Source organism: Lissotriton vulgaris, chromosome 5 (assembly GCF_964263255.1).
Source record: "Lissotriton vulgaris chromosome 5, aLisVul1.2, whole genome shotgun sequence".
Lineage (NCBI taxonomy): Eukaryota > Metazoa > Chordata > Amphibia > Caudata > Salamandridae > Lissotriton > Lissotriton vulgaris.
In genome coordinates, this window is record NC_141693.1 from 952109758 (window position 1) to 952181846 (window position 72089).

Sequence of the window (72089 nt, forward strand, 5' to 3'; positions counted from 1 at the left end):
CTTTTACCATATCTGGCCAAGGTAGCAGAAAAAACGGTCAATCTCCAACTAATGGATTTCATAGACAAAGCTGCCTTACTCCACGACACACAATTTGGCTTCCGCCCCCGCCATTCTACGGAATCGGCACTATTGACGGCTGTGGAATCCCTTCGGCAGGGGGTGGATGAAGGTCACACTATGGCCCTTATCCTATTGGACCTGAGTGCGGCATTCGACACTGTAGCTCACTCCACCTTGCTACAGTGTCTGAATGATGGAGGTATAACTGGAGCCGCACTCCAATGGATCCAATCCTTCCTAACGGGGAGAAGTTTCCAGGTCCGTCAAGGGGACCACTATTCCCGAGACATAGAATTGGGTCAGGGCGTTCCTCAGGGTTCGTCCCTGAGCCCAACTCTTTTCAATCTCTATGTCTCCCCAGTGGCTCCAATTGTAGTGGGACACGGACTACAAATTGTTACCTATGCCGACGACACTCAGCTGGTTGTCTCCCTCTCGCGTGCACCCGGTCTTGCTATGGACAGTTTCAGGGCTTGCATGCAAGATCTTGCAACCTGGATGTCCACTAATTGCCTGAAATTAAATGGCAACAAGACTGAGGTGCTCGTGGTGGGAGGCAGCCCATCTGTCTGGACGTCGGCATGGTGGCCACCATGCCTAGGCGAGGCCCCCACACCTCGGAAAGAAGTCAGAAATCTCGGGGTCTGGCTAGATACTGATCTGTCTTTCGGACCACAGATTAACAGGGTGACGGGCATGTGCTTCAGCATTTTAAAAACTCTGCGGAAAGTCCTAATTCTCCTCCCTACGGCCGCCCGCAGAACGCTGGTGCATGCTCTAGTCACCTCACGCTTGGACTTTGGCAACCTACTCTATTTGGGAGCTACCTGTAAAGCGATTAATCGACTTCAGGTGCTACAGAATGCTGCAGCTCGCCTCATTTTAAACCTCCCAAAAAGATCGAACTCCAAGGCCGCCCTCCAGTCACTCCATTGGCTGCCAGTGAGGAGCAGAGTTGAATTTAAGTCCCTCTGTACCTGCCACCGTATCCTCGCTAAAAAGGCGCCAGCACCACTCCAGAACCTTATTACAAGGTATGCACCAACTCGTGCACTGCGCTCCTCGCATGGAGGCTTACTTAAGGTCCCTAGGGTGAAAAAGGCCCGTATGGGAGGAAGATCTTTCCGATACCTGGCGGCAAAAAACTGGAATAATTTACCTCTTAATCTCCGTCTGGACCCCTCCGAATCTAGTTTCCGGAGGAAATTAAAAACTTACCTCTTTTCTAAATAAGTGGGCCCCTCCCCTACTTCTCTCTCAGAGTGCTTCAGTTCAGCGCGGGGACACGCATTCTGCGTAACCAGGCGCTCTATAAATGCCCCTTAATAATAATAATAATAATAAAGCAGAAAGCTCTCACCCAGTCAAGAGATCAGGGCTAGATCCAACACCGTTTTTTAGCTCACTGCACCATCCCAGTTTCAGAACCTGGCTGTATGCAAATTAGTCTGTTCCTGTCCCAGTGCATGATGGGAACAGGGCAAAACCAAACTACAAAAGCCAATTCTTACACTGGGAAGGAAACAAGCTCCCGGGGACCAGTTTCTGGCATTACAGCCGTCTTCGGCCCGGTTTGCTTGAATCCTGATGGTGCAATGAGCAAGGGTCTCACATCTGAGAATACCCTTCCACGCTTAGGGTGGACAAAAATATTTACAACAAGGGGTGGTGAGGGACAGAGTCTCTGAATTAAGCAGAAAGCTCTAACCCAGTCAAGAGATCAGGGCTAGATCCAACACCGTTTTTTAGCTCACTGCACCATCCACGTTTCAGAACCTGGCTGTATGCAAATTAGTCTGTTCCTGTCCCAGTGCATGATGGGAACAGGGCAAAACCAAACTACAAAAGCCAATTCTTACACTGGGAAGGAAACAAGCTCCCGGGGACCGGTTTCTGGCATTACAGCCGTCTTCGGCCCGGTTTGCTTGAATCCTGATGGTGCAATGAGCAAGGGTCTCACATCTGAGAATACCCTTCCACGCTTAGGGTGGACAAAAATATTTACAACAAGGGGTGGTGAGGGACAGAGTCTCTGAATTAAGCAGAAAGCTCTCACCCAGTCAAGAGATCAGGGCTAGATCCAACACCGTTTTTTAGCTCACTGCACCATCCCAGTTTCAGAACCTGGCTGTATGCAAATTAGTCTGTTCCTGTCCCAGTGCATGATGGGAACAGGGCAAAACCAAACTACAAAAGCCAATTCTTACACTGGGAAGGAAACAAGCTCCCGGGGACCGGTTTCTGGCATTACAGCCGTCTTCGGCCCGGTTTGCTTGAATCCTGATGGTGCAATGAGCAAGGGTCTCACATCTGAGAATACCCTTCCACGCTTAGGGTGGACAAAAATATTTACAACAAGGGGTGGTGAGGGACAGAGTCTCTGAATTAAGCAGAAAGCTCTCACCCAGTCAAGAGATCAGGGCTAGATCCAACACCGTTTTTTAGCTCACTGCACCATCCCAGTTTCAGAACCTGGCTGTATGCAAATTAGTCTGTTCCTGTCCCAGTGCATGATGGGAACAGGGCAAAACCAAACTACAAAAGCCAATTCTTACACTGGGAAGGAAACAAGCTCCCGGGGACCGGTTTCTGGCATTACAGCCGTCTTCGGCCCGGTTTGCTTGAATCCTGATGGTGCAATGAGCAAGGGTCTCACATCTGAGAATACCCTTCCACGCTTAGGGTGGACAAAAATATTTACAACAAGGGGTGGTGAGGGACAGAGTCTCTGAATTAAGCAGAAAGCTCTCACCCAGTCAAGAGATCAGGGCTAGATCCAACACCGTTTTTTAGCTCACTGCACCATCCCAGTTTCAGAACCTGGCTGTATGCAAATTAGTCTATTCCTGTCCCAGTGCATGATGGGAACAGGGCAAAACCAAACTACAAAAGCCAATTCTTACACTGGGAAGGAAACAATCTCCCGGGGACCGGTTTCTGGCATTACAGCCGTCTTCGGCCCGGTTTGCTTGAATCCTGATGGTGCAATGAGCAAGGGTCTCACATCTGAGAATACCCTTCCACGCTTAGGGTGGACAAAAATATTTACAACAAGGGGTGGTGAGGGACAGAGTCTCTGAATTAAGCAGAAAGCTCTCACCCAGTCAAGAGATCAGGGCTAGATCCAACACCGTTTATTAGCTCACTGCACCATCCCAGTTTCAGAACCTGGCTGTATGCAAATTAGTATGTTCCTGTCCCAGTGCATGATGGGAACAGGGCAAAACCAAACTACAAAAGCCAATTCTTACACTGGGAAGGAAACAAGCTCCCGGGGACCGGTTTCTGGCATTACAGCCGTCTTCGGCCCGGTTTGCTTGAATCCTGATGGTGCAATGAGCAAGGGTCTCACATCTGAGAATACCATTCCATGCTTAGGGTGGACAAAAATATTTACAACAAGGGGTGGTGAGGGACAGAGTCTCTGAATTAAGCAGAAAGCTCTCACCCAGTCAAGAGATCAGGGCTAGATCCAACACCGTTTTTTAGCTCACTGCACCATCCCAGTTTCAGAACCTGGCTGTATGCAAATTAGTCTGTTCCTGTCCCAGTGCATGATGGGAACAGGGCAAAACCAAACTACAAAAGCCAATTCTTACACTGGGAAGGAAACAAGCTCCCGGGGACCGGTTTCTGGCATTACAGCCGTCTTCGGCCCGGTTTGCTTGAATCCTGATGGTGCAATGAGCAAGGGTCTCACATCTGAGAATACCCTTCCACTCTTAGGGTGGACAAAAATATTTACAACAAGGGGTGGTGAGGGACAGAGTCTCTGAATTAAGCAGAAAGCTCTCACCGAGTCAAGAGATCAGGGCTAGATCCAACACCGTTTTTTAGCTCACTGCACCATCCCAGTTTCAGAACCTGGCTGTATGCAAATTCGTCTGTTCCTGTCCCAGTGCATGATGGGAACAGGGCAAAACCAAACTATAAAAGCCAATTCTTACACTGGGAAGGAAACAAGCTCCCGGGGACCGGTTTCTGGCATTACAGCCGTCTTCGGCCCGGTTTGCTTGAATCCTGATGGTGCAATGAGCAAGGGTCTCACATCTGAGAATACCCTTCCACGCTTAGGGTGGACAAAAATATTTACAACAAGGGGTGGTGAGGGACAGAGTCTCTGAATTAAGCAGAAAGCTCTCACCCAGTCAAGAGATCAGGGCTAGATCCAACACCGTTTTTTAGCTCACTGCACCATCCCAGTTTCAGAACCTGGCTGTATGCAAATTAGTCTATTCCTGTCCCAGTGCATGATGGGAACAGGGCAAAACCAAACTACAAAAGCCAATTCTTACACTGGGAAGGAAACAATCTCCCGGGGACCGGTTTCTGGCATTACAGCCGTCTTCGGCCCGGTTTGCTTGAATCCTGATGGTGCAATGAGCAAGGGTCTCACATCTGAGAATACCCTTCCACGCTTAGGGTGGACAAAAATATTTACAACAAGGGGTGGTGAGGGACAGAGTCTCTGAATTAAGCAGAAAGCTCTCACCTAGTCAAGAGATCAGGGCTAGATCCAACACCGTTTATTAGCTCACTGCACCATCCCAGTTTCAGAACCTGGCTGTATGCAAATTAGTCTGTTCCTGTCCCAGTGCATGATGGGAACAGGGCAAAACCAAACTACAAAAGCCAATTCTTACACTGGGAAGGAAACAAGCTCCCGGGGACCGGTTTCTGGCATTACAGCCGTCTTCGGCCCGGTTTGCTTGAATCCTGATGGTGCAATGAGCAAGGGTCTCACATCTGAGAATACCCTTCCACGCTTAGGGTGGACAAAAATATATATAACAAGGGGTGGTGAGGGACAGAGTCTCTGAATTAAGCAGAAAGCTCTCACCCAGTCAAGAGATCAGGGCTAGATCCAACACTGTTTTTTAGCTCACTGCACCATCCCAGTTTCAGAACCTGGCTGTATGCAAATTAGTCTGTTCCTGTCCCAGTGCATGATGGGAACAGGGCAAAACCAAACTACAAAAGCCAATTCTTACACTGGGAAGGAAACAAGCTCCCGGGGACCGGTTTCTGGCATTACAGCCGTCTTCGGCCCGGTTTGCTTGAATCCTGATGGTGCAATGAGCAAGGGTCTCACATCTGAGAATACCCTTCAACGCTTAGGGTGGACAAAAATATTTACAACAAGGGGTGGTGAGGGACAGAGTCTCTGAATTAAGCAGAAAGCTCTCACCCAGTCAAGAGATCAGGGCTAGATCCAACACCGTTTTTTAGCTCACTGCACCATCCCAGTTTCAGAACCTGGTTGTATGCAAATTAGTCTGTTCCTGTCCCAGTGCATGATGGGAACAGGGCAAAACCAAACTACAAAAGCCAATTCTTACACTGGGAAGGAAACAAGCTCCCGGGGACCGGTTTCTGGCATTACAGCCGTCTTCGGCCCGGTTTGCTTGAATCCTGATGGTGCAATGAGCAAGGGTCTCACATCTGAGAATACCCTTCCACGCTTAGGGTGGACAAAAATATTTACAACAAGGGGTGGTGAGGGACAGAGTCTCTGAATTAAGCAGAAAGCTCTCACCCAGTCAAGAGATCAGGGCTAGATCCAACACCGTTCCCCGGTACCCGGTAGCTTGTCTCCTTTCTGGTGAAGAATTGGCTTGGTAGTTTAGTCTGCCCTGTTCCCATGATGCACTGGGCCAGGGACAGACTGATTTGCATATAGCCAGGTTCTGAGCTGGGATGGGGCAGTGAGATAAATATCGGTGATGGATCAAGCCCTGATCTTTGGACTGGGTAAGAGTGGTCTGCTTAATTCAGACACTCTGTTCATCACCACCCCCTTTTCTGAATCGTTTTTGGCCACTATAGGTGTGGCAGGGTATACTCAGACATGAGTCCCTTTCTCACTGCTCCATCAGGATTCAAGCAAGCCGGGCCGAAGACGGCTGAAATGCCAGAAACCGGTCCCCGGTAGCTTGTCTCCTTTCTGGTGAAGAATTGGCTTGGTAGTTTAGTCTGCCCTGTTCCCATGATGCACTGGGCCAGGGACAGACTGATTTGCATATAGCCAGGTTCTGAGCTGGGATGGGGCAGTGAGATAAATAACGGTGATGGATCAAGCCCTGATCTTTGGACTGGGTAAGAGTGGTCTGCTTAATTCAGACACTCTGTTCATCACCACCCCCTTTTCTGAATCGTTTTTGGCCACTATAGGTGTGGCAGGGTATACTCAGACATGAGTCCCTTTCTCACTGCTCCATCAGGATTCAAGCAAGCCGGGCCGAAGACGGCTGAAATGCCAGAAACCGGTCCCCGGTAGCTTGTCTCCTTTCTGGTGAAGAATTGGCTTGGTAGTTTAGTCTGCCCTGTTCCCATGATGCACTGGGCCAGGGACAGACTGATTTGCATATAGCCAGGTTCTGAGCTGGGATGGGGCAGTGAGATAAATAACGGTGATGGATCAAGCCCTGATCTTTGGACTGGGTAAGAGTGGTCTGCTTAATTCAGACACTCTGTTCATCACCACCCCCTTTTCTGAATCGTTTTTGGCCACTATAGGTGTGGCAGGGTATACTCAGACATGAGTCCCTTTCTCACTGCTCCATCAGGATTCAAGCAAGCCGGGCCGAAGACGGCTGAAATGCCAGAAACCGGTCCCCGGTAGCTTGTCTCCTTTCTGGTGAAGAATTGGCTTGGTAGTTTAGTCTGCCCTGTTCCCATGATGCACTGGGCCAGGGACAGACTGATTTGCATATAGCCAGGTTCTGAGCTGGGATGGGGCAGTGAGATAAATAACGGTGATGGATCAAGCCCTGATCTTTGGACTGGGTAAGAGTGGTCTGCTTAATTCAGACACTCTGTTCATCACCACCCCCTTTTCTGAATCGTTTTTGGCCACTATAGGTGTGGCAGGGTATACTCAGACATGAGTCCCTTTCTCACTGCTCCATCAGGATTCAAGCAAGCCGGACCGAAGACGGCTGAAATGCCAGAAACCGGTCCCCGGTAGCTTGTCTCCTTTCTGGTGAAGAATTGGCTTGGTAGTTTAGTCTGCCCTGTTCCCATGATGCACTGGGCCAGGGACAGACTGATTTGCATATAGCCAGGTTCTGAGCTGGGATGGGGCAGTGAGATAAATAACGGTGATGGATCAAGCCCTGATCTTTGGACTGGGTAAGAGTGGTCTGCTTAATTCAGACACTCTGTTCATCACCACCCCCTTTTCTGAATCGTTTTTGGCCACTATAGGTGTGGCAGGGTATACTCAGACATGAGTCCCTTTCTCACTGCTCCATCAGGATTCAAGCAAGCCGGGCTGAAGACGGCTGAAATGCCAGAAACCGGTCCCCGGTAGCTTGTCTCCTTTCTGGTGAAGCATTGGCTTGGTAGTTTAGTCTGCCCTGTTCCCATGATGCACTGGGCCAGGGACAGACTGATTTGCATATAGCCAGGTTCTGAGCTGGGATGGGGCAGTGAGATAAATAACGGTGATGGATCAAGCCCTGATCTTTGGACTGGGTAAGAGTGGTCTGCTTAATTCAGACACTCTGTTCATCACCACCCCCTTTTCTGAATCGTTTTTGGCCGCTATAGGTGTGGCAGGGTATACTCAGACATGAGTCCCTTTCTCACTACTCCATCATGATTGAAGCAAGCCGGGCCGAAGACAGCTGAAATGCCAGAAACCGGTCCCCGGTAGCTTGTCTCCTTTCTGGTGAAGAATTGGCTTGGTAGTTTAGTCTGCCCTGTTCCCATGATGCACTGGGCCAGGGACAGACTGATTTGCATATAGCCAGGTTCTGAGCTGGGATGGGGCAGTGAGATAAATAACGGTGATGGATCAAGCCCTGATCTTTGGACTGGGTAAGAGTGGTCTGCTTAATTCAGACACTCTGTTCATCACCACCCCCTTTTCTGAATCGTTTTTGGCCACTATAGGTGTGGCAGGGTATACTCAGACATGAGTCCCTTTCTCACCGCTCCTTCAGGATTCAAGCAAGCCGGGCCGAAGACGGCTGAAATGCCAGAAACCGGTCCCCGGTAGCTTGTCTCCTTTCTGGTGAAGAATTGGCTTGGTAGTTTAGTCTGCCCTGTTCCCATGATGCACTGGGCCAGGGACAGACTGATTTGCATATAGCCAGGTTCTGAGCTGGGATGGGGCAGTGAGATAAATAACGGTGATGGATCAAGCCCTGATCTTTGGACTGGGTAAGAGTGGTCTGCTTAATTCAGACACTCTGTTCATCACCACCCCCTTTTCTGAATCGTTTTTGGCCACTATAGGTGTGGCAGGGTATACTCAGACATGAGTCCCTTTCTCACTGCTCCCTCAGGATTCAAGCAAGCCGGGCCGAAGACGGCTGAAATGCCAGAAACCGGTCCCCGGTAGCTTGTCTCCTTTCTGGTGAAGAATTGGCTTGGTAGTTTAGTCTGCCCTGTTCCCATGATGCACTGGGCCAGGGACAGACTGATTTGCATATAGCCAGGTTCTGAGTTGGGATGGGGCAGTGAGATAAATAACGGTGATGGATCAAGCCCTGATCTTTGGACTGGGTAAGAGTGGTCTGCTTAATTCAGACACTCTGTTCATCACCACCCCCTTTTCTGAATCGTTTTTGGCCACTATAGGTGTGGCAGGGTATACTCAGACATGAGTCCCTTTCTCACTGCTCCATCAGGATTCAAGCAAGCCGGGCCGAAGACGGCTGAAATGCCAGAAACCGGTCCCCGGTAGCTTGTCTCCTTTCTGGTGAAGAATTGGCTTGGTAGTTTAGTCTGCCCTGTTCCCATGATGCACTGGGCCAGGGACAGACTGATTTGCATATAGCCAGGTTCTGAGCTGGGATGGGGCAGTGAGATAAATAACGGTGATGGATCAACCCCTGATCTTTGGACTGGGTAAGAGTGGTCTGCTTAATTCAGACACTCTGTTCATCACCACCCCCTTTTCTGAATCGTTTTTGGCCACTATAGGTGTGGCAGGGTATACTCAGACATGAGTCCCTTTCTCACTGCTCCATCAGGATTCAAGCAAGCCGGGCCGAAGACGGCTGAAAGGCCAGAAACCGGTCCCCGGTAGCTTGTCTCCTTTCTGGTGAAGAATTGGCTTGGTAGTTTAGTCTGCCCTGTTCCCATGATGCACTGGGCCAGGGACAGACTGATTTGCATATAGCCAGGTTCTGAGCTGGGATGGGGCAGTGAGATAAATAACGGTGATGGATCAACCCCTGATCTTTGGACTGGGTAAGAGTGGTCTGCTTAATTCAGACACTCTGTTCATCACCACCCCCTTTTCTGAATCGTTTTTGGCCACTATAGGTGTGGCAGGGTATACTCAGACATGAGTCCCTTTCTCACTGCTCCATCAGGATTCAAGCAAGCCGGGCCGAAGACGGCTGAACGGCCAGAAACCGGTCCCCGGTAGCTTGTCTCCTTTCTGATGAAGAATTGGCTTGGTAGTTTAGTCTGCCCTGTTCCCATGATGCACTGGGCCAGGGACAGACTGATTTGCATATAGCCAGGTTCTGAGCTGGGATGGGGCAGTGAGATAAATAACGGTGATGGATCAAGCCCTGATCTTTGGACTGGGTAAGAGTGGTCTGCTTAATTCAGACACTCTGTTCATCACCACCCCCTTTTCTGAATCGTTTTTGGCCACTATAGGTGTGGCAGGGTATACTCAGACATGAGTCCCTTTCTCACTGCTCCATCAGGATTCAAGCAAGCCGGGCCGAAGACGGCTGAAATGCCAGAAACCGGTCCCCGGTAGCTTGTCTCCTTTCTGGTGAAGAATTGGCTTGGTAGTTTAGTCTGCCCTGTTCCCATGATGCACTGGGCCAGGGACAGACTGATTTGCATATAGCCAGGTTCTGAGCTGGGATGGGGCAGTGAGATAAATAACGGTGATGGATCAAGCCCTGATCTTTGGACTGGGTAAGAGTGGTCTGCTTAATTCAGACACTCTGTTCATCACCACCCCCTTTTCTGAATCGTTTTTGGCCACTATAGGTGTGGCAGGGTATACTCAGACATGAGTCCCTTTCTCACTGCTCCATCAGGATTCAAGCAAGCCGGGCCAAAGACGGCTGAAAGGCCAGAAACCGGTCCCCGGTAGCTTGTCTCCTTTCTGGTGAAGAATTGGCTTGGTAGTTTAGTCTGCCCTGTTCCCATGATGCACTGGGCCAGGGACAGACTGATTTGCATATAGCCAGGTTCTGAGCTGGGATGGGGCAGTGAGATAAATAACGGTGATGGATCAAGCCCTGATCTTTGGACTGGGTAAGAGTGGTCTGCTTAATTCAGACACTCTGTTCATCACCACCCCCTTTTCTGAATCGTTTTTGGCCACTATAGGTGTGGCAGGGTATACTCAGACATGAGTCCCTTTCTCACTGCTCCATCAGGATTCAAGCAAGCCGGGCCGAAGACGGCTGAAAGGCCAGAAACCGGTCCCCGGTAGCTTGTCTCCTTTCTGATGAAGAATTGGCTTGGTAGTTTAGTCTGCCCTGTTCCCATGATGCACTGGGCCAGGGACAGACTGATTTGCATATAGCCAGGTTCTGAGCTGGGATGGGGCAGTGAGATAAATAACGGTGATGGATCAAGCCCTGATCTTTGGACTGGGTAAGAGTGGTCTGCTTAATTCAGACACTCTGTTCATCACCACCCCCTTTTCTGAATCGTTTTTGGCCACTATAGGTGTGGCAGGGTATACTCAGACATGAGTCCCTTTCTCACTGCTCCATCAGGATTCAAACAAGCCGGGCCGAAGACGGCTGAAATGCCAGAAACCGGTCCCCGGTAGCTTGTCTCCTTTCTGGTGAAGAATTGGCTTGGTAGTTTAGTCTGCCCTGTTCCCATGATGCACTGGGCCAGGGACAGACTGATTTGCATATAGCCAGGTTCTGAGCTGGGATGGGGCAGTGAGATAAATAACGGTGATGGATCAAGCCCTGATCTTTGGACTGGGTAAGAGTGGTCTGCTTAATTCAGACACTCTGTTCATCACCACCCCCTTTTCTGAATCGTTTTTGGCCACTATAGGTGTGGCAGGGTATACTCAGACATGAGTCCCTTTCTCACTGCTCCATCAGGATTCAAGCAAGCCAGGCCGAAGACGGCTGAAATGCCAGAAACCGGTCCCCGGTAGCTTGTCTCCTTTCTGGTGAAGAATTGGCTTGGTCGTTTAGTCTGCCCTGTTCCCATGATGCACTGGGCCAGGGACAGACTGATTTGCATATAGCCAGGTTCTGAGCTGGGATGGGGCAGTGAGATAAATAACGGTGATGGATCAAGCCCTGATCTTTGGACTGGGTAAGAGTGGTCTGCTTAATTCAGACACTCTGTTCATCACCACCCCCTTTTCTGAATCGTTTTTGGCCACTATAGGTGTGGCAGGGTATACTCAGACATGAGTCCCTTTCTCACTGCTCCATCAGGATTCAAGCAAGCCGGGCCGAAGACGGCTGAAATGCCAGAAACCGGTCCCCGGTAGCTTGTCTCCTTTCTGGTGAAGAATTGGCTTGGTAGTTTAGTCTGCCCTGTTCCCATGATGCACTGGGCCAGGGACAGACTGATTTGCATATAGCCAGGTTCTGAGCTGGGATGGGGCAGTGAGATAAATAACGGTGATGGATCAAGCCCTGATCTTTGGACTGGGTAAGAGTGGTCTGCTTAATTCAGACACTCTGTTCATCACCACCCCCTTTTCTGAATCGTTTTTGGCCACTATAGGTGTGGCAGGGTATACTCAGACATGAGTCCCTTTCTCACTGCTCCATCAGGATTCAAGCAAGCCGGGCCGAAGACGGCTGAAATTCCAGAAACCGGTCCCCGGTAGCTTGTCTCCTTTCTGGTGAAGAATTGGCTTGGTAGTTTAGTCTGCCCTGTTCCCATGATGCACTGGGCCAGGGACAGACTGATTTGCATATAGCCAGGTTCTGAGCTGGGATGGGGCAGTGAGATAAATAACGGTGATGGATCAAGCCCTGATCTTTGGACTGGGTAAGAGTGGTCTGCTTAATTCAGACACTCTGTTCATCACCACCCCCTTTTCTGAATCGTTTTTGGCCACTATAGGTGTGGCAGGGTATACTCAGACATGAGTCCCTTTCTCACTGCTCCATCAGGATTCAAGCAAGCCGGGCCGAAGACGGCTGAAATGCCAGAAACCGGTCCCCGGTAGCTTGTCTCCTTTCTGGTGAAGAATTGGCTTGGTAGTTTAGTCTGCCCTGTTCCCATGATGCACTGGGCCAGGGACAGACTGATTTGCATATAGCCAGGTTCTGAGCTGGGATGGGGCAGTGAGATAAATAACGGTGATGGATCAAGCCCTGATCTTTGGACTGGGTAAGAGTGGTCTGCTTAATTCAGACACTCTGTTCATCACCACCCCCTTTTCTGAATCGTTTTTGGTCACTATAGGTGTGGCAGGGTATACTCAGACATGAGTCCCTTTCTCACTGCTCCATCAGGATTCAAGCAAGCCGGGCCGAAGACGGCTGAAATGCCAGAAACCGGTCCCCGGTAGCTTGTCTCCTTTCTGGTGAAGAATTGGCTTGGTAGTTTTGTCTGCCCTGTTACCATGATGCACTGGGCCAGGGACAGACTGATTTGCATATAGCCAGGTTCTGAGCTGGGATGGGGCAGTGAGATAAATAACGGTGATGGATCAAGCCCTGATCTTTGGACTGGGTAAGAGTGGTCTGCTTAATTCAGACACTCTGTTCATCACCACCCCCTTTTCTGAATCGTTTTTGGCCACTATAGGTGTGGCAGGGTATACTCAGACATGAGTCCCTTTCTCACTGCTCCATCCGGATTCAAGCAAGCCGGGCCGAAGACGGCTGAAATGCCAGAAACCGGTCCCTGGTAGCTTGTCTCCTTTCTGGTGAAGAATTGGCTTGGTAGTTTAGTCTGCCCTGTTCCCATGATGCACTGGGCCAGGGACAGACTGATTTGCATATAGCCAGGTTCTGAGCTGGGATGGAGCAGTGAGATAAATAACGGTGATGGATAAAACCCTGATCTTTGGACTGGGTAAGAGTGGTCTGCTTAATTCAGACACTCTGTTCATCACCACCCCCTTTTCTGAATCGTTTTTGGCCACTATAGGTGTGGCAGGGTATACTCAGACATGAGTCCCTTTCTCACTGCTCCATCAGGATTCAAGCAAGCCGGGCCGAAGACCGCTGAAATGCCAGAAACCGGTCCCCGGTAGCTTGTCTCCTTTCTGGTGAAGAATTGGCTTGGTAGTTTAGTCTGCCCTGTTCCCATGATGCACTGGGCCAGGGACAGACTGATTTGCATATAGCCAGGTTCTGAGCTGGGATGGGGCAGTGAGATAAATAACGGTGATGAATCAAGCCCTGATCTTTGGACTGGGTAAGAGTGGTCTGCTTAATTCAGACACTCTGTTCATCACCACCCCTTTTCTGAATCACTTTTAGAAAGTTGGCATTTTCTTACTTTAACCATTCTGTTCCTCTGCCTTTCTCTGAATGCATGTCTGGGTTGGGGGAAGATGGGCTTTGTGCATCCCCTCTAGACAGTCACACAGAGGGAGCTAGTTGTGACATTTGTATTTTGATGAACCATCGCCAGGCTGATGGGCCTTCCTGAGGTAGATTGGGAAGGAGGAGCTGACAATTGCACCTGAAAAAGGCTGTGCCTATCCCCACACAAAGAGCTACATACTCTCTATAGTGAGTATGGAGCTAAATCAGGAAAGGCAGAGACCTTGTGATCTTCAAATGCCTCTTTGAAGTCTCCTACACATTGAAAGGACATTAGTGTATTAGTACTGGACCCCTGACACCACCAGAACAGAACTTTGCTGGAACCAAAGACATTTTGCCTTGAAGAAGGGCTACTATGCTGCAGGAGGTACTGTCACTTTACTAACTGCTTTGCTGTGTTGACCTGCTGTCTGCTAATTGATGTGCTGTAGGAGGGAATGCCACTTTACTACCTGCTTTGATGTTTTGACTTTCTGCTTCTTGCCTGGGACTGAGACAGACCTGAACTGCAATCAAAATCCTTGAACCCAAGTTTCTCCAACGGCTTGCTTGCTTGCCCCCAATTCCTGATGTTTCAAGGCCATCAGAGACTTCTTTCAACTCTGCTTCAACATAAGTGAGTCCTACCTTGACTGAGGTGTTACTCCAGTCCTGGTCCTCAGAAGTGGGTTCTGCAACTGTGTTGCTCTAAAATCGATGCATCATCAACTCTGTGCCAATTGGAACCAACACAGTGCCCTTTGACACCAACATTGGACCCAGCTGCAGAGTTAAAAAATGATGCAGCGCCGACATGAGGTCCCAACTCGGAGGCTCGACGACAACCAATCTAGCTCCACTGCATGATTCGACGATGCAGCACCTGCCTCATAAGTGGTTCGACAATGTCTCTGGACCAGATTGCTAGGCCCAATTTCAAAACCTACGTAAATCAGAACTGATGCATTGAGTCTTTGATGCTGATACTTCACTTCGACATACATTTTCTTCGACTGCGTCAATCAGAACTGACTCATAGCGACTTTGACACCAATGCTGCCTCCATGCAAAGTACTTTTAAGTGGACCCTACATGGCTCCTGTATCCACCAACCCTCCATTGCAGTTGGCCTGAAACTTTGGATTTACTCCGGTATAGTACGACCTGAAGTAACATTTTAGCGCTATTAACTTCTAAGCAGAGTTTTTTTATTTAACCTTTACTAATTCACATCTTGAGTTCTACGTATTAGATTTTTGTTGTCATAGTCTTGTTTTGCTCAGATAAATATTCTCTATTTTCCTATCCTGGTTTGGAGTCTTTTTGTTGTGTTTTCATGGATGTTACTGCAATTGGAGTGTTGCACAAATACTTTACACATTGCCTCTTAAGTTAAGTCAGACAGCTCTGTGCCAAGCTACCGGATGGTGGGCACAGGTTAAATTAGGTTGCGTATCTGGCTTACCCGCAATAGAATTGTGGTCCCTACTTGGACAGGGTGCAAACCTCTGCCAACTAGAGACCCAATTTCTAACACTGGTGATCAGCAGTGAGGATAGGACTTGTGTTTGTACACTACCTTACAGTAATTTGGTGTACAATACTAGCCACATCTTAAACTATTTGAATCAATTGTCTCTGACCACATCTGCATTTATTTCCCTACTCTCTCTTGGCATTTTTTGTTTTTCTATTACCCCTGATTGGCATTTTTGCTTTTCACAGAAAACATGTTTCTGATTGGAGGTTCTGCACCTGCAAGAATTAAGTTTGAACTAGCCAAACGTGAGGCTAAAGTTCATGTATTTCTCCAAGGACTTTGGGTTTCCTGTAAGGAGCATCACCAGGAGGATGGAGCTACAAAAGGCAATTTTAGCCTGGTCTGAAGCCTATGCTGTATTAAATGAGACCCTAGAAGAGTATGAGACTGAGGAGCTGGATGAGGAGCATGATTTGGACCATGACCTAAGAGGAGGGCTTGGGCTGCTGTCTGTGGTGGAGAAGGACAACTTACTTTCTCGAGAAGTGATTCCTTCCAGGACAAAGAGCAGTGTATCCTCTAAAGGCCTGTCCCCAGATGAACTAAAGGACAGAAGGGAGGAGAGCTAATTAAAATTGGAGCTGGCTATGCTCAGGTTGGAGAATGAGATGGAGGCAAATAGATTGATATGGAGGAGAAGAAGATGATGTTGGCTTAGGCGTTGACCGAGAGAGAGCTGGCCATTACGGCCAGACAGGTAGAGTTCAGCAGTGGTGGTGGCAGCATTTCAAGGATATGGTGTCTGATATTCTGGTAGGAAATGTCATAGACAGTTGATTTGAGGCCTATGAAATTGGACTAAAAATGCACAAGGGCACTGAGGTAAATTGGGGGATAGTCTTTGGAGGCATATTCCCAATGAGGGGAGGGACACTCTATTGACACTAAAGGAGAATGACAGGATAAAGTATCCTCATCAATCAATCAATCAATCAGAGTACTTGTAAAGCGCGCTACTTACCCGTGGCGGTCCCTAGGCGATGAGGGGAGGGGGGGGGTGCTGCTACTGCTCGAAGAGCCAGGTCTTGAGGAGTCTTCTGAAGGCGAGTAGGTCTTGGGTCTGCCGTATGTGGGTAGGGAGGGTGTTCCAGGTCTTGGCGGCGAGGTAGGAGAAGGATCTGCCACCGGAGGTCGTTCGTTGTTGCGGGGGTCAGCGGCGAGGGCGGGGCTGGCGGAGCAGAGCTGGCGGGTGGGGGTGTGTAAGCTGAATCTGCTGTTCAGGTAGGCTGGTCCGGCGTAGTGGAGTGCTTTTTGTGCGTGGGTGAGGAGCTTGAAGGTGATCCACTTCTCAATGGGGAGCCAGTGTATGTCTCTCAGGTGGGGGGGATGTGGCTGCGGCGGGGGACATTGACGATCAGTCGGGCGGAGGTGTTTTGGATGCGTTGTAGTTGTCGTAGGTGTTCGGCTGGGATTCCTGTGTAGAGTGCGTTGCAGTAGTTCAGTCTGCTGCTGACGAGGTCCTGTGTCACCATTCTTCTTGTTTAGGTTGGGTTCCACTTGTAGATCCTAAGGAGCATGCAAAGGGTGTTGTAGCAGGAGGAGGAGACGGCGTTGACCTGCTTAGACATGGAGAGGGAGGATGCGAGGATGAATCCTAGATTGCGTGTATGGTCAGTGGGTGTTGGTGCTGTTCCAAGTGTGGGTGAGGGGGTGGGTCAGAGGATGAGGACCTCCATTTAGTCCGAGTTCAGCTTCAGACGGCTGCTCCTCATCAAATCGGCGATGGCCTTCATTCCCTCGTGGAGGTTGGTTTTGGCGGTGTGCAGGTCCTTGGTGAGGGAGAGGATGAGCTGGGTGTCATCAGCGTAGGAGATGATGTTGAGGTCGTGATGGCGGGCCACTTGTGCGAGGGGGGCCATGTAGACGTTTAACAGCGTTGTGCTGAGGGGTGAGCCCTGGGTGATGCCACAGATGATGTCGGTGGCTTCGGATCGGAAGGATGGGAGGCAGACGCTCTGGGTTCTGCCGGAGAGGAAGGAGTTGGTCCAGTCAAGAGCCTTTTCTTGGATTCTGGCTTCTATAAGGCGTGAAGGAGGGCCTAATCAGGAAGTTTGGTGTAACCCCAGAAAAGTACAGAAAACAGTGATGCTCGATGACGACGCAGTACTTATCCGAAGGCACCACTGGGAGGATCGACGACGATGCAGTGCTGCATCGCAAGGAGTTTGATGATGGTTTGGAAACCGATTGTGAGGATTGACTTCGATGCATTGACCCAACTGTGGAAATTGGAACCGATGTCTCAAATCTTCCACGTCGATGCTTGCGAAACAGCAGGTCCTGCATGGGTCACACCACCTGTTGAACATCTGGACACATGCACACTGGCTCTCCCTGAGGTCAAGAGCCATCTGTGTCCTTATCAGATGCGCATGTGTGATTGATTTCTGACAAAAATGCTCCCTTAGGAATGTAGAGATAGTTTTACTGTATCTCAAAAACTGTATTAATTGATGGTGAAAACCTTGTACATCGAGAGATATTAAGCCGACGCACTCTATCCAGGCGCTCCCGGCAGCAGCACCTAATTAAACCAACTTGTTCCTGTTTTGCCAAATACCTCTTGTCTTTTCATTTATTTATGGTAAATATATATAAATGAGCAACAGAAGGATGGCCTCTGGGTAGCAGGTGGCAAGGTCCAACAAGACCAGAATGAAACTGTTGCAGAGGGCTGTCTTGGAGTTCAAGGGTCAATGATGTAGATGCCCACCCTTTCAGAGGGGTTGCCAATTACTGGCAACTGGCTCAGAGGGGCTTTGTGCTTTTTCCTTGATTTCTCATTGACCTGGCAGGTGGTACAGGACCTACAGAACGCATCTGAAGCTGTCTATATTCGGGGGTAATAGAAATGGGATATAAACTTGGCAATGGTCTTGTCTTGCCTCAAATGTCCTGACAGGGATTCATCATTAGCCAAACCCAGTATGGAGGTCTGGCAACACTGAGGGGTCACCAGCAAACAGGCCTCCCTAGCGTAAGGAATCTTAGGCTCGCTATAAAGGAGATGTTATTTCCCAGTAGATTAGGCGATCCCCAAGGGTTTCACCTGCTGTATGGGTGGAGGCCTGGTGCCTCAAGCTCTCAAGAGTGGGTCACTCTTTCTGTGCTTGGAAGAGTTCCTACCCGGTGGCCCCGCCCACAGCCTGCCAGCTGGAAAGCTCAGGTGGGTCACCTAGGTGGGCAATGCTTTCTCCAGTGGCTCAGTGGCTTCCTCCTCAGGGACCCCATCAACGTCCACTGCAGGAACTTCGGTTACCAGTTTCATGCACCCCTTGCCCCTATCATTGTCAGCTATCTGGGCCTTTGTTTCAGTCTCCCAATATCCTTGACCCCCTTTCCAGGCAGATATGGTTTGTGTGGCAATATAGACACACTCAGGCAATCCCACCATCTCCAAATGAGACCTGAGCTCTACCACCCTCCAGGTAGTGTGCTCCAGGTCTTTGCCTAACAAATAATCAACAGGAATGGCAGGGCTCACAGCATCTTTTAGAGAATTTGAGACTCACCCCAACTCAAAGAGAGCCAGAGCAAGTGGTAGAATGTGTTCTGTAGGATCTGTTCGGCAGACATCAGTTGACACTTGACAGTTGTCATACTAGCTCCTGTGTCTCATAGAACCGCCACCCTTTGCCCATTAATTGAGACCTACTGACTATACTTTTGAAGTATTTGATGGTATGTGGGCTTTTAGCATCATTTTGTATCCCCCAGGGAAACTAGGTTTACTTCTAGCTGTCCCCTAAAAATAACTGGGACTTCCTCCTCCAGGAACACTACACTCACCAACTCTGGCATCCACCCACCAGTGGGGAACTGTGACCTTTTGGGACATTTGGAGTCACATTTTTTCTGCACATACTTGTGGCATTCTGTACACTGGGGTACAGTCCCCCCTGTACTATGATAAAAAATAACCTTTGTCTTAGGATCAGACTTGGTCTGGTTATCACTACTCCTTTTGGGAATTATTTTGAGGACTTTTTGAGAACTCTTTGCTTTAAGTTCCCCCCTCTTTCTTCTGTTGAAAACCATGACATCCTATGTGGGAGTCTCCCCCAGATACACTTTTATACACCCAGTTGCTAGACCAGATGTCCGCTTCCTCAGCAAGCTTCCTGAGGTCAGTCAATGTTCTGTTCACTAGGTGCTGGCACAACTCTGCAAAACAGATACTGATCATGTGCTCTCTCATGATCAAATGGTACAACCCATTAAAATCACTAACATTGCTACCCATCACCCAGCCATTTAGTGCCTTACTTTAGTAATCAACAAAATCTACCTAGGATTGGTTGAGGAGCTTCTAGATCTCCCTGGATCTTTGGTGATACTTTTCGGGAGTCAGTCCAAATATGGCAATCAAAATGGACATCATGGGGGTATACTTTGTTTGGTCCACAACCTCTAATGTTAGATATGTGTCCCTCACAAGTCTTGGCATATGTGTCCGCAGGCTACCCACCAGTGCTTCTCAGAAAACCTGTGAACCTTTCCAAGCAACCTCAAAAGCATAAAACCACTGATCAAAGTCATCTCTCACTACATACCTGGGCACCAAATCCTTTGGTATACAAACCCTCTAGATTCCATCAGGTGCAGCATGTATGCTGCCACCATCATTACTGGAATCAGACTTCCTGGACTTGATGTCCAGCTCTTTTAGACTCAGTTTATGAGCCAGCCTCTGCTAAGGCTCTCTCAGCCTCAGCTCTCATGGCCTCCCTTTTAGCCTTTTTGTCTTTGGCGTCTATTTTAATTTGACCATCTGTAGCTTGAATTCTCTCTTTTCCCTCCTCTCCCTCAGCTCCTTTGGTGATAGACCATAGGAGAAGACACTGCTTCCTGCTCTAATAGGGAGCTTAAATTCAGGGTTGTCCCCTTCAACTGCTGCAGGAGGTTCCTCAGAGGAGCCATTCTCAGGCTATCCCCCTCCATTATTCGCCTTGGAGCGGGCTTCTCTCCAGTCTTTAGCAGCCTAATTCATGAAGCTGAATTCGGCTCGCAAAGGGCCAGATTCTGAGAATCTGCAGCCTGATTCATCAAGCTGAAATCGGCTCGCAAAGGGTCAGATTCTGAGAATCTGGCCCTTTGCGAGCGCTATTTTTGCATTTGGGATTCATCATCCCAAATGCAAAAATCGGTAATTGCGTTTTCGCAAATTTGCGATAGATTACATTTCAGGAATCTCTATTTGAGATTCCTTAAATGCAATTCATCATCCATTTAAAAATTGCGAAATCGCAATTTCGGGCCGCTATTTACCGCGAGGTCAAACCTCGTGGTAAATAGCGATAACTCAGAAAAATGCTTTTAAAAGCATTTTTCCGAGTTGCATGTTGCACACACACATGTCCTTTGGACATGTGTGTGCGCAACCCCTGTTCATATTAGCATTTAAGGGGTGCTACAGGGTGTCCTTTGGACACCCCTGGCACCCTTTCAATCGCTATCTTATTTGCGATTAGCTAATTGCTAATCGCAAATAAGGAATACTCCCCATTCATTCCTATGGGCCTTTTGGTCCATAGGAATGAATGGGGAGTTATTCCTTATTTGCGATTAGCAATTTGCTAATCGCAAATAAGGAATTAGTAGGAATCGCATTTTTTATGCATATTCCTACATGAATCCCGTTTTGCGAGTCCTTAATAGCGATTCGCTATGAATTGCTATTAGGGGCTCGCAAAACGGGAGTATGATGAATCAGGCTGTTGGTGCCTTTTGACATTCCACCTTCTTGGTGGCACTCTTGGCAGGAACTCCAATCTTCTCAAAAAAGTCTTCAAGCTGGGCCACTGTGCATATTTGTCCAGCTCAAAGTCTATGGCTGCATTTGTGGAACTCGCAGGAAGAGACGTGATGTAGAGGAAACTTTTGAATATGCAAAACAGGGTAACATTGGAAAAATCCAAAATTTGAATGCGGATGGGTAGTGTACACCTAGTTACTGTATGGCACTGAGCAAACACAAGTCCTATCCTTATCGCTAATTGCCAATTTTAGAAATGGGGTTTTTGGTTGGAAGAAGTATCAATCAATCAATCAATCAAACACATTTGTATAGCGCGCTACTCACCCGTTAGGGTCTCAAGGTGCTGGGAGGAGGGGGAGTCGCTACTGCTCGAACAGCCAGGTCTTGAGTTGTTTCCTGTAGGAGAGATGGTCCTGGGTCAGCCGTAGGTGGGTGGGGAGGGAGTTCCATGTCTTGGCCGCCAGGTAGGAGAAGGATTTTCCTCCGGCGGTGGCTCTGCAGATTCGTGGGATGGTGGCGAGGGTGAGGCTGTCGGATCGGAGCTGGCGGGTGGGTGTGTAGAAAGTGAGGCGGCTATTGAGGTATTTAGGGCCCATGTGGTGGGGAGCCTTGTGTGCATGGATGAGGAGTCTGAACGTGAACCCCTTGCTGCCAGGGAGCCAGTGCAGGTCTTTCAGATGGGCAGAGATGTGGTTGTGATGGGGATGTCCAGGATGAGTCGTGCCGAAGCGTTCTGTATGCGCTGGAGTCTTTTCTGGAGTTTGGCTGTGGTTCCAGCATAGAGGGTGTTCCCGTAATCCAGTCGGCTGGTGACGAGGGCCTGGGTGACCGTCTTCCTGGTTTCGGTGGGGATCCACCGGAAGATCTTTCGGAGCATGCGTAGGGTGTTGAAACAGGTTGACGAGACGGCGTTGACTTGCTTGGTCATCGTGAGGGAGGAGTCCAGGATTAAGCCCAGGTTGCGAGCTTGGTCTGTTGGCTTGGGGGCGGTGCCCAGGGAAGGGGGCCACCAGGAGTCGTCCCAGGGGGATGGTCCCAGTATGAGGACTTCCGTCTTGTCTGAGTTCAGTTTCAGGCGGCTGAGCTTCATCCATTCCGCGACGTCTTTCATTCCTTCCTGGAGGCTGGCTCTTGCGGTGTGGGGTCGTTGGTGAGGGAGAGGATCAGCTGGGTGTCGTCAGCGTAAGAGGTGATGTTTAGGCTGTGTTGGTGTGCGATGGCTGCGAGGGGGCTCATGTAGACGTTGAAGAGGGTGGGGCTGAGGGAGGATCCTTGCGGGATGCCGCAGATGACTTCGGTGGCTGCGGATTGGAACGGGGGGAGGCGGACTCTCTGGGTTCTTCCGGCGAGGAACGAGATGATCCACTCCAAGGCCGTTCCTTGGACTCCAGTGTTGCTGAGGCGTTGTATCAGGGTGCAGTGGCATACCGTTGAAGGCTGCTTAGAGGTCCTGGAGGATGAGGGCCTCTGTTTCCCCATTGTGGAGCAGGAACCTGATGTCGTCGGTAGCTGCGATGAGGGCGCTCTCGGTGCTGTGGTTTGCTCGGAAACCTGACTGTGAGGGGTTGAGGGATCCGTTTGTCTCGAGGAAGGCGGAAAGTTGTTTGTTGGCGGTCTTCTCGATGACTTTGGCAGGAAAAGGGAGGAGCGAGATGGGGCGGAAGTTCTTGAGGTTGATGTCTCGGAGTTGGGGTGCGATGATGGAGTCAGCTTTGTTAAAGATGTGGTGCGGACAGGGGTCGGTTGGGGTGCAGGAGTGGATGGTGTTCATCGTGCGGGCGGTGTCTTCAGTGCTGACTGAGGTCCCGGTGCAGAGGGTGGTGGTGGGGGGCTCTGGTTCGGTGGTTGAGTGCGTGGTCTGTGCGCCAAAGTTGTTGTGTATGTCGGCGATGTTGCGGTGAAAGAACGAGGCGAGTGAGTCACAGAGCTCTTGCGAGGGTGTGATGTCGTTGTTGCAGGCGCTGGGGTTGGAGAGGTCTTTAACAATGCTGAAGAGTTCCTTTCTGTTGTGGGTGTTGTTGTCCAGTTGTTCTTTGAATGTTGTCCTTTTGGTTGTGCGGATCAGCTGGTGGTGTTTGCGGGTGGTGTTCTTGAGGGCTGTCATGTTTTCTGTTGTCTGGTCGCGGCGCCAGGCTTTCTTGATAGTGCGGCAGGTTTTCTTGGAGTTTTTGGGGTCGTTGGTGAACCACAAGGCTTTCTTGCTGCCGGGTATGCTGGGAGTGTTCTTCAGTGGTGCGAGGTCATCGGCGCAGTTGGTGAGCCACTGTGTGAGGTTGCGGGCTGCTTCCTTGGGGTCCGTCGTGTTGGTGGGAGGGTTATGGCTGAGGGAGGTGGTGAGCTGGTCGGCGGTGATATTGCTCCTGCTTCTGCGGGGAACCTGCTGCGGGTGGTGGTGGATCGTGGTTCTCCTGAAGTTGAAGTGGACGCAGCTGTGATCTGTCCATTGTAGTCTGGTGGAGTGGCCGACGGAAATGTGCTTGCTGGAGGAGAAGATGGGGTCAAGTGTGTGGCCAGTGTAGTTGGTGGGGGTGTTCACCAGTTGCTTGAGTCCGAGGTTGGCGAGGGTGTCCAGCAGGGCGGCGGTGTTGCTGTCATTGTTGTTCTTCAGGTGGAAGTTGAGGTCTCCTAGGAGGATGTAGTCCGAGGAGGTAAGGACTTGCGGGCTGACGAAGTCTGCGATGGCTTCGCTGAATTGTGTGCGCGGTCCCGGGGGTCTGTAGATGAGGGTGCCTCTGAGGGTGGTCTTGGGGTCGGTGTGTATCTGGAAGTGAAGGTGCTCGGCGGCGGTAAGGGTGTCGTCAGAGTTGGTCATGATTCGGATGGTGTTTCTGTGGACGATGGCGACGCCTCCTCCGGTTTGGTTGACGCGGTCCCTTCGGGTGATCTTGTAGCCATCCGGGATGGCTATGGCGATGTCGGGGGCTGAGGAGGAGTTCATCCAGGTTTCTGTGAGGAAGGAGGCGTCTGGTGATGTTGTGTCGAGGAGGTTACAGAGTTTGATGGCGTGCCTGTGGACGGAGCGGGTGTTAAGCATGTTAAGCAGGATGCACTTGAGGTGATTGTTGCTGGTGCCTGGCTTGGCGGGTGCGGTGCAGGTTCGGAGGCAGGTGAGGTTTCAGGCTTTGGCAGGTGAAGGGTCTGTGGGTGCATTTTAGGGTGGTTCGGTAGCAGGCAGGGTTCCGGCCGGCGTTGAGTGCGTGGAGGGTGGTGGCGTCGTAAGTCCGTCGTGTGGGCTGGCGTCGTCAAGGGCCAGGGGTCCTGGCGCTGGGCGCGGTCAAGGCGCGGACGGACGTAGATGGGCCTGCCTTTGGCGCACCTATCAACGCACAATTGGTGCGTACACGTGGGCTCTGCGGGGTGGCGAATAGGGCAGCGGGGGCGGAGCCACAGGGACGCAACGTCGGGAAGGAGGGCCGGGGGCAGCGGGGGGGTCCGAGAAGGGCAGGCACAATCATGGGGCACACGGGGCACAGAAGAGAAACAGCAACAATCACGGGGGCACACAGGCACAGGAGAGAACCGGCAACAATCACAGGGGCACACAGGCATAAAAGAGAAAAACGGCAGCAATCACGGGGTCACACGGGCACAGATGAGAAAACCGGCAGCAATCACGGGGTCACACGGGCACAGAAGAGAAAAACTGCAGCAATCACGGGGGCACACGGGCACAGAAGAAGAAACAGCAACAATCACGGGGGCATACAGGCACAGGAGAGAAACCGCTACAATCACGGGGTCACACGGGCACAGATGAGAAAACCGGCAGCAATCACGGGGTCACACGGGCACAGAAGAGAAAAACTGCAGCAATCACGGGGGCACACGGGCACAGAAGAAGAAACAGCAACAATCACAGGGGCACACGGGCACAGGAGCGGTTGGCCCAGGAAGGCTTACCGGGCAGCAGTGAGGGCACAGGTGGGCAGCTGCACAGGAGGACCGTGCGGCGGCTGGGGGGGCGACCTACCTGCTGGCAGGGTCAAAGGTCGCTCCCTACAGCGCCGCGCGGCCTTCAGTTAAGGGGTAGTGGGAGGGAGGAGCAGCTGTCTAAGCCTTTATAAGCAGGAACCACAATCCCAGTTAGGGTAAGTCACAACACACCCTAAATTATTCATTATTCTGCACTCACCCTCTTGTAGCTTGGCACAGAGCAGTCAGGCCGAGTCAGCAATGTGGTGATCGCATGATAAGTGTTTTTCATTTTTATATTTTATTTTCCCCCGTAGTTGTCTGTCTACTCTCCCCCACCCCGCCGCACCGCTCTTACCTGCACTGGCTGTAGCTGTTTGACCTGGACACATCTGCTTGATGTATCTGACCCACGCTCCATAGTGGGCACCCAAAGTCACTACTAGGCCCCAGTCAACAGTGAACAGTGACTACTAACTGGCATTTTTCTTTTTCTAGGCACTTTTTGCCTTCAATCATATTTCCTGTTCCCTTTATTGGTTCTTTGTTGTTTTACTGTCATTTTCTTCATTACATTTTTTTCTATTTTTTTGTGGCTGTGTGATTTTTATTGTGTTGTGTTTTGGCATTTTAACAGTTTTGATACCTGTAAATACTTTACACATTTTCCTAAGTTGGGCCTTTCTGCTCTGTGCTTTAGATACCTAGGGTTAAGCCAGCTTTTAATGATTGAAACTATGCTCTACCTTCAGTTTATGGTTTTATTCCTTGTTGTGGTCTCACATCCATCCCATTAAATCCACTTTCTTACACTATAAAAATGTGGTAGACTCCTACCTGTTTTTTTTTTCTTTTATTTTCACAAAACTTGTAATTGCCATTTCCTTATAATTGGAAATTTCAGATATAATTGCAGCTGAAAGTGTGGAAAGGAGCACAAATCATCACATTTTCAGAGGGGCATATTGAGGAAGCAAAATATGCTAAGGAATGTGGGACTGATTTACAACAGTGGCTTAACGCTTTGTATTCCCAAGTTCAGCTCACAAGCTTTCTTACGTTTCTGCCATACACACAAGCATATTATTTTACCACAAAATAGGTGTCCACAACAAATCTTCTCTTTTACCACCCATGTTGAGAAAACAGGGTTGATAACAATTCTTGACACATTGTCGCCCACTCCTTCTCAACCAATTTGCACTTTAAATTTAGGACTAGCTAATGTTGCTTGATATGTGTTGGAAAACATTTGTGAGGTTCTTGAAACATAAAATCTGTATTTGTGTCCCAGTATTCAAACAACAGGTATTCCTTACCATCGCTTCACTGTTATCCCACTCAGTACCTGTCATGATAATTAGGGGTGTAAAATTGATGAACTTCATCATGACAGATTGTTATGCTTTATTTGTACCTGATAAAACATTTTCAATGATGTTTAACTGCATATCTTATGCATTCAGGCAGAGAAAATACACACACGGTGTTCCTCTGTGTGCATTCATGTGTATTGTATGCACACATGCCATTGTCAGATCATTCATGCTGTGGCATTCTGGCTGGATGCATTTATTAGACAGAACAACTTGTTCACGATGTTTTCTATGGAATCTATATGTTGCCACATATTTTTCGGGCTGTTCGTTCTTTTACGGGTGGGCAGAATGTTTCATTCTGCCTGTGGAACTGGAGGATATGGTGACTGTATGTTACTTTTGTAACATGAACTTCCCAACAAATTCCGCCAATTGTTGCCTGACAGTATTTTTTTCCATGAGGCTCCAGAAATGCAAGGGAGATACGCCTTCCGCTAGCGTGATTTTCTTACGCAGGCAGCCGTGAGTTCTCAAGGTCAGAGGGCTGCTTTGAGAGTAGATTTGCCTCTGCTCAAGTAGATTTTCTACTTCAGAGGCTGTAAAATTATTCAAATGGTTGTGCGCTCTTACTCACCGCATGGTGCTGTTTGCACTGCTTGTGCTACTGGAGCTAAATTGCAGCACGAACAGCTCAATTTTCATGTTTTCTGTCCTTTGGTGGAACTCAACGGAATCACAGAGTTTTAACTCTGCGGAATTCCACGGAGTGAAACTCTGCTAGTTTCACCCACCTTTACTTTCTTTATGCATGACTGCTACACCATCCATTTCAGCTGGGCGCCAAGTGTTATCTGCAGGTATATTGTCCTATGGGCATGTCGGAACAGCGGATGAGACTGGGCACAGCAAGTAGTACTGTGTGGGATCAGGCAGTATGCATTTAAAAACTGGTGGAGGCATGCCTTAGCGTCTTCTCCCTTCTCCACCCAAATCCTCAACGGTTGAGGGTCCGCATGAAGCGTTCCAATTCACCATTTGCCTGATGTCATTGCAGAGTGATCTTCCAGTGTCGAATGGCATGTGCCGGCAGATTGTCCTGAAATTCTCGACCCTGACTTGAGGATCTCTAATCCAACTTGTCTTCATTGGGTAGGCCCATTATTGTAAAGGTCCTGTCGAGGACAGCCTTGACATGAGGAAATGTTGTGGATGAGACAACCTCCACAATTGGGAACTTGGAGTGTGTGTTCATCCTGACCAGGGTGCTGCGGCCATCGGGGAAACACCCAAAGTCGATGGTGTCCTTTGACCAGGGATCGCTAATGGGCTCTTCTGTGAGGACAGGTGCTGGTGCAGGGTTGCTCCCAGTGATTGCGCAGGGCTGGCACTTGGCAAATCACCAACTCTACAATGGTGTCCATCCCGGGAAACCATACTTTGGTGCGGAGGCGGGATTTCATCTTGGCTACTCCCTGGTGCTGGACAAGGGTGAGGCTTTCAACCTGATGCTGTAACTTGCTTAGGATCACAATTGATTGACCTCGTAGTACCACCCATGGATGCCTTCACTGAGCTCAATGCAAACTCTTCATAATTGTTGCCTCATGTCTTGGTCTTCCATGTTCAGTGAGCGGGTGCCATCTGGAAAATGTTGCCATCTCCTATGATGTCGTCCATGGTGGGCATCAGATTGCGCTCCTTTTTCACTGCCTGATTGGGGAGGTGTATGTCAATGTACAGCCTGATGGTTCCTGGCTGCTTTGGGGCGATGACCAGGGGTGATTCGCATGGGGTCTGGCCCATGACTATCTCAATGACACCCAACTCTTTCAGTTTCCTTAACTCCTCCTCAACCTGAGTATGCATGTGGAAGTGCACCCGGCTGTGCCTCAGTACTGTCGGCCAGATCGAGGAATCGATGTGCAACTTGACTTGTCTGTCTTTGAGCTTCCCAAGACCCTCAAACAGCATCAGAAATTCACACAGGATGGCGTCTGCATGGGAGTCATGGATTTGGTTGCCAAAGAAGACTAGCTCCAGGTCCTCTGTCATGTAGTATGTGAGGAGTGTGCCTTTTTTCCTGTCGGTCACGAGGAACTTTGCTTGAGTAGTGTATTTCTCCCTAGCCACTTCTACCTCAATCAGTCCTTGTACAGGGTGTGGCTCTGTCCCACCCTAAGTATAGATATTTGCCTTGGTGGGGCGGGCAGGGTCTGAAAAGCTAATACTGTTCAGAGTCCTTTACAATCATGGATGCTCCTTTGTCGATGAGTGCCCTCACTGCGGAGCCTGCCACTCGGATTGAACACATGGGAGACGAGCTGAAGAAAGACACAATGAACACATCGTCGGCCTCACCTTCCACGTCAAACTCCAGGCCTGGTAGGGTGATGTGCTCCTGCCGCAGAGGGTCATGACAGCTGCTTGATGTTGGCTGGCCTTCCACACAGCCTGTTGAAGGTGACTCTAGATCTCCCACTCCTGCAGACTTTTGCGAAATGATTCTGTTTGCCACACCGTGAGCATGTGCCATAGTATCCACAAAGCCCCCCCATGGGTTTCTTTGGGGTGGCACAGGCTTAACTCTGCCGCTTCTGAATGGCATCTACCCTGTTGAGGGTCGTTTCCATCTCCTCAGCTTGTGCGTTCGATAGTTCATGGGACTTCGCAAGTATGAGTATGTCGTCGAGCGACATCCCTGGCTGTTTGAGGATCAGCCAATGGAGCAGCATGGATCTGAACACCTGGCGGAGCTGGGCACAAATTACTTCCCGCTGGTCATGAAACATGCATGTGCTTGCAAGCTTTCTAAGGCGGACATAGAAGATGTCAGATGACTCTGTTTCTGCTTGTTTGGTCTGGCGTAGCCTGACACACTCAAAATCTGGGTTGATTTGAGGGTTGAAGTGTCGATTCCGCGCTGCCATTGCTGCATCGTAGTCATCGTTGTCCCCAGTGTCTCAAACAGATCATATAGCTCCCCACGCCATAAAACATATGTAGTGACCTCTTGACTGTTCCATCTGTTTCCCTTGAGCCTCTGAAATAGTGGTCAAAATGTCCTATACACGACTTTCAGCAGGAGACTACCGTCACAGGGTCAGTGAAATCAATGAATGGCAGGGGGTGCCACGGATGATTGGCTATGGTTTTGCGGTGATGGTGGTGGCAGCGGTCCGGCAGCACCAGCTTGGACTGGCATGCTCATTGTTTAATTTGATGACTGTTGTACCTGTTTGTGTGTGCTTGTGTCATCTGAGCCTGAGGGGATGTGTTCAGTTCTGCCCCAATGCTATTTTCCGCTCCTGTTCTTCAGAGTGTGGGTTGGGTGGTCCTGGGCCTTGACTATGTCCGATTGAGGGGGTACCGACCCTTCTCCGTTTGTCCATTTTTTGGGTATTTATTACTAGTATTTGTTTGCTCTCTTTGCCCTTGCAAAAAAAACAACTCCATAATTCTGCCATTTACTCACCTTAGTGAGCCTCTATAAGGCATGGCAGCACATGGTGCCACTGGTTGTGCATGCACACGTCTCTTGTAGGCTATCATCTGTGCATGCGCCCCCGGGGAGGCACACACCAAGCAGAGTAGCACAGAGCCCCACTCACTGGGGGCAGTGGCATCCTTGTGATGTCGCCGGTATATGCTGCCAGATGGAGTGGCTGGGGCCCTGGCTTCTGGCTTGTGCTCAGCGGGAGGGCAGGGTTCTTCTGGCCACTGTGTGGAGGAGGGGAAACAGCCACTGCAATGCAGCCGTTTCCACAAATGCACTAACCACGCATGCTTTACAAAGCATGTGTGGTTACCACTATAACCTTTACCAAGCATTCCGTTACTACGAAATACGTAGTAAATGGAATGTGAGTTAAAGGTTGAATAAAAAAAAGGGGGCTTGGGGGGGTCTCCCCCCCCCCAAAAAAACGAGTGGGTTTATAAAAAAAGAAAACTTACCTAAAAAACGCTCTTCTGTGCCTCTTGGAAAGAGCCCCCCTAACAACGTGATTACATACGTGCGTCTACCTACTGCATCTAAAATACAGAAAGGACCACTTAAAACAGAGTTAGAAGAAGGAGAATTCCGTCCAGAGAAAATGTAAGTATATTTTTAAATTATAATAATTTATTAGGTTAGGCTTAATAAAAAAAAATATATATATAAATATAATCGCTCCAGAAACACCAAACACACGAGTCACTCTGAAAGCGGGTGCCAGTAACGCGATGGAGTTCGCGTTTACAAATCCAAGCTCCAATTCCCACACAAATACCCAGCCGGGTTGGAAGGAAAGCCAGCACTCACAAAAACAGCAGCGGCAGTTTCAGCAGAAAAGTTTTATTCTTTGAACAAACGCGTTTCGGGAATGAAATCCCTTCGTCAGTGTTAACATCGGAATGCACTGCGCGGCACCATTATCTGTGTTTGCAACCCTTATTGACACAAACAACGGACTTAGGTGGTTACACACAAAATGCGCGCCATCTTGAAATGTGTTAAGATTTCACAAATGACCATAGAAACATTGCATTTTTCTGCTGCATCAACATGTAAGTCATTTCTAACCATTCACTGTTTCTTCGACATAATGCACATTAAGGCAACACTTGTCATAAAAACGGTTATTTGATAAACAATTGTGCTGTGAATCGGCTACCCATGACTGCATCTTATAAAAGATCATGTCCTAACTATTTAGTAGGTACAATTAATCACAAAACATCTCTCTGAGCAAAAGTAGCATTGCACAAGACAATGCTCATTCTATACTGATCTGTCATATTTATATTGTTATATTAAACAAAATCTAGCCGTGGAACGGCAATTGCAGCCTTAGTGGCCGCTAACATCTCAGAGTAATGTTTAAGAAAAAATGACAAACGTTACATATAGTTTCCATGGTCGTCAAAAATTACATTGGAGTACATCCTCAATTAAAGATCAGAATTTACATCACTCTTGTGTTTAGAATATAAGACAAGCTAATATGCATTCTAAACATGTATCATTCAACCCAAGTGAGTTGACAATTTTTCCCCAATATTCAGTCCCTTCGGAGCCCTAGTTTCTAGGTCGATATTGAAACGGGACTCCAATCTTCTCAATGTCTGTAATCTGTTACCCCCTCTGGGATTTTCTACAACTTGGTCTAAACAGAAATATCTGAGGAGATTCCTGTCACTATTGTGTTTGATTGCAAAATGCCTGGCTACCGGGTATGTGAAATCCTTGTTCACAATAGCCCGCATGTGCTCCAACACTCGAAGTTTGACAGGATTGATGGTACTTCCCACATATCTATAAGAACAGGGACATATCAGGCAATACACTGCATGGTCCGTATGGCAGGACATAAATTTGGTCATTTTTCTCCCACCTTTACAGCCTGTAACTTCATACGACAGAGTTCTTTTAATGGCGGAACAGGCTTTACATTTTCTGCAAGGAAAAAAGCCTTTAACATCCTTTAGTGTCCCTATCTGTTTCTCCTGTGGTTGTAGAAAACTGTGAACCATCTCATCACGCAGTGAACGTGCCTTCCTGAAGGTTATTAATGGTTTCTCAGGAATATCAGACCCTACTATTGGGTCAGATTTGAGAATATGCCAATGCCTTGATAAAATAGATCTTAGTTTAAAGGAATCCGCAGAAAAAGGTGTAATCATGCGGAAGTTCATTTCTTCAGGGGACTCAATTTTTTTATCTTCAAAGAGGGTCCTGCGAGGTATCTTTCTAACTTTCTTTAAAGTATCTTGAAGAAGGTTCCAGTTATATCCTCTATAGCAGAATCTCTCTATACTGTCAGCGGCTGCTGTTTCAAAATCCTCATCCTGTGTGCAGTTGCGCTTGAGTCGCAAAAACTCTCCATAAGGGATATTCTTAATGAGTTTACGGGGATGACCGCTAGAAGCATGTAAAACGCTATTGCCAGCGGTCGGCTTACGATAAAGTTGGGTGCAGATATGCCCATTTCTTACAGTCACTTGAAGGTCAAGATAATTCACCCTTTCTTTATGTATTTCCCCTGTGAATTTAAGATTGCACTCATTTTCATTCAGCACTTCTATGTACCGGTTAGCCTCATCAATAGACCCATCCCACACTAGGAACAGGTCATCGATATACCTGCTCCATAACACCACCTTGTTGTTCCAGGTGGCGTTCCTGGGGGCCCAGGCTACCTGCTCCTCCCACCAGCCTACGAATAAATTCACATAGCTGGGGGCGAAGCAGGAGCCCATCGCCGTACCAGAGCGCTGTTGATACAGTACATCCTGGAAAAGAAAGATATTATTGTATAGACAGAATCTTATAAGTTCCAATAACATCTTATTATGAGTGGCAAATTTCAATTCTCTTTGATTCAGGAAAAATTCAACAGCCCTAAGACCTTGCTCATGGTCTATGCAGGTGTAAAGGCTTGTTATGTCTAAGGTGATTAGTACATATGAGGGTTGCCAGACAAGAGTTTCCACTTTCTTTATGAAGTCCGTAGTATCCCTGATGTAAGATTTCAGAGATAATACGAAGCTGAACAAAAAGTGATCCAAGAATTCTTGGATCACTTTTTGTTCAGCTTCGTATTATGTCTGGCAACCCTCATATGTATTATGTCTGGCAACCCTCATGTGTACTAACTGGTTCTTTTGGGTCTCCATAAAAGCCTTCAGGGGGAGCCAATGGAATCTGAGGTGGTTGCATGGCATGAATAGGGTGCGTAGACGTAGGAGAAAATTGGGCTATGCATGTATGTATTGGCAGTTGAAAAGGCGCCCCTTCATGATGGAAAAGTCTTGTAGTGTGGTTAGATGAGGTGCCTGAAGTGGATAACCATTAATCAGTGAAAATTGCATCTCCAGTGTAGACCAGGGGACAGGGGTGGTAGTATTGTCCATGGCTTCAGGATTTAGGATGCCCTTGACACACAGGTCTGATGCCCAGCTCTAGATGGTTTGTGTTCCCAACTTATGGGAGCAGGGACATTTCTCAGTGCACCACCGCTGAACAGGTAGGTCCCGATTATTGTAGCCCTACACATTTCACTGAGCATTCCGGCTGGTTTGGTGTCTGTGCTTTCTGGGTTACTAATATTCCCAATAAGTGTTCAGGGATGCAGTAGTAATTCAAACTCGATTTCATTTGTACACTCAAGCATTGTTCTAAGAAAAGACACTATGGGGCAAAGTTACTAAGAAACTGTTGGAGTGCGGTGTTAAGCCAAGAAGGCTATCGCCGCGCTCTGACAGTTTCCAAATGCAGGGATGCGCTGTATTCACAAGAATACGGTATACCCTTGCCTTTCCCTTAGCGCTGGTGCAAAATGTAGCTGACTAGCAACAATGTAGGCACTCTTGCACCATTGTGCAAGGGTGCCTGTGTTGCAGGGAAATATTATTTATGTGCAGGAAGGTGTCTCTTCCTGCATATAAATAATCAGTAATGGTGTTTTATAACTTTTATGTGTGCTGCACTATGCAGCACACATAAAAGTTGCAACTCGTCATTTTTTTAAATGTGCAAGAAGGGACACCTTCCTGCACATAAACAATACATGACATTTTCCTGTTTCACAGAGAAACAGCACAAACAATAGTTTCGCCCTGTTGCTTAGCACATGATTAAGACCAAAAAGAGAAAAATTAAAACAGTACTTATGCATGGAACTAGCAATGAAAATAAAATGAACAATTTTAACATATTTAGAATGTTCCTAGCAGCTTCCACCCTAAAACAACCTCTATGACCTACACTATGGGAACATGGAAAAGCTAGATTACTTCCAGAGTTTCTTTGGTCATGGTGCACTGCATACCTGTTCACAGAGGATTTGCTGTGGTTCGGACTTCAACCTGTAGTGAGTGTTCTCATTGGAGGAAAACACTTGCTCAGCTTGGCTCAGGTCCCTTTCATCACTAGTTTGAACCTTAGCATACGTGTGGATTATCCAGCAGTCTGACAGGCAGGACCGCACCTGGAGGAAAGACCTCTCAAACTTAGAGCCTCATTAGGATGGCGGACGGACCTACGTCCATCCGCCACCCCCGAGGTGGAGGGACCGTCCGCAGGGGCTGTGGCGGTCCCTCCATTCAAATTAGGATGTAACCGCCACCCTGGCGGTCACATCCCGTATCTGTAACCTTGCGGCAGGTGCTGCTTGAAGCAGCGCCCGCCGCAAGGTTAAAATTGCATTCTTTGCATATGCATGCATAAAGCGGCAGGCACCGCATGGTGCCTGCTGCTTTTTGCATGCATATGCAGGGGGGTACCATAGATACCCCCCATGTGCACCCCCCACCCCACAACACCCTGGGGGCCCGCAACGGGCCCCCAGAAGCAATGGTCCACATGTTTTTCCACGGCGGAAAATCCGCCGCGGAAAAGCATGTTTCCTCAGCCTTTTCTAATTTGGCTGGCGGTGTCTTGCAGACACCGCCACCAAATTGCGGACAACATCCCGCGGTACAGCGGCGGACGGACTTGCCGTCCGCCGCTGATCCCGCCGCCATCCTAATGTGGCTGGTGGTGTTTTGGAGGTTTTGGTGAATCCGAATCCTCTGGGCCGGCGGTGGCTTCCGCCGGCCCGGAGGATGCGGATTCCCCGCCATCCTAATCTACCCCTTAGTGTTCAATTTAAGGGGTTTATATATGATAGACCACTGACTTTTAGCCGCCATTACAAAAACCATAGGGGACTTTTCTATACTCTAAGATGTAGCTCGGCAAAACCAGCAAGATTAAAATACATCAACTCAGACTACATGTTTCTTACATGTCTACTGCCAAGCCTTGAAACATAGATCTCGAGTAACTTGAGGAAGTTTGTGTTTTCCGTGCATGAGCACCCTCATTTAGGGGTCACATGCTAGCCAGCATGACTGAATATCTGAACCGGATATCCCCATTACAAAGGAGTAAATGAGACTGGAGCTGAAGCAAGCCCTTCAGTGATCTCGAATGGGAAAACAACGACCTGTGTTTAGCACTTCACGACTGGGAAACAACCATTTTGGTTCAATTTTGCAAAGTCATTTATATGGACAAATGGCAAAACATTAGCTTACACAAATATATTCAGTTGGCGCGATCATTATTTTCGCAATAGTTAGTGCAAGTTTAGGTGCAAAATTCCCATATGTCCATCCTAATCCTCCCTCCTCAAATACCTCCCTTCAACTGCAGTTCTTAGCTTGGGACATATGCTCTAGCACTGCAGCTCCATTAGAATGCCCCAAGGTTACTTCTTAGGCTTACATTGCTCTTTCATATTTATTTTCTAAGGTTATCGCTCTGCTTTTCAATAGGATGTTAATACAATCCTAACAAGGTAAATTCACGAAGTAATGAAAAATCACGGATGTTTGTATCTCTAAGATTAAGATTTTTAGGAAATAATTACTTACAGAACACAAACGTTAATTAAAATACCCCCTTTTTGAATCTGTAAGCCATGCTTGTTCCCAGGAAATAAATATTTCTGAGACTTAGTCTTTCAACTCTCTGGATACCATAGGATGCAGCTACAAATTGGAAACATGTTAGTAAGCAATACATCTTTAGAGCACTGGCAACCTAATGTTCTCCTCTGCTAATACATCATCTGAGTAACAGTGATTACAGATGACACCCTGAAGATGCATTAATGTGATACCAGCACAGTTCCATTACATTTTTTACACAAAAGGTACAGTACATCATGAAAATGGTGCCACTCTAATGATATACTACTTACAATATGGGAACTTGGTAGCGGAGAACATATAAACCCAGAAACAATGCTGATGCACACCAAAAGTTACATTTGGACCATGAAATTTGATAGCATTAATTTATGATGATGAAGTTTCCTTACTTTTTTAATGAAACATATGTTCATCATCTTTTTTAATGGCTGCAGTGCAAGGTGTTCAAGTTGGTTTTATATTTAAAATGAACTAACTGTGATTCGACAATTCATGCTCATTAGCTCTAAGCTACGATACCCTTTTTAAAATGCAGTATTTCGCTCTAAATAGAATTTAGACACTGACTGGTAAAATAATAGCTGTCTATTTATGTTTTCCTGATTTTTTTTACCGTGGAATAGAGTTTCACACAGAATTTATTTTCTTCGTGGAAACCGTTCATAAATTGCGACGTGAAAATATATTAGACTTGTGTATATAATGTTTTATGAACTGTCTAAATAAATAAAAACTCACTTACCTAGGGCATTCTTATATATATTTTTATAAAATGATGGTCCAAAAAATATTTAAAATCTGAAATAACAACCCAGTTCATAACAGGCGCTTTCCATCATGTGCATGGTTGAGCATTAAGGCATTCTTAAGGTATTCATTAATTTCGAATCCTAAACAGATGCAGTTTAAGCCAAATGGTCATGTGAATTTGAAATCAAATAAAAAATAGGGACATACCACTGTTTTCATTGAACCACCTACCGCAGTTTTCATCGACCTAGAGGTGCATTTTCGTAAATATGTCATTTGAAACTATGCCACTTTCCGATTAGTACATTTCGCATACTAAACACATTTAATAAATCATTGCTTCTCTCACTTAAAAACAATAGGGCAGATTATCGAAGGAGAAATTCAGAGTTACAAAGATGAACAGCCCATAACTCCGGTTCCAGTTATTTGTAATTTACAAAGGGTTGTACAAATGTTTGAAATGTCTCTCGAATGATCTTACGATTATGCATATCTTAGTCATTTTGGTATAAGTGACACCATTGTAAGTCCATAGACCATAAAATAATACAGTAAAAAAAACTCAAGACAAACCAAGAAAAAATATCAATTTCACCTGTGACTTTGGTGTGCCTCACCAGATATTTTATAGCCAGTGCCACCATTCAAAATCACACTCAAGCCAATAGTGAGTGTGCTACCCGGTCATCACAGGACAATGTTGCACATTGTATCTCTCCTCAAGGCGGTCTCACTCAGAGGAGATAAATAAAGGGGCGGATGAGCTCACGGGGTCTTCGCCCATACCCGCTAGCATTGTGTATGTCTCTTTGTGTAGGGAACCGAGTAGGACTCACCACATATGCAACCCAGCATCACCTACCTGACCTGGTGTGCCACGTTGCCGATGAGGCGGTATTCACCCGCGCCTCCCAGGGCTCCAGTCACTCACCCGGTCCAGCAGGCATGAAGAACTGCCCCAGCAGGAAGCTGCTCCACAGTTCCTGGCCGCATCGAAGAAGAGCTACGCATCGTGCTCCAGCTCAGCTCCCTGCCCATGGCTCCTCCACGGTTGTATGATGATACAACGCATTCCGTTGCAACACATGCCTTTTCCACGCATGCGTCACAACTGAATGCCATTACCATGCATATGTTTTACCACGAAAATGCCTTTACCACGCATACCTTTACAACGATTTTCATTGTTTAACTATGCATGATATTGGCATTTTCATGGTAAACCGACTGCATGGCTGATTATTTAGTTAATATATATATATATATATATATATATATATATATATATATATATATATATATATATATATATATATATATATATATATATATATATATATATATATATGTATATATACCAGTGACGTTCCTTGATAAGCAGGCCAACACTGCCTAAGTATTGTCTTACCTTGGGGAAAATACTGCCAAGTGGTCAATTCCACTGATAGAAAGGGATGACCCATACTATATAATTTTGTCACCTTTTGGTGTGAATTGAGGAAAATATTCAATGGAATATCTTATCAACTTTACATAGACACTGTTTTGAGTGCCCTTCTTTTTTGGCTGCCAAAGGACTGCTTCTGAGCCCGTCTTCTATAAAAAAAATACGTAAGACTTGGTTTTTCTCTGGTGAGAAGTAGTTCTTCCGGTATGGGGCTGGGCACCTTGAGGTACCGGGTTTTTATGGACCCGGCGGTGCCAGGGAGAACACCCAAAGACCTCGAGTCCTTTCTGTTTTGGACCACAGAAACACAGAGTCTTCTAGGTGATGTCAAGGATCGAATTTATTGGCTGCAACCAGTAACAGGTATCCTAGAAGTACAACAGCATGTAGGTTCTCAAGAGACTGCTCGTTTTTACAGAACCAGCCTCTTCTCTTTATACTAAAAAATAAGCTTCAGGCAAGAATTCCTTGTTTTACAGTTTGACCATATACATATTTTCACTACAAAGGAAAAGCAGAGTCATGATGACAAGCCCACATTTCAGTTTGTCCAGTTCATGATAGATTACCCGGCAAGGCCCAGAACTTTCATCAGATATCGACGGACCCCCAATAAAATCGGGCACCTCCTCTTTGTAAAACAAGTCATAAAGAAGAAACAGGGACAGGTGTGTGTGAGATTAGCCATAGCTTGTATGCGATGAACGGTTTATGACATGTTGTGCCTTGATACTAATCTCATTCGGCCACTGGGATGGGAACTGCCCGAACAGGTTTGGCTTGAGGCAGTTGAGTCAGCTCGCCCAGGTCACAGAGGAGTCAGCAAAGGAGTACGTGTCCTTTCAGATCGAATTCAGCCTTGGTCATTTGACTATGTAAGGGCAATCACAAAATGGATGCCGCTCACAAAATGGAACCCGAGGGTTCAAGACAGAAACTACGATTTCAGGGTGATTTCGTCACTCGATCATGACGCAAATGCTTAGGTATAGTATCCCAATCATTACCGGTCTGCCGATACCAAAATCGTCATGACACGATGATATTTTTGACACAAGGGTAGAGCTTCGGTACCACACGATAGCAGGGACCAAAATTTTCAGTACCACAACCTGAGGTCTCCTGCTAGTGCCCTGACACTCTTCAGAGTAGCTGAGAGCTTTATAAATCTATCATGTGTTCATTCATTCATTAAGGTAGCGGTATCAAGACTTATTATCATACATAATTACTCTTACTAGACTAGTTGTTGAGACAGAATGACTAGTAGCCAAATGAGCTTCCTATTTTATCAGGGTCTCATGAGTAGGTATGGGAGAAACACTGCAGAGTTACATAAAAACTCTGCAAGATTCCACTGATTTTGGCCAACAGGTGGAAAACATGCACATCTCACTGCTTGTGCTGCAATATAGCACCAGTAGGGAAATCAGCACTGAACTTGGCACAAACAGCACATGCAATGTGAAAGAGAGAGTGACCATTCAAGTTGATTTTGCTGCTATTTGAGTAGAAAATCTGCTCAAGAGACAGTAAATCTACACATGAAGCAGCACTGTGGCTGCTCGCGTCCGTCCACGTTAGGAAATTACTCTAGGGGATACTAGATCTCGAATGCTCTTGCATTCTCTGGAGCCTCACAAGAACATTTTCTGTCATGCAGCAATTGGTGTAATTTGGGCAGAACACTGCATTATAAGAGTAACACGGAGTCACCAAATTCTGCCTATTCAGTGGGAAGAATGCAAAATTCCACCCTCTCCTATTCAGGAGTGAGGTCAAAGACATCTTAGTTGTCAATGCCCTTATAACTGTGAGGAGTTAATAGAACTAGCAGTTAAACTAGATCACAGGTTGCAAGAACGAAAAGGTGACAATACCCTAACAGAGTCAAAACTAACAGTGGTTTGTTCAAGTGAAAATGTCTCAGAAGAGGGAGCTTGAAACACAAATGGAGCAGAACTCATGCAAGTCAATGGAATCTGGGACCTATTCACCCCAGAAGAAAAAGACAAGAGAAGGCAATTGTAATTGTGCGTTCATTGTGGGAAGGGCGGTCATTTTATAAAAAAACTTCAGTGCTAGGAATACTCACTGAAAATAGAACCCCAAGTACTAGTCAGGTGATAGTGCCAACTGGTTATGAAAATAGAATGGATTTGGATAACTGAATACCTCTGATAAGACTGAGGTCCTTTGTTCGAGAGACCTCAGTCATTTTAACCTGTCATGTGGTCACATTAGGCCCCGGTAGGAACACCACTATTTTACATGCTCACATTTTTATGTTTTCTTCTTTTCTTAAACACGTTGACATTGGACAATCTTCTCCGGGAAAGGCTCTGGTTAAATTTCTACTTCATCAGCATATTATCACAATACCTTGAACATTCTGTACAAGGGCTAAGTTCACTGCACAAAATGTTGTTGCTTGTTATTGTCTGCTCAGCGACAGATCTAACACAAGTGAATCAACAATAGCAGCCTGACTGGGACTTCGGCATTGCAATATGGATGATGTTTATTATATAAACAACATCATTTCCTTGTTTAGAGACAGGAGCATTTCCGTGGCAAAGAGAGGTCATCCCATGCCAGAACTCCAGTTTGGCTTACTCCTCGTTACCTCCTGCAAGGTATGATGCCCAGTTCTCCACCACAAGAGGAGCTCCCTGATGACACGCATCCACAGGTAATTGGGCAGTTAGATCACCCTACAGGGATTTGACAGTTTCACCTACACTGAGCACACTAGGTTAGGTAGGGCTAGGTAGGAGCACTAAATATAACACTATTTGTCTGTAAGCATATATACTCTGCTAAAGCACAATGATTGATCTATTTGCCTTCTTCCCCATTCTCGTGAAGCTGCATATAGTTGCATACAATGGCATGGGAGACACCCGCAGCAGCAAGCATAGGCCAATGAACGCAAGATTTACCTAAATGGTGCCTGGCGGAAATAGATGTGTGATCTACACCTTAAGGTAGTGGAAAATGTGGTCATTAGATACACACATTGGGTCATATTCTAGAAAAACTTAGTCTAAGTCAGATACCACACCCCCTTGAAGGTACCAAGATAGGAATATTTTCACGCCAATGCGATTTGAAATTGAGATGGCCCTTTCCAGAAAGTGTCTGCCACCCCACTGGTATATGGGTGTACCCACTGGTGACAGAACTGGAGAATGGACAGGCCTACCCTCCCACTACACCAATATCTCCCTCTACTAAACATGATTTAGATTAAATATTAGACCAATGATAAACCACAAAATTGCAACACTCATGTGACAAAATACAGTACTGGATTTAGACCTACTGAACTCAGTTGGAATAGGAGTTAATTGTTAGTGATGGTTGTTCATCCTTTTTTTGCGCTTTGTAGTTCATTATGTAATCACCACAAAGTGTCATGCAGCTCATGGATATTATCGATAATTCATTTGTCTAATGCTATTGTAATTAAGTGCGCTACTGGTTTGGGTTTTATGCTGTCATGATTTTTAAATAAATAAAGAACTACAGTGACAAAAAAACGCATTACCTCATAGATCAGAAAGGGTTTGGACCAGAACAAAGGTCTTGGGAACCAACTTCTAACCTTTAAGCACCCAGACACTTGCACAGATTTCATGACCAACATCCCTCTGACCCTGGTCCCCCCATGAGACAGCAGTCTTTAAGGGGCAGAACTGACATGGCCATCCTAAATCCTACTGAACCCTCCAAACCCCCATCTCCCATTAGGAACATAAGATGGACTTCCTGTGAATGCAACTGCCAGCTCAAGATCCTAGGAGCTGGTTCCCAAGAGTATATATTATGTTATGAATTAAGTTAATGGTCCAATTTTGATATTAATGTGGCCAGCCCCAAGTTGACAATGCAATGTATATTTACAATGGGCCACACCTGTTACCAGAGGCTTTGCTCATATTAAATTGAACATGGACCTCTGAAACTTTCTTGAACTCTCCTGAACTTTTTTGAACTCTCTAGAACTTTCTGGAACTCTCTGAAACCTTCTGGAACATTGGTGGCCATTTTAGGTCCTGGGAGGTAAAAATTCTGCTCCCTTTGGACCATGCCCCTGTAGGCAATCTTGCTACCTGGAGAAGACAGTCCTTCTCTCTGTGAGTTTACCTGAGGATCTGCAGAGTGTTGTGGTTCATCCATCCAGTCCCTCATGACTAGCATTAGCAGTAGCTGCTGCTTGACTCTTCTTCAGCAGCACATCTATTCGACGAAAGCAACCTAGGAAGAAAGAAAACCAAGATAAAGTTAAGTACTTTAGAATCAAGCCTCACAGGTGTGTGCTTGGGAAAGCAAATGAACAGCATCTAAGACAACCCCAGGGCTCCAAGTAAGACAAAAGCTGTAGTAAGTTTTGAGTTGAAGTAAGTGTTTCTTTGAAAGAATACATTTCCCAAACCAGTAACCAAAAACACTGATGAAGTGTTATTTAAGAGATTAAGGGCCAATTGGGTGACTCACGTTTTTGCGCGAACCTTCATCACAAGTTGCCAATGCGGAGATTGATAATTATACAACCATATGAATGCAAATTCAAAAAAACTGTATTGAAGAGATATTGAAGAAAGAACCTTGGTCGTGAGACCCTAGATGATTGTCAACCACACAGGAAACGGGTTGACGTGTTTTATTTTTTTAATCCGATTCCCCTTGGTGACCTACCTGGCCAAGTGGCTCTAGCACTCTTTCAGTTGAGCATCAGGGGGAGTGGATGGATTGTCTTTATCCATTGCTCCTGCCGAGCCAGACTCACTGGTTAGTCATACCAGACCTGAGACCCAGGGTATGTAATGGATGGTGACTGTTGATAAAATGCTGCTAGTCTCACTGGTAATTCATTTAAATATTCAACTAAGCACCTTCTTTACAAACTACATTTTGTATTAGATACACTAGCATTACACTAGTACTACTCATGTACTACAAAATGCTGTTTACACACCTGGTGGCAGAGGCCTTCACTTTACTATATTTTCTGTGTGGAGGTCTCTGCCAAGGTGTCAGTAGTAAATGTGGGAGGGACCAGGGGGCGTGATTAAAAAATGGGAAAGAATTACTAGTAAATTTGAGGGTTTAGGAGAGATTTGAGGAGGGATGTGGGGTGGGACATGCTAAGAGAAACACACACCCACAAAAGAGTAAGATTGTTGCTATTCAAAAAAGTAAACTTCTAAAGTGATGACAGCTATAAAGGTGTCACAATAGGTATAGATGTACTGCGGTCCACTCTTGGAGTAAGTCAAAAGCCCCACATTGTCACCTAAAGGAACTTCAGCACCCTTTCATAGACAAGAAAGGAGGAAGGGAAATTAAATAATACCCGATAGGAACTTTTATTTTATTATTTACAATATTTCAACATTAAAATTGCACATGAACTAGTTTCCTATAAATACTTTAAACTGGTCAATACCAGCATGTTCAAGACGTATCCAGTTTCCAAACACTTCAGGCTCTGATAAGACATTTCCCCAACATGCTCTCCCCACATTGGATAGAAACAACATCAGTTTGTTTAGCATTGCCCCAAAACATTAGAGGCTTTTCCTTTGCCAACAAACTCTAAATCGTGTCTGTGGTTAAAGGTGGAAGTTGGGAAATTAACAATGATGGGTTAATTCAGCAATCACATCAGGTAATATCAAATGTCAGAGGAAGCCGGATGAATTAACAACATAGCATATAATATATGAAAGGGGTTTTAAGGCTGAATGGGCATATCCACACAGGAGAGAAGCTAACAGACCGAGCTGTGCTTTTAATATTGTTTGCGTCATTCTAAAAGTATGGATAGGGCGGTGCATTAAAGGAGAATGTGGATTACTGTTATTATCACCTGAAAAGAAATAGGTATACTCAGAAGGGTCAATTGTTAAAAAAAATGTGTAAAATAAATTGTCCTGACCTTTTATTTTCGTGGGAGTAGATGTGGAGAAAAAATTGAGAAGCTTACATTCTTTAGAGTCTGGTTTAAAAATACTAAGATTCTTACCTTTTATGCATTGTGTTTTCTCTCTTCATTTTTTGTTGTCTTTCAGTTTTCTCCTTATCTTCTATTTCTATCATACACTCTATTTCTTCTTTTTTGTAATGTGTTTAACCTTCAGAGTTGTAGTTGCATATTTTCAAAACACAGCTCTAAAGTGTGGTCAAAATGAAGCAATAATACTGTTTTAGGAAATAATAAAGAAAATCACCTGACAAATGATTTTCATGTATTTAGATTTTAATGTTTGTGAACCCGCAAACGTTGCCATTTATCAAACAATTTGTTTAGACAAAGGCCTTATCTTTGGAGCTGCTAAAAATGTATTGACATAAAGGAAACGCAGACGTAGGAATTTGAGGGCTGCATTGTGCTTTCAGTAGAACCACAGGTTAATTACTGGAGCATTCACCTCTGTTGTCTCCATAGGTCTGAGCTAAATGCCTCTTGTAGGACACATGCAAATCTGCCTAGCAGAAGCAATACTCATTATCTCATTGCTGAGATATCTCCCTGAGTGTGAAGACTCAGGGGTCACCGCCACAAGCACGGAGTCCCTTTGTGAATCAATGGGTGCTTACCAATTGCAACTCTGCATTGCAGCCTTGTGATTGGTCATGGGAGCCTGGCTGAATTCTTGCCCCTGTCTGGCGAGGAGAGAAGACGTGGGACCCGGCACGGCAAGGTAAGTGTTTTTATTTATTCTATATATATATATATATATATATATATATATGTAGAAGCAAAGGCGATGGTGGGGCCCTTTCACAACGACCCACTGGGGTTCTATTGCCGAACATTTGCAAGCAGAGGCAGGCAAACTCACTACAAGTAGGACTGAACACGGAAGCCAAGAATGTTTAATACTTCAACCACCAGCATGCCACGGGCATGGTCACGCCCACTGAGGCGGAACTTCTGTGTTTAAAAACTGTCACGCCTTTGCTTCTTGAAATCCAGTACCTCTGAAGAAGTGGTTCGTCCACGAAACGCGTCTGGAAACATGGACATAATGCTGTTGTCTGTGAGGCTTCACCGTTGCTTTACCCTGCAATAAATAATGTTGGCAAATACTCACCTGTCGAGAGGTTCTTCCCACAGCAGGCACGTAGTGTTGGATTTGTAGAGCGGCCCCGCCTGAGCCGCGGAAGCAACCCTGGTGCTGTTCACAGCACTTCTCCAGCGACGCCAAACTACGCCGCTGCTCAAGAAGACAGGCGCTGATTTATTGCATACACCATGTGGCAGCGATGGTGGGGCCCTTTCACCACGACCCACTGGGATTCTATTGCCGAACATTTGCAAGCAGAGGCAGGCAAACTCACTAGGAGTAGGACTGAACACGGAAGCCATGAATGTTTAATACTTCAAACACCAGCATACGACGGCCGTGGTCATTCCCACTGAGGCGGAACTTCTGTGTTCAAAAACTGTCACGCCTTTGCTTCTTGAAATCCAGTACCTCTGAAGAAGCGGTTCATCCACGAAACGCGTCAGGAAACATGGACATAATGCTGTTGGCTCTGAGGCTTCACCGTTGCTGTACCCTGCAATAAATAATGTTGGCAAATACTCACCTGTCGTGAGGTTCTTCCCACAGCAGGCACATTGTGTTGGATATATATATATATATATATATATATATATATATATATATATATATAGTCACAAGATTTGCCTCACTTGAAAATGCCACTCGGAGGGTTAAAAGCCTTTTATTCTAGGTTGTCAGCAGTGCAGGTTACAAGGTCACACTCTTCAAAATCGAAGCCCTACGCGTTTCAAACAGCTGGTGTTTTTGATCACGGGCACAGGAAGCTGTAAGTGGCAGTCATAAACGAGGAACCCCTTGATAAGTAGTTCAAGCCCCGCCCATGTGGGGGTCGGCTGCAAAGCCTGCTGGTGCTCGTAGTTCCTCATGTTCTACCCCAGTGGGTGCCGCCACTGCCTGCACAGTAATCCACAGTATTTCCCCAGTGGGTGAGAATGGAGCTGAAACTCTGCAAAACTATTTGTGAAAAGACGCAAATCGGCCCCTCAGCTCCTCATGAACTCAGGTGCCTTTCCCAAACGCAGGATCTGCGAAGAACACAGAGGGCATTTTCGCGGCCGAGCGAAAATGTGTGTCGCGGCGGCTGACACACAAAGTCACGAGAGTTGCCTCACTTGAAAATGCTACTCAGAGGGTTAACAGCTTTTTAATCTAGGTTGTCAGCAGTGCAGGTTACAAGGTCACACTCTTCAAAATCGAAGCCCTACGCGTTTCGAACAGCAGGTGTTCTTGATCAGGGCACAGGAAGCTGGAAGTGGCAGTCATAAACGAGGAACACCTTGATAAGTAGTTCAAGCCCCGCCCATGTGGGCATTGGCTGCAAAGCCTGCTTGTGCTCGTAGTTCCTCATGTTCTACCCCAGTTGGTGCCGCCACTGCCTGCACAGTAATCCAAAGTATTACCCCAGTGGGTGAGAATGGAGCTGAAACTCTGCAAAATTGTTCGTGAAAAGCCCCGAATTGGCCCCTCCGCTCCTCATGCACTCAGGTGCCTTTCCCAAACGCAGGATCTGCGAAGAACACAGCGGGCATTTTCGCGGTCGAACAGAGCCGCTACACACAAAGTCACAAGAGTTGCCTCACTTGAAAATGCCACTTGGAGGGTAAAAAGCCTTTTATTCTTGGGTGTCAAACCAGCTTTGTCAAGGGCATAGGCACCACAACCAATTTGTTAATCTTATCAGTTTTAATAGATAAGACACTTTTATCTAAACAGTCACTTTATTTTTGTTTTGTCGATTTCAGATCGGCCTTTGACCTAGTAAATAGATCCCTCCTATGGAAAAAACTCGAGGGCTACGGAATCCCAGGCTCACTACTGACTCTTATTAAGCTATTATATTCTGAAAACTGGGTCAAGGTGAGGATAGGTGATGGCCGAGCTCTGACCAACAAAATACTGGTGACTCGTGGCCTTAAGCAGGGATGCGTGCTTGCACCTTTACTCTTCAACTTATTTGTGGCCGATCTTACTAATTCATTAAACGAGGTAAACTCACATCCACCTAGGGTAGCTGGAAAACAAATGTCTAACTTGCTATACGCAGACGACGTGGTGTTGCTGAGCCACACAAAAGTGGGACTGCAAAGACTGATCGATCGTACAGTTAAATATGCAAAGGATAACCAAATGACAATAAACGAGACTAAAACAAAAATAATGGTTGTGACAGGAAGAAAAAGACAAAAGATGAAATGGTTGCTGGGACAAACACAACTAGAGCAAGTGGAGAGTTATCGATATCTCGGTGTCCTTTTTAATGAGACCGGAAGTTTTGTACCACAAAGAGAAGATATTGTAAGGAAGGCGAACAGCTTGATTGCGGCATTTAGAACCCTTCAAAAGAATCTATCTGCACTGTCATACGGGCCACCGTTAAAAATCATAGCTGCCAAGCTATTACCATCCTTAACATATGGTGCTGAAGTGCTAAACGGTAAGGATGCTGTACTTATCAACAACGCTGTGGCAAAAACCTATAAAATATTATTCACCCTACCATGTAATGCCTCACAAGCGCAAATAAGGATGGAATTCGGTATGAACAATCAGCTATATGTCCGGCAAGGCCTAATATTAAAAGTTTGGAATAGAGTGAAGAATGATCAGGATAATCAATTGTCTATAGCTTTGTGGAGAGAGGTGAAAGATAACCAGAAACTGCAAGCGTGGAAATACCTAAACAACGCAAAAGAAGAATTTGGAATATCAGCAATCTGGGAAAACACAATAACGCAGGAAAGCTTTAAAAAAACAATCAATAAGCTGGTTACTCACCTATCGCTGCTAAAAGACAAAGCTCTATTAGTAAAACGTAAGCACTCATGGCCAATCATAAACGGCTACAAAAAAAAACAAGTCCAACCATACCTTCATACTGCATGGTCAGTCCAAAGTAAGCGAACATTTATAGGAGCACGCTTTGGTCTATGGCCAGGTTTATGTCATCTTCCACCCTGGAAGTCAAACGAGGGGCATACGTTATGTAGACTGTGCAAGGGGGGAAAAGAAGACATTGTGCATTTGGTATGTCTGTGCCCTGCCATAGACTCAGAAAGGAGGTTAATCCTCAGGAGGTTGTTTAACGCACGAGAAATAAGAACCTGTAGACAAGCAATAATGGCGTGCTTAAACCCGAATGACCTACCAATGAATGTTGCTTTTGTAAAAATTTTAAATGTGATTGCCAAAAGTCTTAACAAAAATTTTATCTAGTTATATTTTTCTCTTTTTCTCTCTCTTTTTAATGACATTTACTATTTGCATGATGTTTTAAATGTGTATTGATGCTGATATTTTCTCTAAGGTCACATTTTTGTAAGATTTTAATTAATCAAACAAATAAACTTAAACAAGGGTGTCAGCAGTGCAGGTTACAAGGTCACACTCTTCAAAATCGAAGCCCCACGCGTTTCTTGCAAAGCGATAGTAAGTCTGGACCATGGTGTTCTGCAGTGGAAAAACATCTTTTGTGTGAGGACGAGGTGTAGAGTCAGCGCCCTTATCTCGATGGATGGTACCCGAGGTTCGTATTGCACCTTTTCTACTTAAACAAAATAGGGGTACTTTTATTTTTATTACCCTGTTGCTCATATCGTAAGCAAGTAAAAAACTGAAAGACAACAATATACTGTATGGCCACTGTCATACTGACACCACGTCCTTATAGCTTCACTGCCCTGGCCTGCCCTGCCTGGGTGCTGCAGTCGACATCAAGCGGACCACACAAAAAACACTAGTCTAATAATAGTCCCATATGCTCCTTCCACAATAAAAGAGTTTAGTAAAATGCTTGGCACGCTGTAAGAAATAGGAAAATATCGCCAATGAATGTGATTGTTTAATCATGGTGAGTTTAACACGTCACACACGTTTATTTTGTTTTTTGTTTAAATGAGATTGTTGGTTTTTCATGCACTTCTCTATGCAATGAGCTTTTTCATTCCGAAGGAGCAGAATGGAGAGCACCTTGCTATCATTAAATGTTCTGAGCATGCCTCAGCAGGGAACGGTGAAACTCTCCACATGCCCTGGACTAATTTTGGTTGATAAACAAGGATAAAGTAGGAGCTTTTAACAATCCATTAAACATGCTGTTAATGTGTTAGTTACAAATCTGTTTACCTTCTACACTAGGATTCTCCAACGGGTAGCTTGTGAGGTACGTGTAGCTCTCCAGCCACCTTTAAGTAGCTCTCCTGTGTGCAGCCCAGCCTAGTAAATTAGGAGCTTTTGCTTAGCTAAATTAATTCATGTATAATAAAGTTGAGAGTGTGTATTCAAGGCAAAAATGTGTACATTTTTAGAACTCATGCGCTGACGTTGGGATACAAATGATTCATTTTCCAAAATATATTTGAGCTGCTGATATTTGACTGATAAATCATGTGGTACTGGACAAACTTATTATTAAAACCATAACCTTCTTGTCAGGGGCATTGGGTTATGTATTACCCATGAAGAGGCATTTGAGATTGACAAAACGTTCTCAGAATACTGCTGGAAACCCAGCCTGATGCACTGAGGTGATCACTGCTAGTAAGTGTGAATATGGTTGCAACTAGTATTTCTTGTTTGGTGTTGTTACAACTATGACACTATTATAAGAGGCTCGGGATAATTTTCCCTGATTAAGTAGCTCTTAATGCAGAAAAGGTTGGAGACACCTGTTCTAGATGATTGTCAACGGCGTCACACTGAAGCAAATGCCTTTTGTGCTTGGAATATTTTGCCACTGTAATATTTATCTATAAATTAATATTATAGTCATTTAAATGTAGTTGTTGAAGGGGCCAGTTGACAATCTGATGTTCATTGGAAAACAAATATGCAGTGCATGTCTACTAAAGTTAAATGTCCACTGTGCATCAAAGAGCCATCATCCAAGATGTAGCATGTTAGGAATTTGGGTCGAGGGCGCCAAAGATTTTTGACTGGCGCTACCTCATGTCACTGGCTGTTAGTTAAGCTGGGCTTCCCGCAAACAACTTCTACCCCAGTGTTTTGAAGGCAGGTTTCTGGAAGAAGTAATGTGTGACACAAATATTTGTGCATATTTGTTGTGCAGAATTTGGTTGTGGTGATTATGTGAGCTGCCATTTTTTATTGCTGTGAAATGGAGCTATGAATTTTTAAAGAATGAACAAGTTATAGTGTTTAGAAACCAATAGTGCCACTTCTGGACATCTGGTCGTGCTTGGCCAAGACAAAGTCAAAGTTTGATGCCAAAAGCAATGGAGCCCTGCTCAGACACCCCACGCAGTAGGCCTCAGTCAAAATGTTACCTTCTGACTGAGAAACGTTTCTGGAGCCTGTTCCGCCGAGGGTTCTCACTGCTCTCCATCAGCCGGGTTTGGATAGGGTTCACCAACTTGACTTTCAGATAGGTGCTGGTTCAACACTGGAAGTCGGTCCTTCAATCTTTTCAGAGGGACAAACCTTGAATCCGGGCTGGGTCACTGTTGAAGGTGGCTGGGTTGGCTCTTGCGGTAGGGTCGGTCACCGACTGGAGATTTTTAAAAAAAGTTTCCAAAACTTTTCCAAACTTCTGGAGGTCCATCCAGAAGGTCTCCTGGTGGGTTTCAAACGTCCAACACACAAATCCAAAGATTTGGAATCTGCTAGATGGTCCTTGGCAGGCCTGGACTTCACTTCCCACAATGCTCTTGGCAACTCCCTAAACCTCTACTTGGCGTACTCCAAGAGGGGGACTCTGGCTGGAGAAGGGTCTGTTAAGCTCTGCTAACCTGCAGCTGCAGGGATTCCACTTCTCAGTCCTTCTTGAAGCAAGGCAAAGTCCTCAGAGCTGTAGTCCCAGATAGTGAAGCATGCACAATCGTCATCAGGCAAGACCTTATGTCCAGATCAGGATTCCAGGAGGACAATCCTCCTTCTTCTTGTAGTTTCAGGCAGCATATCTGAGTGGCTCTGAACCTTTCACATATATATCTAGTGTTCTCTGGTGACAGGCAGGGGAACACCCCTGTCCAATGGGGTGCAGAGTAACACTCTAAAGCATGACAACGTCCTCCAAAGTGTGGCTTAGTCTTGTCCAAGTAAGCACTAGTCTCTCAAAATCCATCATGGCTGAAATTTTAGCAGAGTAGCAAAAGCTAACTACAACTAAACTCAGAGTATAGCTTATATACTCGCCCCACTCACACCTGTGAATTTCTTTCTGAAGCCTCCCATCTGGCAGGGAGAGGAGGTGGCCTTAGCTAGCAGGCTTGCTTGATCTGTTCTCCCTTTGAAGCTTATTCGTTACAACCCAACCCCAGCTCTGGCATTCCTGTGCACCAAAGAGCTCTCTCAATCAGCCTCTGCCCAGCCAGGCCACTTATCACATAATCAAGGCTGCCTTGCTAATCCCCTCAGGGGTGACTAATCGGGCAAGATTTCTAGAGGCTGAATTTTGGCTTACAGAAAAAAAGTATTATAACTTCTTTTCTGTTCAAGCTATGATAAATTCAACAATGCCAAGTTGCTGGATTTATCAATACCATTCAGTTCAGTCTTTGAATGACATGTCCACACTTTCCTAGCAATAGTTATACGCCCATAATATTTTGCCATGTTAGCCCTACCTGTGAGGACTTCTATCTTCAAGGAGAGAAAATTAAATATGTAATTTCTTCCTCACCAGGGTTTATAAATCCTCTTTTACACAGCCCCTGCTCATAATTACAGGGTCCCTCCCCCCTGGAATACCTAGGGGAGATCGGGGGGTTCCTAATATGCATAGATTATTTTTGTTTTTATTTCACAGCAGGCACAGCATCAAAGTCGAATGTGTGGTGAATTTCCTACACTGGGGAAAATAAAATGGTCAGTTTTCCCTCACTAGGGTTTATGAAACCTCTTTTATAGGAACAACACCTAGGAGAGAACTTGGGGGTGCCCACAATATAAAGATAAGATAGATCATCACTTGTAAAGTGCCCATGCCACCAATGCCGAGTTATTTTTAAAAGCAGTGCTGCGACACTGGTCCACTTTTAAAATGACCTCAGGGTCTCAGAAGTGCACACATGTAAGAGTAACAAAGGCTGCTGGCCTCTAAACTGCCATGCCCGATTATATAAGAGGGACTTGTAGGTCATTTTCATCACTTGGCCCTATTACCTACTAGGGACCTATAGGGTAGGTCATGCCAATTATAAATGTACCTCAATGTATGTGTTAGGGGTTAGCATAGCACTGGCCCTGAGCCAGATTAGCAGAGCCCAGGACACAGTCAAATTCAGCTACTACCAGTTCATTCAGCATCAAAATACTGGGGTTGAACCAGTGGTTAATTTGAGCCCGTGGTTTCCGATGCTCAGCACCGGTAATTACTCATCAACCCTGGCACAATAGTTTGATATGCACATATTCACATAAGGGAGAGGTGTGGCACCGCGGCCAGGGCGACTGACGTTGGAATCTGGGGATCACGGTTCGATCAACGTCGGCAGGTCAGCCCAGCACCATGTAACTCTGGGCAATAGCTCGCTTAATCTTCCTGATGGCCCCCAGCGCCTAGAGACCCTTATGGGTGAGTGTTTGCGCTTTACAAATGTGGATTATTATTATTTCAGTTTTGGTAGGTATGGGGAGATTAAGTGAATTGTCTTGAATCACAATGTTGAACACGACTTTCCTTCTACACCCCCTCCCCCCAGCTACGCTCCTCCAACCAAGCCCTGGCTGCTGTACCTCGCATCAACAAAACCACCATGGGAGGAAGATCCTTCTCCTACCTGGCGGCCAAAACCTGGAACTCACTTCCCATTCACCTTCGCCTCACTCAAAACCACCTAGCATTCAGAAAGCAACTTAAAACCTGGATATTCGACAAATAATTCCCCACCCTTCCCCAAGCGCCTTGAGACCCTCTGGGTATGTAGCACGCTATATAAATTATTTGAATTGAATTGAGTTGATGTTGAGACTCAAACCTGGTTCCCCGGCTCCAAATCTGCAGCTCAGGGCCATTAGCCACATCCTCTCCCAACTTCCTGGTTAGTAGTTGGCTTGTTTTAGGCAGCGTTTCAAAAAAACCGAGCTGGTGCAAACTGACTCCTGACGAGTACTCCTGCACTTATTTTTTTTTACAAATTAGCCACTGACTTGAACTTCCTAACAATTATTTTCTGTTTGCTTTAGATATGTCAACAAAAAGCAGCACATGCCTTTATAATTCCCATGATGACAAGCAGCCACTTACCACAGTAAAAAGATGCTAAAATAATACTGCTGCAGCACTTCTAATATTTTAGACACCATGAGATCTAAACTGTTGCATTCACATACTTAAATTCGCACTTGCATGGCTCGTTTTATGTGACACAGCCCTAGATGTTCTAACAGATGGACACTGTCTGCAGAGATAGTGGGCCCACTACTGTCTAGGGAAAATTCGCACAGCTTTTTCCCATAAGAACTTTGATGTACTCTCTGAAATGGTCATAACTTGTAGATATTCAGGTTAGATCGAAATCACAAAGCCCGCTAAGAATGTATGTATTCAAAACCATGAAAGACATTGTCAGAAACAGATTTATTTTTTTGAGAGAGGGTGATCCCTATCAACTTAAACACAATTTTACAGTTTCCAGCTCTTATTGCACATGATGGTATTTGAAGTATATTACAGGTCTTTTACAATGGGAATGATTATCACTGTTGTTGTTATTATTATTATTATTATTTTCGTAATTTCTCCAGTATTGTGGATTGCATCATTTCTTCATTTCGAGTTTGTTGGCATTTCTGAGTTGGCCACTCTGCAAAGGTAGGTGCACACTCAGCTATATTACTAGCTTTGGGTGGAAATTCAATTATGCCCTAGTACCTGGAGTAATGCATTACTCTTTGATTCGGAAATATTAGTAATAATGCAATTAAACCCACTCACGTAATACAGAGCAATTTGGGGGGGGGGGGGGGGGGGGGGGGAATCCTATATCAAGACATAGAGAGTGTGAGTTGCTGCTCCTGCTCATATTTGTGATGTGTTGCATTAAGCGCGGTTTTCTTGGTACAAAATGCATCCTGCATACATTTTGAAAACTAGCGACCAGAGGGTTGAGGCAAAAGAAATCCGCACTTGCCAATCTTTTGTGTGAGTAATCTGAACTGGTGCAGGAAACCAAGGAGTACACCCCTCTCCAATCCACAAATGGAAAAAAAATCCAAATGAATTTAGAACAAAAGAATGGTTCCGCACACAAAAATGTAATTGAGCTAAGTATAGAAACAGTGAACAATGAACAGTCTTAATATGCAAACAGAAGGATTTCGGATTCCACGATGTATCTTTATCTAAGAAAGATTCTTTATTGTGTTTATACAAGGATAAAATCCAGTAACTACTGTGTTTATACAAGGATTAAATCCAGTAGCTACTGGATTTCTACCTTGTATAAACACAATAAAGAATCTTTCCTGGATAAATATACATTGTGGATTCCGAAATTCTTCTGTTTGCATTTAAGACTGTTCATTGTTCAAAGTCAAAGTCAAATTTTGCTTTATTCGGTTAAAAATGTAAAAACATCAAAGCACAGCAATATTTCATGGGGTAAATAACACATTAGAAACAACCATATAATATTAATGACACTTTACAAGTAAACATAACACCATCAAGAAAAACACTTGGTGTTCAAATAAATAAATAAGTTAAAAAAGTTTATCACCCATTAAATTTTCCATATGAAGACTCATTATTCATTAACCAGAGCATCACATCACAAAGTTTCTATTTAAAAAGTCACCATAGGTAAGAAGGTGGAGGAAAGGTCAAACTATGTCTGTACTTTATTTCTTCGCCTGATAGCCCTCGTGATGTAGCTAGCTACCCCAAAGCACACCACGGAGGATCCCAACATTTGCAAATAGGCAAAAGTTGGCCTAACTTGCTCAAAGTTACGGCCCTTTAGCAATGGCAAAATGAATTTCTTGCACAATAAAACATGTTATATTTGAACCTTATTAATACATACAGATGATAAGGCTTGTTAATATAGGTCAAGAATGGCTGAATTTCTCTCCCTATAATCAGCATTACAAAGCTCCTGACTGAGGGTTTTAGCAGTTCCCTTTCTTCCCGCATAATCATTACCCTGTTCAAAAACTGAAACTTTATGGCTTTAATGGCTGCCTTGTCTAATACCCCAGGGTTCATGAACAGATCAGGGCTACCCAATAAATCCATTTGGGTTTTGACATATCGTAACCACGGGATATCAAAGGCTCTGTCTAAAGAGATACAATCTTGGATGACCAGTTGGTTTAGGTTAGGTGGCTGTTGTGCCCATGTTCTTAGCCAGCCTAATAGTGGGGCCAGGGCAATCTGATCTAAAATGTAGCACACACCAAGGTCCTCCTGAATATTAAACGTAGCAGCAGAGGCTGGGAACGACAACAACTTACGAAAAAACGTGTTCACTGGATTTGGCTAGCATTTGTGTGACCCCATACCTCGCTCCCATATAGCACCGTTGGGACACACTTAGCATTGTATATTTTCATGAGGGCCGGAAGTGGCTTAGAACCTAACCGTTTTGCAAACTCTAACAGAGCCCCAGTCACCCTAGCAAGGGTATTCTTTTTGAGGGCACGCTGCATGACCCAGGACCTTCTATCGTCAAAAAGAATCCCTAAGTATGGGAAGGCTGGTACTTTAATGAGCTCTAGCCCTTTACAAAAACATTTTACCCTTTTTGCCCGTCCTCCTCCTCTTGACATTTAATGCAACTTTTTCAAATTAGTTATTAAATCTAGAGAGTCCATAAAATCAATAAAACAGTCTAAATGCAGTTGTAACCCTCTTGTCGTTCTTGCCACTAACACTGCATCGTCTGCATACAATAATGCAGGGATCATTTTTGAGCCAGCTCTTGGGATATCCTTACAGGATGAGATTAGTGCATTACCCAAGTTGTTAATATAAAGCGTAAACAATAAAGGAGCAAGGATACATCCTTGCCTTACCCCTCGTTTTACTGGCCAGGCTTCTGTTAGACTCCCGTTCTCATTGTAACGGACCGCTGCAGTGTTATTCTCATGGATGACAGCCAGGTAAGATATCAGTGCAGGTTCCAGTCCAATGTCATGAAGGGAAGCCCATAACTTTTGTCTATTTGCAAGGCCGAAAGCAGTGGACAGATCCATGAAGGCTAAATGCATGTCCCCCTGCTTTGCGACCGTATACTTCCCCATGAGCAGATGTAGGTTAAGGTATTGGCCTGTTGTACCTTTTTCCTGTCTGAATCCATACTGAAGATCCGGGACAACTGAATTTTTGTCCAACCAGTCAGTGAGACGGGCTAGTACAACTTTTCCCATTATCTTGGCAGCAGAGTCCAACAGTGAGATGGGCCTATAACAGGCCGGGTCTTATCTTGAGCCCTTTTTAAATATTGGGACTATGACTGCTTTACCCCAAGACGCTGGGAAAGCAATTTTAGAGGCTGCATTAAAAACAGAGGTTAGAATCTTCGCCCATAGACTAGGGTCTGCCCTATATAAATACGCCGGCACCCCATCCAGCCCTGGTGCTTTTTCCTTTGTGTGGACACAAACGCCTCCATTAGTTCCTCCTCAATAAAATTAATTTTTGAGCTCTGCATAATGTTCCCAAGAGGGGTGGGCATCGGCTGACTGGTCTCGGTGTATAGACCACTAAAATGATCCACCCACTTTTCTGCGGGAATGAGACAATCTTTGATTGTATTATCTGTCTTGTCAAATACTGGGCTATTAATCACTTTCCAGAAATGGGTGCTACTTTTCAGAACACTAGCTTGACTGAGTTCGTCCCAAGCCATCTCTTTTAGCTGGATTTTCCTTGCTTTAATTGCGTTTTTGTAGCCCCTTCTCACCTCTATAATCCTGATGGAGTCCCTTTCAGACTCTTTCAACACCTCCAAAAGTGCTGTATGAGCAGTATTGCGCGCTTGGTCAAACCAATTTTTAAATTTCTTAGGCCTTGGTTTGCCACGCCGAGTTAAGTTATCCGTTATATGTTTTGTGATGTGTTCATAGGCACCTAAAATTACCCTTGCCCCAGAGTCCGTATTTAGACATGTGCTCAAATCCTCAGAATTGCTATTATACAAATGTTCAGGGAAGTCCGTTGGAGTGATTACCTCCCATCTTAGCCTGCGACCCTGGCATTTGGTAGCTATATTAGGATTAGAAATAAAGGTCAGCTGTGCCTCACTGTCCATCGTGAGGGGATTGTGGTCACTCAGACCATTCTGTGTGAAACAAAAAGAACTTATTAGGTCCGTCAAAAGACATGATATTAAAATGTAGTCAATAATACTACGTTGACCTTGACCTATGTAGGTTGGGATAGGGCACAGGGTTTTTGCTTGTGAAGGGCAAAACAAGTAATGGGCGGATAAAAAACTCTCTAGATATATCCCACTCTTCGTGTGTTCAAAATGGGTAATCCCCTGCGGGCCATATTCGTGCTCCATACTTTGCAAACAGTTTAGATGACATACATGAGTATTAAAATTGCCAAGGATTAAAAGATGGTGAGGCATATCATTATTTACATCAAAAGCATCCAAAAATCAAGACAGTGCTTTCAAATGGTCCAATTCATCAATCCTTGTAAAGTAATTATACACATTTACCACTAACATTATAGGAAGATTATCACCTACAAGTTTTACAGCTAAAATGTTTGGGGAATTTGTTACGACCAGCTCCATATTTTGAGGTTAAATAGTAACAAGAGACCCCCACTTGATCTCCCCATTACAGATCGTTCAGCATTTTTACTAAAAGAATGGTACCCATCCAGGTGGCAGGGATCTCTAGCCTCCCAGGTTTCCTGCAAAGCAATAATATGATGCAATGACAAAAAAGCCATGCAATTTGTGTCCCCTCTTTTCACCTGCAACCCGGCAATGTTCCAGGAGAGAATCTCTACTTTATTCTGGGATACAGTCTGCCCTGTGACTTTAGACTCCAAAACCACTACACCAGAAAGATTAGATTGAGAAGACCGATGTGTAATCTCTTCTTCAGGGTCAGATATCAAGGTCGGTGACTCCCCCTCACCCAACAACACAGCCACTATCTGGCGCTCATCAGACTCATCCCTATCCTGCAGTCAGCCTTGTTTATCAAGATTGGACAAGGCCTCAAATCTATTTAAGACTGAAATAGACGAGGCGATCCTCCCTTGTGGTCTCGCATGGGGCTTATAAAAGTAGCCCAATGGGAGAGCCGCAATACAGGTGGTAATTGGGGAATGATCTTGTGCTTCCAGGATTTCTTGGGCAAATTCAGGTCTTCTAAAATTAACAATAATGTAGCGGGAATTCCATTCTCCTACAGAACTGTGCATAGAGACCTGGAACCTCAGTGAATTAGGATGGCCCAAAACTCACCTCAGTACCCAAAATCCACTTACCAAGCTAGCTACAGTGTCTTATTGGTCATAACAAACTCCCAATGCTTAGACAAACCAGAACATGAACTTAGATTACCTCAGGAATCGTGGAACACACGAACACTCTTTCGCTATGTAATCATTTCAAACCAGAACGTGGAGTAAATGAGGACATGTGCATATTTGAAATATTTATTTACTAATGCAGGGTTCTCAAATGCAATATCTTATATAATACAAGCAAACATAATATAAGCAACAAAGTTATCAGCATAGTTACTAGTCCATTAAAGGCGAACGGTGACAGCATACTATGATGCTGAAATGAATAGGAATTAACAACACCTAATTCTCACCCTCCCTATTTAGCATAGTATTTTATATCTATGAAGGTCTCATTTGGGTTTTAGCAGGGCGGGCCCATACCTCAAAATCTCAGTAGCAGAGGATCACATAATCTTCCACCATCTCTCTGCACGCAAAGCACCATCAAGTGTGTGTGTTCAGCACAACAATATAAAACGCGCCTAGAGCCAGATTTTGGCAGCAGCATGTGTGTTAAGTCTATGGAGGTGCGAAGATCAGACCTCACAACAACACTGTGTCGAGTTATCCTTGGAGCCTTCAGCACTCCCTGTGCAGACAGTGTACCAAGCAAAACTGATATCAGAGCAATAACATATTATTTCTCAAGTAAATCACGAAGCTCTTCTGGGTTGAAAGCTAAAACAGCAATTATGTGTTGTGTGCAAAATGAAGCAAAAAGGAAAAATGGTGTTTAAACATTTAATAAGCTCATGCTAACTTAACACAGTATATAGAAAAGAATTAGCTATATGACACCCCCCCAATGATCCGAGCACGGTCAAAAACAAGGTAAGGTAAGACCAAAACAGGGGCATAACGTGAAAGCAGAGTTCAAAAATAATGAGCTAAGCTAATTTTCAAAAGCAGATATGATGGCCTACAGTGGCCAAATTAAATGGTCTAAACTTTTCAATACAAGGCCCCATTAGTTTAAGTCAACAGGCCAATGGCGTATAAAAAGAATTGTTTGCAAGAAAAACGCACCTTCCAAAAATACAAACAGTTACGTGCCTAAATAAGAAAAGTCTCCAAGGCATCTCAGGATAGGACTGAACATGCAAAATATGCGGCAACAGCCTCCAACATGAAATCACTGTCATCATCCGAAAACAGTTCAGCCATCCAAATAAGTAGTGTGAAAGAACGTATGTGCTCCTCCAGCACTGGATCCTCTAGCATCATCAGAGGACAACTCGGTGGGTTCTCAAGAAAGCTCTGTGCCAAGAACTCATGCGCCGATGCGAGTATGTCCCAATGACCCATTAGTCCATGCATCGCTGCCAAGGTCATAATCCTTTTGCCAGAACAAACCAACTCGTGAGCAACTACGGGGCTCATCAGATGAATAAAATCGACGTCAGGAGACACTGTCAAGCAGAGACACAAATCAAGGGCCCAGTCGAAATCGCAGCTCAGGCAATGAAACACAGGCTGGACACATGTGAAATAGGAAAATCAAAATGATAATCCAAATGCCGTGCTTAAAGTCGCAAGCGGCAGGGTGCCATAGTAATCAAGCATCCGGTTGCGAAACAGTGGCAGGAGGGGCTCTGCGGCTTCTAACGCAGGACGGGCATCCATGTTTAATAAAACAAAATATCACCAAAACGCCTGCAGCCAATGCTAGCAAAAGAGGGAAGCCACCAAACAGACTGGAAAATATAGAATGAAAGAAGGCAGGGATGACTCCAAATATTTTCCCGAATGAAGTCACAAGACCACTGCTAACTAATTTCAAAAAGTGAGCAAGGCCAGAAGTGGAGGAGGCATTAAAGATTTGATGAACCAGCTTGCTGAAATGTAACGGCAAATCAGTATTTAAAAGCGCCTGTACCTCTGTGCGCGTGTTAGCTATGTGAAGGACGAATGTTTCTCGGGCCGAACTCAGGGCCACCTCTTTTTGAGACAAAAGGGCTCTTATTCTACTCATACCATTGAACCCCGCTTTCAAGGTTGGGATGCGCGGCCAGATGGAAACATCTGAATTCCCATGCGTAGGGGGATACAGAACATTTTTGCAACAGACAACACGCTCTGATACAGTTACCACATAAGCGATACCTTTAATTACCCACAACACTCTTCATTATTCAACAGTAAATAACTACCGTTTGCCAGTAATGTGAAAGTGGGAACGATAGCGGGAACCGGTGTGCCTTTCAAAAAACATGCTAAATTAGGCCGGTTCTGATTACAGGAACCATGTAACTGGATGTGCCTGCATATCAATAAATGGTTAGGAGACTGTGCATTCTTCCCCATTAAGATAAACTTCTTTCTCGTCTTTCAGGCACCTATATGTGAACGGAAGAGACCATGCCTCATGGAGGAATGAGCTCCCTAATGGTTCATATCTCCCTATCGCAATATATCGCATACAATTAGTAAACTTGTATAAGGCAAATGGTAATGTGATTAATCCGTGTATAAGCCACGTTGCAGCAGTGGCCTCAGCTACAGAGAACGGTAAAGATTCCAACCTCTCAATGTGTAACATGGAAAAAGATGCATCACGCATTGAAAGCATGCGCTGTTTGTCAGTCAAATTAAATGGGGCAAAGAGGGAGAACACGTTCATGTAATTCCTGGGCACTCTACCTGCTTTAAGTGTCTGCAGGGTCCACGCAAATTGCATTACAGAACGCAATTGATTTTGACCATGGTATAACACAGACACTTCATCGTTTACAATATCAACCACAGAGGATACAATATTATTCAACGTGTAGATGCGGGGAGAAAGCATGTTAATACTGTTATCGACAACTGCAAGCACCTTTTCTAAATTAGCTTGGTCAATAGCTCTTAGGCGCTTAGCAGCCTCAATTTGATAAAGTTTCCAGATTTCATTGTAAACTGCATAAATCCATCGTTTAGATCTACCACTAGCCGGCCCTTTATGAAATCATTTAAATCAACATTATCAGTTAACTGGGATAGATGTAGTTTAACTGCAGTTAATGTAGAATGTTGTAGCCAATTCTGACATCATTTGCCCCCTGAGTAAGTGGTGACAGTATGATTAGTATAAAAACGTGGATCAGGCCTGACTTATGTAATACCTTCAGTTAAACTCAAAAAGCAATGTTGGCAAGAATTAGAACTTCTGTGCCACATCAGCCAACCCTTCGGATCCAAACTGGATACATTAAAGGATGAATTGTGCAATAATGTCTGCAATTCTCGAATGGAATACTGTGTTAAATTATTCCAACCAGAATATTCTTCCAAATCAGGAATAGTAGGGGTATTCAACTTTTTTGAAGTAGCCAATCCAAAGCATGTTGTCTGGGATACAGTAGAATTTAAAAACAACATATGATTTGGGATGAGACATGCACAGTGCAAAGCCTCAGTGCCTTGTACCTGCCAACTTTTAGAACCCCAAACCGATTTAAGGTCAATGGTTTCCTTCCATAGCTCGTAGCCCTCCACAGCTAATTTGTCTAGAAAGAACTTTGAATACAACAATTTAGTATCAGTAAGTCTAACCTTGGACATGGACTTCTGTGTCATCTTAAAATAAAAGGACTCAGGACTTGATTGATTAAAGTCGGTAAAATAAGTGTACTTCTTCAAAAATGTACAGGAGCTGCCTTGTAATGGCGCTGGGTAATGTTCCCACTGTGTGTAATTTACAGTACCCCTTCTGGAACTCGTTTTATGCAATAAATGGTTACCAAAATGTTGAAAGCAAAATAAATCACCATAATTAGCAGACTCTAAATATAAATCTTCAGCAACAAAGGCAGCATAATATTTCAAATCAGAGAATAATGATTCTACTGCCTGAACATCCCAATCGTCAGAACGTATGTTTTGTTTCACCACATCCCCCATGTTCACTCTGAGTACATTAGGGACATTAACTACTTCAGTAGGGCCATGGATTTGAAATTTAACTGCATCCCACACAATCCCATCAAGAACCGGCCAAGCAGTGATGTTAACAAAATTCAAGTCTCTTTTCAGTCTGTGTGCTGAATGTGATGAGGAAAAGGGGGCCATAGTTCCATTAAGATGCCGAATGCATGTTCTCTCCTCGACAAAGTGTTCATCGATGAGACGGAAAAAATAAAACACAAAACCAATTGATATGAAAAGGTAAACTGAAAAAAGCACCAGCCAAATATATGTCCAAGGAGGGATCAAAAAATGTTTTTTAAATAATGCAGCATAAACTGCAAAACATGAGGGTTTTTTCGAATTAACTGAAACAGAGTCAAATGAGAATCTGGATTCCGTGGCCAAACGTGTTTGTAAATCAGGCATCGACAAATCAGCAGGATAGGCATATTCTAGGTCATCAATGTCATTAACGGGATAAGTATTCAAAAAATGATTGGAAACAGCAGGCCTCTCGAGGGCCACTCCTGGCTCAGCATTAGAAGTAGTGGCCAAAACAGAATTTCTCACAATCGACGGACAGGAGACTGCCGTGTCATACTATGAAGAATCAGCCACCCTGTGTATCTTGACATTGTCAATAGAGATAAACCTGTTTTCCTTGCGACCTGGAAGTGGTGGTAAAATGACTGTTCTTGTGCCCTTCACTCCAATAACGGGAACTGGTGCTCGATAGGAAGGACCAAATTCTTTCTTGTTATCGATCTTCTCTCGAACCAGTTCTCCAACTTTGGGTAGCCAGCCAACTACCGGGATCTGCAACGCATCATCCGACGTGGAGGGCAAATGTTCCTTTGCAAGACTGTCTCTGGTCTTTTGAAGATCCTGTAAAACATTGCAATGTTCATCTACGTCAAAGGCAGTGGCTTGGGCCACGCAGTCTAGACTGTCGAGGTCAGGGATATACATCTTGATACCAAAGAGCATTTCGCTATATGACAAAAACACTGTCACCCCCTGTCTTTTTCTGTGAACTGCCAAGCCATGCCACTCTACGTACCATCAGAATAATATTTGATAAGAATGGTCTAAAGCCTTTGTGTCTGGTAAGCCAATTCACAGTTTTATTTTGTAGCTGGGACCAGGTTCGGCTTGATCTGATCTCAATGGAGGAACACCAGCCAAAACTACAACCAGAGGGACCGCGGCTGGTGGTAAATCTATGACGTCTTGGGCTGGCTTTGTCATGTTGTTTTGGGCTTGTCTATTCTGCCCGCTATCTTGCCATGCTATAGGTATATTCTCGCCCCCGGGCAAATTGCTTAAAGTTTGCGGATGTTGTGCGATAGGAGGGTGTGGATGAATTTGCTGGGCTAATTCTTGCTGTGAGTTTCCGTCTAGCAATGTCTGGCTACCAGGAAACAGACTCCCAACTGCCACTGGTTGGTTAGAAATAAATTTTCTGGCAATCGGGTAGTCAGTGGTCATGGTGGTCTTTTGCTCGCCCCGGGTGTCACCTATCGCTAAACTCCCTGAATAAGTAGTAGGTCCAATTTCTCCCCCGGCAGTCTATTGGTAATTACTATTTCTTTCTTTGGTGTCTTTAACCAAATTTGTGATTTTATCCTCAATAGCCTCAAGCTTAATCCAAAAAGGGGCGAAAATGGATGAGATTAAAGACTCCATACGCCCCCTGAGTCACACTATTCATTTGCATCAGCATTTGCAACCTCGTCCTGGTCATCCCCAATAACAGGAGTACCTAATGTTTTCCCCTTCAAAACTTTACTTTTCCCTTTGGCTTTATTTTGCAAACATGTCGCTAAACCACCCCATGTCCGTTTTGCCAAAGGCTCGACCAAACCACCACTTGCACCATTACATTCCCTGGCTGGTCTTTTTGGCCTGGTCGATCGGGTGTCACGAGTTTCCCCTTTATCAGTAGTGGGCTGAGTTTTGACAATATTTAAGGTTTGATCAAGAGGGTAGGCCGGTTTATGCAGGGAAGAAGGTACTGCACTCCTATCTTGCATTACCTCAGACACAGCACCCTCCCGGTGAATGATAACCTTCTGGCGTGGTGGGTTATGCCCAGTTCTCACATCTATAGTTGGGATTAAAACTACATCCCCCATGTCCCCCTGTGAATGATTTGAGGGGTCAGTGTTTAAAAAACTTATAGGTTGGGCCGCTGTCACAGGAGATTTTACCAATTAAATATTGCCCAATGAAGATCTTTTTTGGGCTGCATAGACTCCTAGCGAGAGCCTTTTCTCGGTTAACATTATCTCATGCTGGAGCAGGGACCCAGCTTTAATCAGATAGGCATCCAGTGTGCCGATAACACTTTCCCCTCCCCCTACCCCTGTCTTCTGTCCCACTCCATTGTGTTTAGATGTCATGGCCCTAAATTGATATTGCACTCTTTAAGAACTTTCAATTTACCAAGCGCTCCAAAGAGCTTTTAACCTTCAATTAGAGCACTATAACTAGCAGGGACACTTGCATTCAATTTGACAAAGCGGCTATAAATATGTCCATCAAACACTCCGAGGGTCACCTCTGCACCACTAAAGGCAAAGTGACCAACAAGATCTTTAGTACAATGTCATAGACTGTATTCCGCTTACTTTATGTCCTAAACGTATGTCCAAGGATAGGGTTTAGAGGGGTGGCCCAGCCCAGCCTCCTCCGGGCCAGGATGGGCACAGACGGGCACGCCCTTGGCCCGTGCGCATCCGGCACCGCTGGAGGCGCAGAGTAATTTTAAGCGTCTCTGGGTGCTTTGCGCTGATGTCAGTGGTGTGCGCCCCTCTAGGGACTCTGGGAGTCGCAGTCCCGGGCAGCACACAGATGCAGAGACTCCCCAAAGTTCCGGTGGGAGCTTGGGAACAGGAGCCGGTCCAGCCGCACAGTCCGCCCCCAACAACAGAGTTCCAGGCACCATGTAGGCAGGAATAACCAGCAAAAGTGTCCGCAAGAGACCCGCGCCGCGGGAGGCGCAGAGTTCTTTTAAACGCCTCCGGGCGCTTTGCGCTGATGTCAGTGGTGTGCGCCCCGATAAGGACCCTGGGAGTCGCAGTCCCGGGGCAGCACACAGATGCAGAGCCTCCCCTAAGTTCCGGCGGGAGCAAGGAAACAGGAGCCGGTCCAGCCGCACAGTCCGCCCCCAACAACAGAGTTCCAGGCACCAGTAAGGCAAGAATAACCGGCAAAAGTGTCCGTGAGAGACACTGTTTCTATAATTAGCTGAACTGCATAAATTTTGGGCAAGAGCATGCATTTCACACTAAGGAAATAGAGCTAAATGCCAGGAGTAAATTGGGGCGGACTTTCATTCAAAGTTCCCATTTAGGAAGTGCGAGTGACTGCTTACGTGGCTATTCATGTTTTCTTGCATTTAGTGCTATTTTGCATTCACTTTGGGGGGATCTTTGCAATAACAATATCATGCTAAATGCAGAATTACTCTTCTCTCATAATTCCATTTAAAAATGCAGAATTTGGGGGCAATTCTACATGATTATTCTACATGGAATTGTGTGAGTTACGCCCCGCTAGACAGTACCATATCTCATTTCCCTCGTACATTTGTTCCTGCCAAATAACTGTGTTTCTAGGATGGAAAAAGGAATAAAGGACCACTGTATATAATGGGGTCTAGGAGAAGGATTTTTATTTTGCATACAAGGATTTCTACATAGTGGATTTTCTTTCTGCATGCATTTTTCACATTTCAGTATTCTAGGAAATGTATCAAAGCTCCTGATTTTGAGGAATAGTCCAGGGATTTCTATGGATCCCTAACAAGATTTAGCCCAAATGTATAAGTAATCTGTTCCTTTAAAAGTCTAACTTTTCTAGACATGCGTTTGTGAAATGGGTTCTACATTCTCAGGGTCAACAACACTTTTCATAAGGCTCATTAAACCACTACAAAAATACAACAGGGAGACACAATGTATAAAGCGCTTTAAAACAACTAATATCAATAGTAATAGCTGTCTGCACAACAATAATGGATAGTAAAACTCTAACAGCCACTTCCTATATAATCTACTGCTCCCACAGTCGTGATGATTACTGTCAGTCAGTCAGAATAACTTTATTTTGCCAACACAATGTAGGCATTAAAAGTAAACTACATTTCCTAGCATTACAGCAAAGTTAAAAGATAAACAATGTTAAAAACAATTACATTTAAAAGTACAAATTCATAATTATTTATACAATAGTACATTTTTTTTATGGGGATGTGATTTTAGCTGGCTGTACAACTCTTTTTTTTTAATGCTGATAATAAAAAGGACCACAGAGAAAAGCATATAAAAGGATCAGGTAGTAACTACAGAAAATAAAGGGCTACACAACATTGATTAAAGTTAATTTTGCGCATAATAGGGATAATAGATCATTTTCTTTCATCACAATAAAATTTACAAAAAAACAACTGTAAGAAAACGAGTTATTAGTTGAGTGGGATGCAAATCCTTCTCAAGTGGTAAGTCCACAATCTTTTTAGGTCCAACCCACAAGCTCAATAAATAAACCTGGGCTCAACCCCATGTGCCTAACTTAAGGCAAAGTGTGCAAGGTAATTTGTGGTACCAAAATGATTAGAATGTCAAAACACAACATATAAAAATTCCTCAACCAATTTCTGCAAAAGAGGAGAACTTTAATAGGACAAATGATACCCAAACAACTGGTCGTGTAGGTCAAAGATTTACCTTCTAACTTAGTATCTAAAATGAGAGTTGAAAACCTCCTGCGAGTCAAAGCATCCAGCAGCATCTGATGAAGACCTCTCAAAGATTAATAGCCGCTGGATGAGGTCCAGCCGAAGCTGATTGTTCCGGAGAGCTTTGGAAATATTTAGAACATGAAAATTTAAATTTTGCGATCAACTAAGTTCTCTTGTTGGGTGTATACTTTTTGCACCTTTGTGTGGTCAGGATTTCTACTTTGATTCTTAGTTTCTTTCTTGGAGCTCAATCTGAATCTGTATCAAACTAAGTCCTCTCATTATACACCTTTGGCAAGAGGTCCCGCAGAAACTCCAGCGATCTTGAAAATCGGGGATTCTATAAGAGTTAATATTACAATTACATTCTTAAAGTATGTATTAGTGAAATAAAATATTTAATACATTAAATTACAAGTCATTACATCTTAAAATATTTTGCCAAATACAATTACAACCTATGGTGTTTTATTTTAAGTCCCTTCCTCTATTATTTTCTATGGGAGGATGTTGCAGGATGAGGGTTTGCCCACGTGTTGCGCTGGACTTACTACAGTTTTTTGTGGCAGTAGTAACTTTAAAAGTGCAGTTTGAGACTAACAATGGGCTTACTCTTTAGGGGGTAGATGACCTCCCTCCCGAACCTTCCTTAACCCATTCCACTTAGTACTAAACAAGCTAATTTTTCTATCCAGGTTTACTATTCCGTGTTTCACATTACTGTAGACTTACAAAAGATCGGGTCATGCCAATTAGAATTCACTACTTTTACAATGTTTCAATACCATGTTTTAATTGGCAGAGAACCTTTACCTGGAGGACTGTAGCAGACTACCATTTCCTGGATTTAATGATGCCAGTCATTAATAAAGAAACATTGGACCGACCGTAAAGAATCTTTTCAGCCAGGTTTTTGTATCTAGTTGCATGGTGCCCGTCCTATGTCTTTGATAAATATGGCATGATAGGGGAGATACAATAGGCATCAGGGGCCTCATTTATGAAAAGTGACGCATCGCTGCGTGAAAACAGCGATGCGTCACTTTTCACTGCGCCCTCCTTGCGAAACCAATGATGCGTCATATTTACAGTATGACGCATCATGGCGCAAGGAATTACAGATACGTCAGTATTTCTGACGTATCTGTATGGCGCAAAAGTGACGCATTGCTGGAGTGTGTCACAAAACTCCAGCAATGTGTCCTTTCACATGGGGCAAGCCCCATTTGAAAGGGCCTGCGTCAGTCTTACGCCTGCTGTGAGGCAGGCGTAAGAAATTGATGCATTTGTGTCCTAGAAGTGGTGCAGTGAAATCTTATAGACTTCCATGACCCTTTATTGCGTCAAAATGCCCCCCTGGCATACATTATACCTGGTGCAGGTATAATGTGGCGCAGGGGTTTACAAAGTGACGCACCTACCTAGATGCGTCACTTTGTAAATATGGCGCATTTATTACGCCACTGGTGCGTCACAAAAAGTGACGCACCCGCGGCGTAAAAGTGACACATAGCCTTATAAATGAGGCCCCAGGGGATTAAGGTGTGAGCGCTACATTGTCATAAAGACTATCTCGATTTGTGCATGGTTTAGTTCTTCATTCTTCTATTTTATTTAAATATATGGAATAGAAAACTATTGTTACCTATGTAGATTGTGTACTCTGTGTACTCTTTTCAACGCTTAACAGTAACTAAAATATTCACTGATTTATTTCGTTTTTTGTTACTATCCCTGCCTAATATTCTTCTGTAGTAACTGGGTTACAGCAATGGCATACAAATACTTGGAACGTGGTTAGGTGATGTTAGTTGAATTTCTTCTGATAGAGAATGTTTCGTTCTGAACTGGAGCCGCTGGAGTCAGGATGTCTGGAACTGCTCTACTCGACCAATAAACTTCTTGATGGCATCCAGTTTATCTCCGTGCCTGACCTTCCGGAATAAACCACTTTGCCACTCTGTGCCTCTTTGTAAAACTTATTGTTTGGTTGAGCTGTTGAGCTGCACAATTAAAATATTTTCTTTACTTCACTTGCAATTCTCAGCAAGTTCATTCTATTTTTTCCACTAAAATAAATTGGCTTAGACCCTGATATTTGATTTGCACAGCTCGTGTGCAGCGGGCAGCAGAGCTGGTCATGGATTTCTGTAACATCAAGCATGAACTGAAGGGTTTGAATATCGAGCTGCACCGTGGCATCTGACCCGTGATACAGGGTACCTGAACCGTGCAGGCTGCGATTGATTTTTACATTCTGGTCTATTCTGTTACATTGATTTTTAAGCATTACTTGATTATTGTATGCAATCATGTGTATTAGTTCTTACTCGGAGATTAGTTGCACTTACTGCCTTTATCGCATGCTCCTGGCACACGCAGTTGTTGGCTCAATAATGACTCGGTTTCTTACCAGTAATCTTCATTACTCCGAGTCATGATCTTCCTCGTCACAGTCACCAAGAAGCACCCCGTTTTCCTGGCACAACATTCACCCATAAACAAAAAGGTCCTCACCCATTATTGTGGCCTGGCAAGGAAGTACCTGCCACCTGACCTATAAGGGTGGGACCAACACAGGGAACATCCTGAAATACACAAGCAGAAAGCAGGATATTAAAGGAAAGAATACAGTTTCTTCATCCACCCACCACCAAGGGCGGGCGTAAGGGAACATAACTGTGACGAGGAAGACTATGACTCAGAGTAATGAAAGATTACCCGTAAGAAACTGAGTCATTACCATCCTCCTCCGTCTTCCTCGTCACAGTCACCAAGGAGCATATACCCAAGCGCAAGACAAACAAAGAAACAGACACCAAGGATGCCAAAGAAAAATTTAATGCAGATAAATACACACAATCAGTGGACAGCCGCAAGGACAGCGAAACCAAAATCCCCAGTCAGAAAAACCTCCCCCATTCGCAACTTATGATGGGAGATGAGGGTGTGAGGGGAGGACCAAGTTGCCGCAGAACAACGATCCTTCAAGGAGGCCCATCGCATTTTGCGATGCAGGGCGCGCTACAAAATTCGTTTTATTAATTAAATTGTTTACTTACCTTCAATTATCCATACTCCAGTTTTTAGCACCCCCACCCTGTCCCTCCCTCCGCCCCGCCGTCCCACCGAAACTCCCTCCACGGGCCGTGGCTGTCCCCACTGTCTCCAGGATGATCAAACAGCGAATTCGGAAGGAAGTATATCAACTAATTTGAATGAAGTATATGAGAAATGTTTCTGTAGTCTTGAGGTCTTTGAGAACTGGGTCAGATTGATAGAGTTCAGTAAAAGAGTGCTTCGACTCTATTATAATGTTAAAGTGACCGTTTTAATTAATGGCAGGACTAGACTAATCAGAATCAGAATGATAGGAGGTTTTTGAGACCGCAAATCAGTTTCTCAATTATATAATTAATAACACTCCCATTATAATCGAAACGGTTAAAGATGTGTTTATTTCATCTGTGAAGTAATGTGTTAAACATGGGAGTCAAATATTTATGCTGTAGGAAGTGTGTTCTTTAAATGAGTGCGGGTGTTGAGCACCACATTGTTATTGGGGGTTCTCTAATCCCAAACCTGAGTCCCTTTTTAGAGGAAGATGAGAGAGCCAAGGAAAACCCACAGCAGCAGTGTACTGCCAGGCTGCAGTGAGGTGTGGTAAGAATCCTGCACTTCACATCAGGACCCTTTACTAAGGAACATTACATCTTCACCCCTTTAAACTATACAGTACAGAAATAGTACAAAAATACAGTCCACATTAACTGTGCTGCTGCCCCCTGTCATCTCTCTTGTACCTCTGGCCAACAGATCCATGTTTGTGATAGTCTGTACTTACCCATATGCAAATCGGGCTGTTTTCTTGAGCTCAATTTTCGTGTAATTTTGAATACCTGAAATTCTACTCTCTTTGTTTCTTGATGTATTATTTACCTTTTTAACTATGTGTTTTACAATGAACCAAGCTCCCCTGCCCCTTAGAATTATTTTAGTTCATGCTTTATAACTTCTGTAGGACTAGAGATTCTCTCTCCTCTTAAGAAGTCTGTTTCAGTACTGTCTAACAACATCTCATGCCGTGGTTGTGGTTGGCATGAGAGAGTCAAGGATGAAGTACAACTGTGGAGTTGCTTAATCAGCAACGCCTAAATATGCTGAATAAATAACAGCGTCCATCAAAAAAACACAAGAATGGATTCACCTAGTGTTGTTGCAATCACTTTGTATGCATTGGCTGTTGGGGAGAACTATGTCACAAGATGCAAGAACACAAGTTCACCAATCGGGCAGCCTGAGACGGGATGCATATGATTTCCGTTTTTAAAGAGTATGCCACTCTCATATGTCTTCATGTATCATACAGGTGATATCTAATAAATACCAATTCATACAAACAAAATGTTTCGTCCATGTGACACCTGTGGTATCCACATTCCCCTGAAAAATATATACTAGTGCAATGTAAGCATAATAATGGACTTTATAAATGGATTGCATTGACTGCGAATTACACCGACAGCCAAGAAAACGCATATTAAAAAAAATATCAACTGAAAATGTACTAAACATTATACTAATGCATGCTATGGGAGGACAACTACAAAAGAAGATGTAATTCATATAAGCGAGCACATCCATCCCCGGATGTGACAGAAATAGGTGTAAGGGAGATATTGCAGGAGGTGAGAGAGGCAAGCACTGGGTCACAGGAACACACAACCAAAGTTCTTAAAAATATACTGCCTAAAGTCCCCAAAAACATAAGAGGACAACTACCACCTATCCCTACTTTAAAATGTTTAAATGCACAAACTCAAAAAGGCACTGACAATCCCCCACCTGTCCCTAGAAGATACCAAGATATTCACATACCTGAACATTTAGCAATTACACATAATTAGGAATCTTTCTTTTTACATGACAACCTAAATAATAAGAAACACATTCTAATATTCTCTACAAGAGATATCTTAGTAAAAATTAGCCAGTGTCAAACATAGATGATGGATGGGGCCTTCAAAACGTACCCCAAACCATTCCCTAAGATATACACCATATATGGTGAATATCAAAACACAAATATCCCTTTTATATATGCCCTACTACCAAATAAACAAAGGAACTCTTACTACGATCTCTTAAACCATATGAAACAAAACAAAAACTGCTACCCCTATCAAATACTCATATACTTTGAGCAAACCATGATTCAAACCATTCTAACAAATTACC